The following is a 70,167-nucleotide window of genomic DNA, read 5'->3' on the forward strand; positions in this document are numbered from 1 at the left end:
GTCAGGTCGGGACCAGAGGCCCAAGAGGGGGTGGACCAAAATCAGAATCAATTAGAGTGAGGCTGGAGAGGAGGGGTGGCACCCAGGTAGTCTACCTCCCATCTGTCTCATCTCCCATCCCCCTCACTGCTCCCCATGAGGCAAAGCCACATACAGCCGGGGGTGGGGCCACAGTTTATCCTTCTTGGTGTGCTATGTGTTTTCTGCTCCTCAGTGCCCCCTTGGGGGGTGGGTGGTCACTGACCCAACTTTACAAGAGCAAAATTGAACTCAGACTAGAAGTGATCCCCTCTCCCCAAAAAACCATCCAACGAGGATGTGGTCAAACCCAGTTGCTGTCAAGTCCACCCTGACTCCTGGTGACTCCACGTGTGTCAGAGTAGAACTGTGTTCTGTAGATTTTTCAGTGACTGACTTTTCACAAGTAGATGACCAGGTCTTTCTTCCAAGGCTCTTTGGGGGAGACTCAACTCTTTCATCTTTTGGTTAGTAGCCAAGAGCATTCACCATTTACACAATACAGCATATTCAACAAAACTAGGGCTAAAACCAAAATGGTTAGGGTTGCCTATCCAGTCAAGCCAATCACAATAAAACCCCTCGGGGCATTTACTGGAGGCTGGCAGTCTTTGACTGAGGCCATTCTGTCCAGATCCTTGGCCAGGTCCTGTTCTTCCCTGCCTCTGGGCCCAACTCCCTCTGGACCTTCACTCTGGGATCAGAACAAAGGCCCAGGGAACATGGGTGGGGTTTGAGAGGGCGGCCTTGTTGGGAGAGGATTATGCGGCAGCGTGAATATTGATAAACTTGTAATTGGCTCCCTCTCTGAGTCCGGGTGTCTGCAGGCCCAGGCACTGGGGCTAATTGTTGCAGACAATTAATATCTTGGATTGTATTCACTCTGGCACAGGCAAGGCAGGCTGGCACAGTTGCTTGCAGAATGCCGGGGAAGGCAGGAGTGGAGGGCTGCCATCTGTCCTGCCTCCCCCAGGCCCTGTCTGCAGCGTGACCCGATCACGCTGGCCTGGGTCTTGCTTTCTTCTTTTGCTCCATTAGCCCCTCCACCCTCTTCCCCCCGTAGCTCAGACTTCCTTACTCTGGAATAAATGGAGGTTTCAGGAGGGTGGGCCTGGGGAGGGGAAAGGTATGTCTTGGTGGTAGCTCAGATCTGGAAATGGGGAGCAGTGGGGTCCAACCAGAGCTCTTGCTCTCACTTGCTCTGTTAGTGGAATCTGTTCACCGTGAACCTGGGTGAGGTTCCTTTAGCCCTTCATATGCAGTCTGTCATATGACATGCCATCAAGGCTGAAAATCAGGGAAGCAGGGACTGGTTGTCTGTCCTACTGATTATATTAACCCTAACTCTACATACAGATGTATAAAATGATATGAATGCATACCCACACAGATGACTATCTATAGCAAATTATCTATAAACTGATCTATGACTAATCAATAAATCCACTGTCTGTACATGTGTTCCATCTTGGGGGCCAGAGCTCATTACTGCTCCCATTTTTCAGGTGAGGAAATGGAGTTCCCTGAGAAATGAAGTGGCTTGCCCAAGGTCATACAGTTCATCAATGATGCATCTAAAATTCAAACTCAGTTCCGGAACCTAGGGCTCTTTCCAGCACACAGCTCGAGTTGCCATGCCCCCGGCCTCGTGGAGAAGGGGAGGCTGCAGGTCAGGGCCAAGGGCTCCAAAGACGGCGCATCAACAGCAGATGGAGGAAAGAATTGCTTTCCAGTGTGTTTTCCCTATTTCCTGACACTGAGGCAAAGGGAGGCTGCCCTCATCGACTGCAGTCTTCTTTGTTGTATTATGTCTTTTAAAAAATAGCTATTGATGTTTCTATCACAATAACTTAGTTTTACCTGTTTCCGATTTATGTATGTATGTTGTTGTTGTTAGATGCTGGCGGGTCAGCTCCTGCTCATAGTGACCCTTTGTACAACACAACAAAACACTGCCCGGTCCTACGCCATCCTCGCAATTATGTTTCAGCCCATTGCTGCAGCCCCTGGGTCAGTCCATCTATTCAGAGCCCTTCCTCTGTTTCACTGCCCTCTCTCTGCTTTACCACGCATGACGTCCTTCTCCACGTCCTGACAGCACGTGCAAAGAACACGAGACCGACTTTCATCATCCTTGTTTCCAAGGAGCATTCTGCCCGTACTTCGCCAGGACGGACGTTTCTTCTGTTGGCAGTTCATGGTACTTTCAATGTTCTTCTCCAGGACCATCACTCAAATTCAGTTCTTGGCTCTTCCTTACTCGGTGTCCAACGTGTGCGTGCGTATGACATAACTGACAACACCATGGTTTGGGTGAGATGCACCTTAGTCCCCAAAGCAACCTCCTTGCTTTTCCACACTTTAAAGAGGTCTTGTGGGGGCAGATTTCTCCAATGCAACCGTTATATAAACAGCAGTATGAGGTTTGAATTCTTTGACGCTTGACTTCTCGTATTTATTTCTTTTTCTATGGCATTTTGGAAAATGCTTCAAACCTCTGCATACGGTTTTCAGCAGCTTCTTCCTCCGACGTGGGGAACCAAGTCCTTCTTCCTTGTCTGTTCGTAGTCAGGAAGCTCTGCTGAAACCTGGTCCCTTTGGGTGCCCCTGCAAGCATTTGAAATGCCAGTGACACAGCTTCCAGCCTCACAGCGACACACAAGCCACCACAGTACGACAAACTGTGACAGACAAGTAAGTGGTGGAGAAGAACATTGAAAATACCAGGCAGTGCTGAAAAGACAAACCGATCTGTCTGGGAAGAAGTAAGGCCAGAATGCTCCTTAGAGGCAAGGATGGCAAGACTAGGTCTTACAGACTTTGGACATGTTGTCAGGAGAGACCAGTCCCTGGAGAAGGACATCAGGTTTGATAAAGTGGAGGCGTGGGGGAAAGAGGAAGTCTCTGGATGAGATGGGTTGCCACGGTGGCTGCCTCCACGGGCCGGGGCTTAGGAAGAGTTGTGAGGAGGACGCAACGCCATGCCGTGTTTCGTTCTGCTTGGCAAAGGGTTGCTATGGGTCAGGCTCGATGGCACCGAACAACCACAACATGGCATTTTTTAAAGATACACCCTCCACACCCAAAACAGACACACAAACACCCACCAACCCCCTGGCTGGTGGGTCGATTTTGGCTCTAGGCAAGCTCAGAAGACAGAGAACCGCTCCATCGGACAAGGTAGCCATCTTGCCCCCTCAGAGGGCCGTGGGGGGTTGAAAGGGCCACCTTTTGGATAGCAGCCAAGTGCTTAACCGCTGCACCACGAGGGCTCCTGGATGAATACCTAGATACCTTCCCCGTGTTCGTGCCTCTGGTGCTCAGCCATCTAGCTGGAAGGCCTGATTTTGGCTCCAGCCCATGTGTCCCCTCAGCAGAGATGGGCCAAGAAGTTGGGGCGAGGATGCTCACCTCTAGATCAGGTCTTACCCAGCAGGCCAGAAAGATAGGTCAGCAAACTAATACTTAGCCAGCGCTTTCTCTGTGCTCAGCACTGGGCTAATGCTAGTTTTCTCACAGTGCTTTTCATACTTCCTACTAAGGCAGCGGAAGTCCCTGGCTGGCACATACAGGGAAGGGCTCAACTGCAAGTCGAACGGTGGGTAGTTGAAACCCAGCGATAGGCAACTCAGGAAACAGGCCTGGAGGTCTGTTTCTGGATCACAGTTCCCCCTCTCCCTCCCAGGGGTGAAGCATGGATCCGAATCACCAGGACAGCACCCACCACCTGGGAGGGGGATGCTCTTCCCCTCCCCATTTCATAAACCGAAGACAAGGGGGAGTGACTCTCCCAAGGTCATTGGTAAAGGGTACAACAGAAAGGAGGCTTTGCGGAGGATGATGGGATCTGAGGCCGGGCTCAGAATCCCTGCTTCAGGCAGAGTCGGGGAGAAATTAGGAGTGGAAACAAAGGGCTGGGTGCTGGAGAGGAAGCAGCCCTTTGCGGCTCAGGCCCCTTGGAAAAGAAAGCTTTTCAATTAGCTGGGAAGGCAGACTGGGAGGGAAGCAGCTTATGGGCACCTCGAGGCATTTCAATCAGATCCAGGGAGAACTTCCACTAGACAGGCCTGGTAGTGGGCAGGGGTGGGGGTGGGGCGTTGGAATAGGGGCAGGGGTGGGGCGTTGGAATAGGGGCGGGGGGCGGGGGGGGGGCGGGGTAGGATCTCATTCTGGGGAGCCTGTGAGTTGGGCCGGTCATCTTTGATTCTGATCTGGAGGGCAGGCCAGCTGTGGGGGGCTGCCACCATTCCCAGGCCCCTGTAAGCAGGCTTTCTCAGAGGGGTGGGGTCGGAGGTGGGTGATGAGCCCGGTTGGGCAGGGGGCTGGGCGGAAGGAAGTCTGCGGCAAAAGGTTCAGGAGGACGGTTTGCATGACTTCCTACACCCGCGCCGGCCCCTAATGCCACCGCCAGCGCATATTTCAAAGGCCCCGTTCCATTTGCATTTTTAAAACCCCGCTGACGGCCTGGGAAAATTGCCTTCTTCCCAGTGTTCCTGGGAACACTGAGCGTCCTGCCACCTCCCCCACTGCCCCTATCTCTGCACCCTCCGTCCCAGAAGACCCTCACACGGGCTGGAGCTAGACCCAGCCTCTGACCCACCAGGCCTCTGGAGGTCCCAGGAGACAGGGAGGGGTCAGAGGGTGGTGTGGCCAGTGCAGGCACAGTCCTGGCCAGCTGGGCAGTAGGAGGCTAGGACCCATTTGGAGATGAACTTCTTCAGGGTCGTGATTAAATTCAGCAGAAAGATATCCCAGGGGGATGAAGGCTGGGGCTCCAGGCGTGGGCTGAGGGTGGCACCCCCGCATCATGGGGCACATCAGTGGGGCGCCCTGCGGGCTTGTGAGTCTGAGCCCCAGTGGAGCACTTTGGGGAGGCTCCTGGAGACAGCCTGGGAAGAGCCTTGAAACAATCGACAAAGAACCCATATGTTCGCCCAGCACAAAAGCCTGGCTCTTAGCTGGGCTTGGGAACACACTTTATTTCTCCTCTTGCTCCCTTAAAAAGAAATAATTGTCTTATTCTCTTTCCTCCCACCTTCTCCCATGGCTCCCTGGACTCAGGCAAGGTGTCCTTCCCCTGGGGGTGTGGATTATAAATTTCAGGGGTTGGGGGGCAGGGCAGGGGTGCTGGGTCTGTTACTCTGTACACATGCCCCAGATTTGTGGCACCAACAGCAACAACACACACACACAGACACACACACTGCACAAAAATTTTATTTTATTGGAAGCTCTTACAGCTTTTATAACATTCCATACAACACTTGTACATGTGTTGCCATCATTTTCTAAACATCTACTTTCTATTCAACTTTTCTTTTTACTCATCATTGGTTCAATCAACTAGATGGGATTGAACGGCACCATTAAAAAAGAGACACACACACACTGCAATTCTCAGGACAGAGGGCGTCCGCCTCTGTTTCCCCTCACAGCTCAAAGCAGCAGTCATTCAGGGCAAGAGCTGCCCCCAAATCTGAATTCTTCCAGGCTCATGGGACTATTGATGGACTTGGCCTGCCTGGCAATGGGCCCCTGGTCATCCTCGGCACTCAGGAAGGCATGCTGGAGCAGGGAAGCGGGCTCAGGCCATCTGCTCCTGCTCCTGCTCAGGCCATACTCGCAGACACCCAGGGTCATAAATATCTATGTGCCCAGTCGGCATCAGCCAGTGGGCACAGTTTGCTGGAACTACACATCAGAGAGAGACAGAGCAGGGATAGAAAGGTTGGGCCGTGTCCACCCTCCTCCAGAAGTTAGAGCTGCCTCCAACCGGCCGTCCTTTTCTGAATATAAGGGCTGAGGGAGCAGATATGGACAGGGCATCTTGTCCTGCTGTCTTTTCTCCCTCATAGATTGGAAATTTCCTGGAGGCAGGGACAGGGTCTCACCCATCTCCCTCCCTCTTCCCACTCTGACCCTGTCAGGAACTCAGCCTTGACCTCTTCCAAGGCAGTGGGCCTCTCCTCCTTCTGGCTCCCAGCACTAACCCTCCGGAATCCCGCAGCTATCTTGGGGCGGCCCCTGTCTCTCCCTGGGTGGCTCCCCCCTTTGAGGCTCACTGAGGAGAAGTGGACCAACGCAAGGGCCTCAGCAGCCCCGTTGTCCTCAGGCTCCGGCAGCCTGAGGTGTCAGGCCGACCATGTGTTGGAACTGGAGGGATGCCTGGTCCCAGGGGCTGGCAATGGCTCCGGGTTCCTGTGCCAGAGAGGTGAATGGGGAAGGAAGGACCAGAGCCAGGAGCCAGAGCCCGGGCCTGGCAGCTCCCTGCGGAAGGGACCTGGGGATGCCCTCGAGTGTCCAGGGGTTGGTGACCTGCCAAGGCCTGGAATGACCTGCTGGAGAGGAGCAGGCGTGCGAGATGTGGGAACGAAAGCAACTCGGGGGCGGGGCAGAGGCGCCCCGGCCCCCACCCCACCCCGGCCGGGGCGGTTTGCAGAGGCGGGACAGACCCCCAGGGGTCGCTGCGCCACTTGCAGCCCCCGCCCGCCGGTGCTGCGAGCCCGCCTGTACCACTGCGCGGCTCCCGCAGGGGGGGGTGGGACGGCCGCGGCGGCATCCGGCGGCGGGCTCCGGGGACAGCAGCTCGCAGCGCAGCGCAGGCCCTCGCTGGCCAGAGAGCCCAGGCCGGGTGGCGCGCGGTCCGGAAGCGCCAGCGCCTAGGGGCCGGTGCGGCGCCCCAGCCTGCCCGACACCCCCACGGTCCGTGGTAGTAGCCGAGACCCAAACAAAGGCGGGCGGCGGATAAAAGGCGGCGGCGGCGCTGCGGAGCGCTCCGTTTGCGCGCTGGGAACCCGGAGCCGCTGTCGGCTGCCGGGGTCTGTGCGCTCTGGAGCGGAGCGGGGAACCCCGGTGCTCTGCGGCTTCCTGGAGGGGACAAGTCGGCACGGCGGGGTGGCAGCAGCCCCTAGCCCCTCCGGCGCGTGCCTTCCAGCTCCCGCAGCTCAGCTCTGGCAGCCGAGGTGAGTGCGACGCTCGGCGGGCGCTATCCGGGTCGGGACTGGGGGCTGCGCTGCTCCGACGAGGGGCGAGTCTTGAGCCGGGCTGGAGGTGAAGTTGCCCCGCTCGCCCGGGGTGCGGGCCCCGGAGCACCCCCAGCCTGTCCCCGGGGAAGCCGGCCGGCGGTGGGCAGAGGCGAGCTTATCCAGCGCACATCCCGAGCTCCGCACCAACTCCCCGCGGGACTGTGAAGAGCTGGTGTCCCGACGCGGCGAGGCTTCCGACCTCCTGGCCCGCTCGCCCGGGCGGGTGGGTGTCTGGGTCCATAAAAGTTGAGTGTGGGTCTGACGCCGTCCTTCCCGACAGCCCGCGCTCGGACTCCAGGCCGGGCGAAAGCGGAGAGGGGACTGGACACGGCGAAGGCCCGCCGGCCACCCGCCCTCTGCCTTAGCGCCCTCCTGCTCGCCGTGGGACTTTCCCAGAGTCCTGGGACCCAGTGAACTTGCTGGCGGTTCTGCCGGGCGCACAGGTCTGGGGACAGACCACGGCGGCGATGGAAGCCGGGCGCAAGAGGGTGAGGTGGGGGTGGGCGCCGAGACAAGAGAAGGTACCCAGTGTGAGCGGCTCAGGGTCCCGGGAGTCAGCCCGGTCGCTGGGAGAACTTTTCCTAACTCCCAGGGGAGGTCCGCAGCGGGGCTGGGAAGGCGCCTCCGTGGAGCCTTTCAGGAGCGCCTCTGGGCTGCAAGGATGACGCTGGCTTCCGCGGGTCTCCCTTGAGTCGGAGAGCGGGTCCCCACCCGGGTCAGCACCGCGGACAGCGCAATGAGTCGGCTGCCAGAGACTCAGAACCCACGCGCGCCCCCAAGACCTTGGGCACCCAATCCTAATCCACGCGCGCATTCACACCATCCACGCGCTCGGGCCCAGCCCCACAGTGCAGGCACGCACACACATCCCTACAGCCCACGCGCTCAGCCACCCACACCCTGCCACTGTCCCTGCATGTTCGTCGGCACGCACTGATCGACAGCCTGCTCATAGAGGCCGCTAACGAGTCTACCGTCTCCTTGCACAAACACACACTCACCGCGCTCCACACGCACACACCAGCCACATACAGTCCCCAGATGGAGCTCCCTGGGGCCACGCTGGGTCTTCAGCCAGGCTGCAGTTTATGCACGCACTGTCTGAACCAACCCTCGGACTCCCACCTCTGCTCCACTGCTGCCCAGTGACAGAGCCGCCTAGGATTCAGGCACAGGCACACGCGCGTGTACACACACACACAATCTGCCCCATCCCTATGGAGAAAGCTCCTGAGATGCAGACGAAGCTGCTCCCACCACAACCCTCAAACTAGAGCCAGCAGACCTGCCCAGCAGAGGGGGGAGGCAGTGGGTGGCAGAAGCTGCAGAACTGACAAAGCCAGGCACAGCACAGCCTGCCCCAGCGCCTCTTGGTTTGGAGCTCCAGGTTCATTTTGCTCGGCTCCCCACTGCCCTGGCTGCCTGCTCCCCTTCCTCAAATCTTACTATGGTCCCATCTCCCACAGCCAGAGCACCCCCACCCCAGCTCTCTGCAGCATTCTCTGCTCCCACTTTATGTCTCTTCTTTGTTTCCTGCTCTCTTCCCCTCTGCCCATGCTTACACCCACCACCACCACCTTTTGTTTCTCCCTCCCAGTCCTCCTGCCCAGCTGCCTTACTCTCCCCAGTGTAGCTCTGCTTCCCCTAGATCTGACCTGGCCAGGCTCCTGGCTGGTGCTGGGACCTGACCCTTAGAGGGAGCTGGCTCCTAGCTCCCTTGCCTGCCTTCTCAGCTGCAGGGGTACACACCCCACCCCACCCCAACCCACTCCTCTCTCTTGGAAGCTTGCCCCCACCATGAACCTTCGCAGTTTCTTTCTCCCTTTGTCTCCTGCCCCCCAATCTCCCAGAGACTGGCCAGCCTCTCCTAGGGGTCCAGAACCTGGAGGGTGGAGAGTTCTGGAATCCCACAAGACCCACCTCCCTGGGGATTTGACATTGAGGAGGATCTGGCACCCACTCCCTGGGTCACCTTTTGGCACCTCTCCTGGTTGTCCCTAAATCCAGACTCTGGGTTGACAGAGGCACACTCCCAGCCTGGGTGTGGTGAGAGGAGTCCTGGCGGGGAAGTGGGAGTCCTAGGTCCTTGTCTTGGCTTGACTCCAGCTGACAGTGTGTCCCAGCTTTCCTCCTCTATCCTCAGTCTTACCATCTGTAAAAGGGCAGGCTTAGGTGAGGTGACCTCGGGGGTCCCCTTTGGGCCCCTAATAATCTGGGGCATTGAATATCTAAGGGGTCTCTTGAACCTGAGTGCAATTAGACAGCATGAGCCCCTTCTTCCCAGCACCCACCATCTGTAAAGTCATCCTGTCCCTCGAACAAATGGGGTACAGATAGTTTCCTTTATAAAATCAGAGATGTCAAGTCGTTTTCTGGAGTTACACAGCAGAAGTTCACTGTCCATTGATTCTACTGCCAGGATACCATCTGCCCGAACCCCTGATCCTGCTGGAACCCGGGTGGGGAGATGGAGTGAATCGAAGAGTAGGGATTTCACCTGGGTCTCTGGATCCCTAGTATTTGGAATTCTCAAGCCATTTCTCAGATGATTTAGCTGTGTCCCTCCCTTGCCCTCTGTCGTGTAATCATTCAAAGATAGATGCAGTTGTCTGAGCCCAGGTCCGTCCTCCCTAGAGGCAGACTCTGGGCTAGTTGTCGATGACCAGAGGGAAGGAACTGGCCGAGAGCAACTTTAGAAGCCCCACCAGGTGGGTACCAACTTGGCTCTCAGGCCCAAGTCCCCAAGACTGAGTCGCCCCTCGGCTGCCCATCATCATTTGGTTCTGGCCAGACTCCGAGGCCGGGAGGAACGTCATCGCTATGCTGGGGCTGAACAGCTTCTTCCCAGAGCTCGGTGGGGCAGATCCTGCTACTGTCCTTGTGGAGGAGCAGAGTGAGAGTCTGAAGGCCATCAAATGGTGGCGGCGGCAATAACAACGGTATGATGTGTGGTACCAGCTCAGTAGGAACAGCGCTGTGTGTCTCTTTGCTTCCGTCCCCTTCTTGACCATGGTCTTCCCACCTGAACTCCTCTTCTTCCTCCCTCCCACCCAAACCCCAGGGCCCTGAGAGCTAGGACAGTGAGGCCGGGGTGGCCGGATGTCCGTCCACCAGCCCTTGCCAAGGAAGACGGTTTGTCATATGCAGTCCTCATCTCTGCCTGCCCTCCCCGCATCTGAGCCTGCTTCCTGCCAGAGGATCTGGGAGAGGTGTCGAAGTCTGTCAAAACACCCTTCCAAGCTGGATGCCAAAGCGTCAAAGCCCAGGGTAAAATAAATAACGAGCAGCAGTGGCCCGAAATAGAAGCGGGCGCCGGCGACGAGCACGCGTGCAGTGATGGAGTCACAGTTCAGGGCAGACCCCCAGCCTCGCCCTCCAGATGCCCAAAAGAGGCCGGAGGCAATGATGCAGTCCGGACTGGTCCAGAGAAGGTGGCAAAGCCTCCCTGCCTCTGCCTCCCAGAGAGCGCTCCTCCTGGCTGGCCAAGGGAGACCAGACGGCCCCGCTTCGCTCCAGCTGGAAGATACATGGGTGGGAGGATTAAGATGAAAACGCGCCTCCGTGTTCGCTCAAGCTCCTGGAGATGGGCATCCGAAAAGGCTGATAGTCTGAGACAGGCCACTTTACCACGAGGGCAGAACATGAGTGATAATGATAGGGGTCACAGTACCACAATAGCCACCGTTTGCTGCATGCCTACTGTGTGCTGAGTGCTAAGCAGCTGCCCATTCAATCTCTCTTAAAAACAGTTAAGTATCCGACCACTCACCTAAAAAGTCGGCCTTGAAACCCAATGGGGCAGCTCTGCTCTGTCCTGTAGGGTCGCTCCGAGTCAGAACCGACTGGCGGGCAATGGCTCTCCCACCGAAGGAATCCTGCCTGGTGTAACTGGTGAATGAGCTCAGCTGCTAACCGGAAGGCTGGTGAGGTGCTTCTGAAAAAAGGTCACCATTTAGAACCCTCTAGAAAGAACAATGAAAATAAAACAAACGATGGAGCGTAGTTCCGCTCTGGCACACGAGGGGGCGCCCCAAGTCAGTCAACAAGACAGTCTTTGATGTATCTCACTTGGGCGTCTGGCAACCAGCTCCTGCCCTGGGAATCCTTAGCCCAGTTTGATGGGTGGCAAAATCCCGGTTCCGGTTCCGAGTGTGAAGGGGCTGGCCCAAGGCCATACAGGTAGAAGAGGCAAAGGGAGATCAGATTTGGTTGTGAATAAAGCCACCCCCTTCATGATAGCCCCCCCCCCACACACACACACACCTTGCTTTTGCTTGTGTATCACCCGTCCACGCGCCCAGTGTTTTTGTTGGGCTTGTTGACAGGGCCATCAGCAAGTTGGCGGGAACATCCCATTATCTTTCTGTGCCATTCTTTTCAAGGGCTTTTTGAGCCTCCTGGTACTTGGTGGTTTGGCGGGGGAGGGGGGGGCGGAATCCCATTCCCTCTGCCAGCTGGCTAGGGCAGAGGTGGGGCAGGTATTGTCTCCAGAGTTTGCCTCTGGTGGTCTCTCAGGGACCCCAGGATGGTCATCTCTGCATCTCAAGCTCTGTCCCATCCAGGAAGAGCCCAGACCTCACTGCCCCAGGGGATGGGCTCACAGGCCCCACTGCAAAGCTTGGCCTATGAAAGAGAATGTGTCTGCATTCGCAGGGGAGATAAGGAATCAGCTTCGGAGAGGGAAAGCGAACTCCTAAACCAAAGCTCCCCAGGCAGGAGTCCTCAGGTAGCCAGGCTGCCTCCTGGAGAGTATAGGAAGTGTCCACACGGCACCCAGGAAGGAGGATGGACAGAGTGGTCAGGAAACCTAACAGCACCCTTCCAAAAGCAGCCGCTGAGTCCCCGCTCTCCTCCCGTCCCCTCAGACATCCAGCCTGGCCCTGCTGACCCACCCCCAGTCCCCCACCCCTCCCGCATCACTTCCATCATTATCAACAACAATATTGGCCAACAGGCCAGGCATTTCTCCCATCAAAATGCTCTACCTATAGTTGACGTCGTTCCCTTGATACCCTCGTGGTAAGCACTGCTCTCCCACCTTACAAGTGAAAGACCTGCAGCTAGAGAGCTTGTGTCACTTGCATAAGGTCACACAGCTGGCATCCAGGCAGTGGTCCCCAGCAGAGTCCCTGCTGGCTCTCAGGTTGACTTGGGGGCTCAGAAGGGGGAAGGATTGGCCCCAAAGTCAGACGGGAGGAGAAGCTGATGGACGTTAGCAGCGACTTGAGAAGCTGATGGACGTTAGCAGCGACTTGTCACGCTCCAGGTCTTGTCACGCTCACTGGCACGCAGGCCGGCGTGTGCTGAGTCTTTGCCAAAACCTGGAAGGAAGAGGCTGAGGGCAGGGCCTGGCACGCGCCCCTGGAGGATGTTGCTGAAGCCAGAGTCTGGTGTGTGTCTCCCTGGCCTTAGGTGAAGAACACAAGGGGCTTCAGCATGTGCAGTACCCCTGGAATGCCCTGACTTGGGACAGCTTACTTCTGCATCTGTGGGAACCCGGACAGTTTAGAAGAGGCCATTGGGTGGCAGGTTAGGGCCTCGCTGTAGGCAGGGAGTTTGATCACTGGAAACTAGGAAGGGATGGGGACAGTCAGAAGGATTTGCTCCTGTATAGATACCAGTGGGTGCATCCAGGTCCCTGAGGGGGGCCACAGGGAGCCAGGGGAGGTGTCCTGGGAGATAGCTACTGGCCAAGGCCTTCTCCTTAATCTCCCATCTACCTCATGTTTGCCATTTCCTTGCAAGCAGCTCCACTGATACCGGGCACTGAACGTACAGAGTAGAACAGTCTCTGTGTGCCCTTCACCCCCACCCCAGGCCCCGTCCCTGATCCTGGGCCCTCTTGTCCCTGGGAGCACAAGTGATCTTTGAGTAGCGATGGCACTCAGGTCCCTCACTCAGCTACCTCTGGGCCTCAGAGGACACAATCCAGGCACATGGCCAATGCCACGCCAAGAGGAGCGTTCCCGTGGGTGATATTCCACACACCTGGGCACCCTCCCCAGCATGACGTCATGGTGATGGAGCTATCTGGGGGCAGGCCCATCCCCGCCCAGCCATCTGCCTGGAGGCATCCGGCCCATATGTTGGCGCCTGGACCAAGCATCCTTTGCCAAGTCCCGTTAAGAGAAGAGCTGTCCTGCCAGCTGGCAGCCACTCCTGTCCAGGAGGAGAGCGGGCCGAGTTTCTCATCTCTGAGGGCAGCAGTTTCAGGGGGGCAGCATGGGAGGGGGCTTGGCTTGGGGTCAGGATAGTTGGAATTAACTGGTTTTCCTGGGGCGTTTGGGAAGGAGCCTTGGTATTGGCCTTTACACAGCCCCTCTGGAGGACTTCTGATGTTCTGGCCTGAGGGGGAGGGGCGGTTAGCAGGGTGATTGTCCCAGTGGTGACAAGGCCTAGAATGCTGATTGTGTTCTACCTGCTGGCATGGGGCATAGAACTTGGCAGGTCTCCCATCCTTTCCTCTTCATGCCTACCCTACGAGTGGGTCACCATGGGCGTCTCCACTCCCAGGAAGAGCCAGGTGAAGCACAGAGAGACCACGTGGCATACCTAACTGCCAGTATCCAAGGAGATGGGCTTCCACCCAGGCCGTCTGGCCACACACTCCCTAGACACCGCCGCAGAATGACTCAGCCCCCCTTCCCTGACTCTAGCCTTCAGATTGATTTCGGCTGGGTCTGTAAAGTTTGGGATTATTGAAACCAATAATCTGGGTGATCTATACCCAGTGTAGACTCAGCTGCGTCCTGACAGGCAGGGATGTGAGCTACCCACTTGATTGTCAAGCAACCAGACAGATCGCTGCTCCCCGCCCCCGAACCCCCATGGCCAGACGTGAGCAGCATCTGGCAGGCTGGCGGGAGGCTCCTGGCCCTCCTCCAGATGTTGGCCCTTTGCATCCTGTATAGATACAGCTGGGACCCAGCATCGCCTGGCCCCCGTTCGCGTTGGGGTGGGGGGTTGAATTCCGGTTGATGAGAATATGCTGGTTTCCAAGCATCGTCTTGTGAATTTGCAGGGATGGGTTGTTTGGCTTTGTCTCTTCCCGGCAATCGAGGCCTGAAAGGCCAACCCTGGGGTGGAGGTGGGGGTGGCGGAGATTGGGTATTTGGGAAAGTCAGCAATTGAAAGAAAACACCCTCCTTCTGCCCCCCTACCTCCTGCCCTTCTTCAGTCAGGGATGCTGCAAACAGGCTGGCTGGAGCAGAGCATTGCAGTAGCCAGTAGTTGCAGCGTGGTCCCTGCGAGGGTCCCTGACTTTCTGACCCCATCTTCCCGAGACATTGAGCAGATGGCCCCAGAGTGACGGAGCCAGGAATTTCTGATGAATAGGGACATGTCAGCCAAGAGACATTCCTGGGCACTAATGAACATGAGACTAGATCTGGGGTGAGAGGTTCCTGGAGCCTTTGAGAGGACAGGAGCATCTCACAGTCAAGACTAGGATGATTTAGCAGCAGAGTAGCCTGTGCCCCGCAGCGAGCACCCACGTGTGAAGGAATGGAGGCAGGGAGGGGAGGAGCTGGAGTGAAGGGGGCCAAGGGCGTTTGATCTCGAGGGTCATAATTTGTCAGGGTTGCACCCAAGTGCTGAAGGGAAGGACTATCATTCCACCACCTTGAAAGAGCACCCTGCCCCCCAGGGGAAGCGGAGGAGGGAAACCCAAGGGGGAAAGCTTTGGCTCTGGATTAGAGCAAGGCCTGGAAAGCTTCCAGGAAGAGGGGGCTGAGCCCAGGTCAGGGTGGCTGCCAAGATGTTGCATGGATGTTCAGAGCGTGTGAGAGTAAGCAACTGCTTGACCAGGGTCTACCCTCACGCCCCCCAGGCCTGTAGGGCCTGAGCTGCCTCCAGCATCTCCATCCCCTGCCTGCCCCTTCTGTCTGGTGCTGGTCCCTGGGATTTACCTTGACAAGCCCAGGAAACGGGGCTGGCATCCCCAAGTGTCTCGGAGAGACGTTTGCCCCATGGCTTCTCATTTCCTTTCCGGGTAGAGAGCCGGGTGCATCGTGCTCCCAGAGCTCCGTTCTAACCAGGAGAGGAGGCCCGGGCATCCAGGGTCCCCAGCACTGGGCATTCAGTGTCTTTGTTTACCTTTCAGTGGGGTGGGGGAGGCCCCACGGATTGTGTCGGAGTGGGGGAGGGACAACAGTTCTTCCCAAGAGCTAAAACCTGGCACGTGGCCCAGGGCTATGTCCCCGAGATGCTGATGGCGCCCAGGACTCCACCATCCCTGTCCCTGGGTTTGATGTTACAGCAGGACCTCCTCTGGGAGCCCCTCCAGTGTGTAAGCCCTTCTAAATCAGGATGAGCACCCCCCCCCCCCCATTCTCTGCTTTCCATTTCAGGCAGCAATGACTGAGAGTCAGAGGAGAGGTCTGTAGGAGGGTGTCTTCCCAGATGATGGGGGGACAACAGCCCACCTGTTGTCAAGGTCACACAACAGAATGGAAGCAGAGCAGGTCTGCACTCCCAGCCCTCAGGGCTACCTCTGTTTCTCTAGACTCTCCCCTTCCTACCTCCCCTCCTGGAGCTGGAGCTCCCAGCAAGAGCTGGCTGGAGCAGAGAGGGGGGTGGAGTGGGAGAATCACTTTACATATTTGTTAATCAGGTCTCTGAGAAAGCAAGGCCCCTGAGCTCATCAGCCAAGAAGGAATCCAATTTGGCTTTTATGACCATGGTTATTGGTCATAGATTGTGGGGATCTTTTTATTTTACTTATTTTTTATTAACCCAGCAGTGGGGGCTGGGAGGCAGCACTAGGACGCTGGGCCCCAGGAATCCTGGGGGCTTGTCAGCATCTCACTTTACCCAGGGGGTGGAGAAGGAGGGCTGGCAGAGGGAGTGGCCTGGCCCGGACTGGTGGGCCAAGTGAGGGTCTTCGGGAACCTTCTGATGCTTCAGTCAAGGGGCGTCAGGGGAGCTCCGGGCCTATTCCAGACCTCTGTGTGTTGCTAGATTCATGAGGCTTTTATTGCCTTCTGCTAGGACCCGCCTCGCTGCTGCCCGGGCCCTGGGCCCTGAGTTGGTGAGTCAGGCCTGGCAGCAAGGGAGCTAGAGAGGATGGGAGTGGGAGGGGCAACGCAGGCACACTCTCTTCTTCCCACTGGGGGCGTAAGTGGGTCAGAAACCAAACTGAACCCACTGCTATGGATTAGATGCCTGCTCACAGTGACCCTTTAGGGCAGTGGTTCTCCACCTTCCTCATGTGGTGACACCCCCCCAACCATAAAATTATTTTCGTTGCTACTTCATCACTGTCATTTTGCTACTGCGATGAATCAGGAGACCCCTGCAAAAGGATCGTTTGACCCCCAAAAGGGTCCCGACCCACAGGTTGAGAACCGCTGCATTATGGGGTTTCCAAGGTTTTGCATCTTTACGGGCGCAGACAGCCTCACCTGTCTTCTGAGGAGCGGGTGAGCCATGGGCCTGGTAGTGAGCAGTCTGAAGCCTAACCCACAGCGCCACCAGGGCTCCTTAAGAGTGAGTCGGGAGACTGGCTTTCTTTTGCGGTGGAGCAGTGGCTCAAGGAGGAGCTCTGACGTCCATCTGCAGAGGTCACAGCCCCCCTGCTGAGTCGGATGTTCTTTACAAGCCGCCCTCACGATGGCCCCCAGCTCACGGAGACCCCCAGGTCTGGGCCACCCTCCTGATGGATTGCAACTCAGACTCTGGCGACCCATTAAGTTTTCATTGGCTGTGCTTTGGAAGTAGACTGCCAGGCTTTTCTCCCTAGTCTCTCTTAATCTGGAAGGGCCCCTGAAGCCTGTTCTGGATGCAGCAGAGGTGGGTAGTGACTGTGCTGGCGGGGATAGAGGAAGGATTCTAAGGGGGACCTTGCCCACAGCCCCAGAGCGCTAGTCCATCCTGAGCCCCAGCAGGAAGGCTAGGGGCCGGGGTGCTTCGGGAGGGAGCCACTGGGAACCAAAAAAGGATACCAGGACCCGTCAGAGAACGGTCCTGGGACAGCCTGCGACAGAATCACCTGAGGAAAGCACTACTAGACAGATTCCTGGGCCCCACCCTCAGAGAGTCTGATTTACTGGGTCCAGTCCGTGGCCAGAGGAGTGCTGGGAGTGTAGCGTGCGGGGTTACAGGTTGGGCTGCTAACCCTAATGTGGGAGGTTCAAACCCACCACTAGCTGCTTCTCAGGAGAAAAGAGACTTCCTGTTCCCATTAAAGACTTACAGCCTCGGAAACCCATGGGGTCAGTTCTACCCTGTCCTATAGGGTCACTGGCAGTGAGTTTGGATGTCTTGGTTGGCATATGGCCCAGGCACTGGCATTTTAACCAGTGCACCAAGTGACGCTGAGTCACAGTCAAGTCCACGGGTCCCTGAGCTTGAGACTAGACGCACTGTCATGGTGGGGCTCACGGTGGATCTGCTCCCAAGCAGGGCTCACATGAGGGGCTCTTCCCGTTGGAAAAGTTCCTAATGACTCTGACTCAGCACAGGGGTAACACCACCCCCATTTTATAGAGGCAGACACTGCCACTCAGAGGGTCAGGGACTTACAAGCCACTCGACAAGAAGCGGAGGTCCTTCTGACTGCAAAGCCCAGGCTCAGCTCGTCCCCACGCCAAACTCACCCCTACCGGCTGCTCACAGGGCCTGACACCTTCTTAATGTCAGGGGAGCAGTTCTGGAACCCCCACCCCCAAGGAGAGAACAGGCAGAAAGGGGCTAAGGCTGTCATGGCCGTCAGCGGGGGTCTTCTATGGGGTGTGGGGGGTGTTTGGGACATTTTCTGGTGGCATATTGACCAGAGCAAAGCACATTGGCCCAATATGGATCGAACTGTGTTGCTTACAAGTCAGTGCAAGTTTCCTCTCCAGCTGTCAGCCCTGGGAGGCCAGCCGGCCCCCATCTGCCCATCTCTCCCACCGGGCCTTCTCTGGGCCTCCACTTCTTCATGGAGAAACGAGGGGCTTGGGCAGGTTCATCATAGAACTCCAGCCCAATCCTTCTCTCCTCCCCTTTACCCGCCTTCCCCTCCACAGGCAGGAGGAGGCCATGTGCACCCCGCCTCGGGTGCTGCCCTGGGATGGCAAATGAGGTCCCTGGGCGGGGCCAGCCGTTTCATGCCACTGCTAGGCTAAAGATCGGCGTTTGGGCCCACCCCGTGTCGCAGCAGAAGAAACGTCTGGCATTCTGCTTCCATGAAGTTGGTTGCGTACGGTTTCTGTGGGTTCCGATGCATGGCGACCTGCAGAGAACTTCCCCGAGGTCGTGACCTTTCAGAAGTAGTCCACTGGGCCTGTCTTCTGAGGCACTTCTGGGCAGACGTGAGCCTCCAACTTTTCAGCATGCATGCTGTACCACGTGGGCCACTCGGCGGGGAGTCCCGATGACTGCATTTCATGCTCCACTGCGCACCCAGAGGGTGCTTTGGAAGAGAGGCCGGGCAATCTGTGGCCCACAGGTCCCAGTCAGGAGACCCTGTGGAGCACCGCTCTACTCTGCAGCACACAGGTCTCCAGGAGCTGGCTTGACTGACTCCCTGGGCACGGGCTCAGTGGGGGCAAGTGTAACCAACAAGGCTGGTGCTTCTCAGGGGACAGTGTGTGTGATGGGGAGTAGGTGCAGGCACCTGCATGAGCGCCATCAGCAGCAACCATGAAGCCAGGTTTCCCTGGAACCTAGTAGTGCAGTGATTATGCGTTGGTCAGCTGATCGAAACCACCAGGCGCTCCTTGGGAGAAAAACGAGGCGTTCTGTCTTTTTTAAAAAATGTATTTATTTTGAGGCTCTCTTTGAGGCCCAGACACCCACGGGGGCAGTGCCACTCTGTTCTTTAGGGCTGTTTGGAGTTGGCATTGACTCAATGGCAGTGAGTTCGTTTTTTTGTTGTTGTTTTTAATTTGGTGGTAGGGAGCATGGGGCTGGTGGATTTAGGGTCTTCGTGCTGCCACGTAGCCATGCCCCTTTCTTCCTGAATTGGGAAGGCAGCGCAGATTCCGGTAGAAGGTGGGGCTCTGGGAGGGCCTTCTTGCAGTGCCCTATGCGAACTTCCGAGCACAGTGGAACTTCCCTCCTTCACGTCATGTCCTAAGTTGTCCCCTACAATTGCTGAGACCTGAGTGACCGCGGGTCTCATGGGGATGGTACAAAACAAACAAGGTGGCCCCTGTGTGGGCTGCAGTAGTCGTGCTCCATTGGGCTTTCAAAGGCTGTGGCCCTTCAAGAGTAAGGTGCCAGAGGTGCCTCTGGGAGGGCTCCAACCTTGAACCTCTTAGCAGTCAAGTTTGTGAACTCTGTGTACCTCCCAGAGATCCCGGGGGCTGGATCAGACCTTGCTAAAAGTCATTGGGTGCCTAACATAAATTGTGATTTCTCAGGACTAAAGTGACCCAGACCAAAAAGAAGCCTGAGCTTTAGGGTCAGGAGACCTGAGGTTCACACCCTAGTTCGCCCTCCGTTAGCTCTGTGGTCCCCAGAGTCTATAAAACAGACATGCTCACAATGCCACCCTTGCAGGTTGGTGTGAGGCTAGAGATGATGGGTGCAGACCACTGCTCCTGGTGACCTCGCAGATCATCACTACCTTAGTCGGGACTGAGTCTTCCTATGGAGCTACATGAGTTTGGAGATTCCCCACCCCTCCCCACGCCCCGTGTAACTGTGTCCTTATGTCAGCATCTTACACCTTCTCGGTCTGAGACGGAATCTCTGCATTCAAGAGCAGGAATTGGGCCTCTGGGTGACAGGGAAGTAGCAACACCAGGAACCTTCATGGTGACAGCCTCTGGGTTGGCATACCAGGACCTGGGACCATGATAAGGAGCCCTAGTTGTCCGGTGGCATAAGTAAAGACTGGTACCTGCAAGGTTGGCAGTTCAAATTGACCAGCTGCTCCTCAGGAAAGAGATGCGGTTGTCCTGCGCCCATAAAGATGCCTAGAGGAGACCCAAACCAACACCAGGTGCCGCAGAGTTGACTCCGATTCAAGGCAACCCCCATCGCATTCTCCATGGCTGATTTGTTTCCAAAGTAGATAGCCAGGCCTTTCTTCCGAGGTGTCTCTGGGTAGACTCGAACTACCAACCTTCTCATTAGCTGCTGTCCTGGTTTGAGCTCCGGGAACTCCAGAAGCAGCCAAGGCCTCCTCTTTCCTCTCTCACCTTCTCCATCTCAGAGAGGCCAGCTTCACCCAAGGGACAGCCCCAGAGCCCGGCCTCAGAGAGACCGTGACCCTGCCTCCCCTCTGTAACAGGGCTAAATGGCGCTGTTCAGCAGAAAACACTGCATGGTCAACTTCTGCTCAAACCTTCAACCCAAGGGCGAGGGAACCAAAGGCCCTGAGCCGTCTCCGGCCCAGCACTGAACCTGCGGAGACAAAACACCCCAAGTCGGGAAGAGAAAGCTGATTAGCTCCTAATTGCCATTAAATTACAGATACATATACGTGTTTTAAGTCAAATCTGCATGTCTAATGAGGTTTATTTGATTGCATTTTAATCGTCTGGCTGGGACGGAGGGAGGAAGCAGGAAGGGTTCTGTCATCCTTGGCCAGAGGGAGGGAAGGTGTCACTAGAGCCCTGGGGACTCTGGCAAGTGGCCACCACCCTATGAGATGCTCTCTGCGGGGGGGGCTGGCAGGATCCTGGAGGCCACACTGTCTCCCACCAGAGCCCCATTCTGCCCAGATGGGGATGTCCATCTGGCGTGTGGTTTGAGGAGCGTGTCTTCCCTGAACCTTTATAAATAGCTTCTCTCGTTTGGCTCTTGAGTCTGCATGTCATCTCTCCCCCGGAGCTGTCAGAATCTGGTGGTGGAGTAGGAGACACCACCCATACAGCCACGAGGCCACCCCACCACTGGCCGTGTGACTTTGGGCATGTCCGCTCCCCTCGCTGAGCCTCTGTTTCTCCATCTGTGAAATGCTCTGAGGGCCCCTCCGGGTCCAGTGAGCTAGAATCTACTGCCTGCTCCGTTTACAGACCCCTCTGTCCAGCTCCCAGGGGAAAGAAGGTCCCACAATGCCCTGCACTCAGTGGGGCAAGTATCTGCCGGCTTCCTCTGTCCCCAACCAAGCCTTGTGCTTCCAAACCAGGCTCTCTCCTGCGGCAACGTCAGCCAACTCTCCTGGTTTTCTCTCGTTGGGGAACAGGACCGTCCCCCAATGCCCATTATAGCAACTTCTCAACGAGCTGAAGGTCATTAGCAAAATTCCGTCCACACAGATACTCGCGTTCTATTTTTAAAGAACATTTCTTTCTGAGTCGGAAAGAAAGGTTGTACCTGACCATTGCAGAAAGGGACAAGCCTAAGGAGACAAAACCACCCCGGACCAGAGATAACCACTGTGGGGTTTTCCTTAATGCTGCTTTGATTGGTTTCGACTCTTAGCAACCGTCTGTGTGAGCGAAGGGAACACTGCCCGTCCTGCCAGGACCTCGTCATTGTGAGCGGCCCTCGCAGCGGTTGCTGATGGAGCCGCCGTGGCAGCCACCGGGCCCGGCCAGCTCCTTGATCAGGTTCCTCCTTTTGCTGAGCAAGCAGGAGCTCCTTCTCCCGGACTGTCCCTCCTGATGAAGTTCAGAGCACACGACACAGAGTCTGGCTCACTCTCGCAGTGTCCTGGCTGTGGGACACCCAAGACCGATGGGCTCGTTCTTCTGGCAGTCCATCGGATACTCCGTGTTCTTCACCAACAGTCCATTTCCTGCCTTGATCTTTTCCTGCTCCCGAAGACCCTCCCAGCACCTGCCCAGGACCCCCTTGTCTCACCCGGGCACTCAGTTGGCTTGCATCTGACTGTCCTGTCCAAGAGCATGTTCCGTCTGGTGTCGGGTCTGAATGCTCCAGAGGCGTCTCTTCCTCCCTTCATTCAACAAATACCCACCCACCAGCAGGCCCAACCAGGAGCAGTTCCTGCTAGAGGCACCCAGCAGGGAGCATGACAGCCAAGTGCCTGCTCCCCCAGAGCTCTTGTCTGCCGGCTGTGAGGCTGTCACTGGAAGACTGAGTGCCTGGGCCCAATTTTCTGGTCACTTAAATTCGGCAAATGCGCTCTGCAGAGCATCGAATCACAGATACGGAACAGGACTCCACTGCAATTGTTCCAGAGAGATCATCCGGCTGCGTAGCAAACCATCCTGGAACAGAGTGATGTGGTACAATCGTTTCTCATGCTCATGGATTCCGTGGGTCAGGCGTTTGGACAGGGTACAGAACGGAGACTTCTGTCTCCTCCCTGGCCCCTGGCTACAGCTGGAAAGACAGGAAGGCTCGGGGCTACAGCATGCCGGGGAGCTGGAATCATGTGGAGACATCTTCCCTCACTCAGCCAAGAGTAGAGGCTGACTGTCAGCCCCGCTGTCAGCAGGCACTCCTACATGCGGCCTCTGCATGAGCTCACTGGAGTGTCCTCACAGCATGGCAGCTGCATTCCAGGGGCAAGTGCCCCAACAGAGCCAGGTAGACGCTGCATCGCATCATATGACCTGCCCTCCGAAGTCACTGAGGGCTTACTTCTGCCATCATCACACCTGCCCAGATAAAGGGAAGGGATGCATGCTCCCCCTCTCAGTGGGCAGGTGGATGCCGGGTGGACTGGATGGCCTTAGTTCCCAGGGGAAAATGGCAGAGTAGGCCCCTGCCTTGCCCCACCCCTGCACCTCTGTTTGAAAGGGCATGAACAGAGGCTTGCCGAACCCGGGGTGGACCCGGCTGTGCTGAGTCTGAGCTGCCTCTGGTTCCCACTCGGGGGTTTCTTTGAATACAGTTGGGCCTCAGAATGGGTGATGGGTCACCGTTCCCAGCAGGACTGCTTTAGGACATCGCAAATGGAAACTTTAATTACCTCATTGAGATGAATCTTGTCTGTTGCACAATCGAGTCCCTCCCCTTCTGTCTTCTTTCCCTTCTAAATCGTCTGCAGCTCGTATCGCTCCTCTTCGACCCCCCTTGTCACCCCAGTCCCCTTCGACCACACTTCCATTCTGTTCTTTCTTTTCCCAAAGTGCACCTCTGGTCTCAGCCCCTACCGCCACATTCCATGCTCCTCTTCCCACCTGGCTCTGCCTCTCTCGGTTTCCTTCCTTGCCCTCACTCTCTCTTCCTCACTTTCTCGGGGGAGGGAGGGTGGTGGGTAGCTGCACAGACACACACCCTTTCCTCTCGGACAGACCATCTAATTGAAATGGAGCACTCTAGAGAATGTTAATGGGACCTGCAGCATTAATTAGTCACCTCTGGCATAATTAGCTTCCTCCTCTCACAGCCTGGTCTCTAACTGGATAATGAGTTTCTCTCCATCCAAATAGAGGGCAGGAGGGACAGTGAGGACGTCCTGGTTCGGGTGGGGTGGCCAGAAGGCCATTCTCCTTGCCTCCTGCCTTCAGGCCATCCCCCCTGGAGTCCTGAGGCTGCCCGGCCCTGCATTCTCCTGCCAGAGCCTCCTGCTGCCTGTCCCCAAATCTTGAGGAGGCAGATGTCTGGCTCCTACCCGGGCACAAAGGTTTGACGCTGCAGGAGCTGCATATCAAGTGGGGGGAGCCTGACAAATGGTGGCTGCAGCTGTCGCATCCCAGAGACTGGGGGTGGGGAGCTATTGAAGGTTCTTGAAAGCTGGGGCCGGCCACCTAGCCCTGGCACAGCCCCACGGGCAGTGGCCAAGCCCTGTTCCAGAGGGGAGCAAAGATGTCTGCTTCGGTGGCAGATAATAGCTAATGTGTCACACAGGCCAAAACTCGTATCTAATATGACCCTCCTCACAATCACGGGAGACAGGAGTGGTATTTCCATTTCAGAGACAAGGACCCTAAGGTTCAGAGAGGACCACTGCCTTGCCAGTCACACTGCCAGGACCCAAACCAAGGCCTGTCTGATTCCACAAGTGTGTTATCCCCCTCTGCCCATACTTCCTGAAGGTTCTGTGTGGCTTGTTGCTCACGACACAAAAGTGGATGCAAAAGGAATCAGTTGCCTCAGGGGCACCGAGACAGTTAAGGGGGGTGGGGGGAAATCTGGGAACAGCGATGGCTGTACAGTGTGGTGAACCTAAGTGAGGTCACTGTCATGGACACACCGTGGCCGCGATGGCAGCACACAGTGAGTGGCAACACAGTTACAGCTGGCCTGGGGACCTAAGGCCAGAGAAAGCAACACAAACTGGGTCATCCTGAGCAGTCAAAAGTCCCCTCAGATACACCTAACGTAGGAGGGACATCTTTTCTGTGGGCACTTGAGCTATGATTCCCCCCAGCCCTCCTTGGCCTTGAAAGCCAATATCTCGTTGGGGAGGGGGAAATCGCAGGAATTGTCTTTGTCTCGTGCACAGACCATTGAATTCTGTTGCATTAGCTGCCTGCTCGATGCCAGCTCACTGCGGTATTTGTGCGCAAACGTAATGCTGCCATGGGGCACACCGCCAGCCCCTCCCTAGCCCACTGACCTCTCTATCTCTCTGGCAGGCCATGGACTCCGAGGATGACCCCTTGCTGCAGGATGTGTGGCTAGAGGAGGAGCCGGAGGAGGAGGAGGAGGCGACGGGGGAGACCCTCTGCGGAACACAGAAGTCTGGGCTGCGCCCAGGCACAGGCAAGCAGTGTTGTCGAAGGCGCTGGGCATGGCCCTCCCGGCCCCCGGCCTCTGGCTTCTGGAGCACGCTGGGCTGGGCCTTCACCAATCCGTGCTGTGCAGGGCTGGTGCTTCTCCTGGGCTGCAGCATCCCCATGGCCCTGTCTGTCTTCATGTTCCTCTACTCCCCGCCGCTGGACATCGACATCTCCTACAACGCCTTCGAGATCCGGAACCACGAGGCCTCGCAGCGTTTCGACGCCCTGGCCCTGGCGCTCAAGGCCCAGTTTGGGTCCTGGGGCCGTAACCGGCGCGACTTGGCCGACTTCACATCCGAGACGCTTCAGCGCCTCATCTCCGAGCAATTGAAGCAGCTGCATCTTGGGAATCGCTCCAGGCCTGCGGCCAGGGACCCTCGTGCCACCAGAGGCTCCAGCTTCTCCTGGGACATCGCAACGGCCCCAAAGGCAGCAGCAAATAGGAATGGGCGTCATCGGCGCGAAGTCCCGCCCTTGGAGAGGCTAGTGGCCAACCAGAGCAAAGTCCCGCAGAATCCAGACAAAAAAGGGCGGTACCAGCCCAGCGTCCCGCCCCCCGTTGGGAGCGCTGCCAACCAGAGCCGGGCCCGGCGGGGCGCCTCGCGTTGGGACTACTCCCGCGCCTACGTGAGCGCCAACACCCAGACACATGCGCACTGGCGCATCGAGCTCATCTTCCTGGCACGTGGCGACGCTGAGCGCAACATTTTCACCAGTGAGCGGCTGGTCACCATCCATGAGATCGAGCGCAAGATCATGGACCACCCGGGCTTCCGGGAGTTCTGCTGGAAACCTCACGAGGTTCTTAAGGACCTGCCACTGGGCTCCTACTCCTACTGCTCCCCGCCGAGCTCGCTCATGACCTACTTTTTCCCCACCGAGAGAGGTGGCAAGATATACTATGATGGCATGGGCCAGGACCTGGCCGACATCCGGGGTGAGACCCGGCTGCGCCTGGCGTCAGGATGCGGATGGGGCTGGGTGTGGACAGTCAGGGGCGGGGTCTGAGGGCTGGGGGAGGGGCTCGTGAGGTGGGGGCATGAGGGATGGAGTCTGAGTTGAGGCAGAACCTTTAGGGTCGGGGATGGAAGGAGTGGGGTGGGCTTCCATGGGGATGGAATCTGAGAGGAGGCTTGGGTCTTGGTTGACTACTTGGAGGCTTGAAGCAGGTTCGTTTCTGGAGGGGGGTGGGGTGGGGCTTGGCGTTGAGATGGAATCTGGGTGAAGGCAGTGCTGGACAAGGTGGGAAGAAGTTGGGAGTTTTGCTGTGGTCCAAGTGAAAGAATGTGGTTTGAACATGAGGTTGGTTAGGGAGCGGTTAGAGCTGTGGGTCAGGGGAAGACGGGGCAGGCTGGGGTTGAAGGATGGGGAGTTGGGTGGAAATGAGTTAAGTTTGGGGCATGCGTTGAGGAATGTTGGGGCATGTCAGGATGGTTGTAGGAGTGAATGGGCAAGACTTGAGTGATCCTTTGAAGGGTGGATGTGATCCAAGCTTGAGGCAAATGGGAAGTGGAATGAAAGGGTGTACCCAGACTGAGAGCCCAGCCCTGGTGGCGTGGCAGGTTCTGCATTTGGCTGCTAACCACAAGATCCTCAGTTCAAAAGCACCAGGCACTCTGGAGGAGAAAGTTGAGGCTTTCTACTCCCATAAAGATTTAGTCTCAGGAACCACAGGGCCACTTGTATTCTGCCATGTAGGGTCACGGCGGACTCGATGGCAGTGAGTGAGTGTAGAGTGTGGGCCTTGGGAGTAGGTATGGTTCAAACTGCAATGAAATCCTAAACTTAGGGGACCACCTGAGCCGGTCTATGGGTCACTCCTTTGGGGTCACTAAGGAAGGGAGTTTCCCAGCTTCTTAGGGGCTTCAGGATCCAGCTGAGGCGGGGAGGATGGCAGAGTGACCTTGGGGGAGGGCTGGAGGGAGCTCCTGCTGAGGTCACTGGGCCCCACCTCTGTCCCTGCAGGCTCCCTCGAGCTGGCCATGACTCACCCTGAGTTCTACTGGTATGTGGACGAGGGCCTCTCTGCAGACAACCTCAAGAGCTCCCTCCTGCGCAGCGAGATCCTGTTTGGAGCACCTCTGCCCAATTACTACTCTGTGGACGACCGCTGGGAGGAGCAGCGGGCAAAGTTCCAGAGCTTCGTGGTCACCTACGTGGCCATGCTGGCCAAGCAGTCTACTAGGTAGGAGACCCCCACCCCCGCCCCATGCCCCAATCCCCAGTGTGTGCTTGCCCTTCTGTGTTCTTGGAAAGGCTGCATAGGGGTGGGGAATTGGTTTCCAAGTGCCTTGGACTCATCCAAAGGGAACCCCTGGTGGTGCTGTCAGGTAAACATTGAACTCCGTTGGACTACCAACTGCAAGGTTGGTGGTTCAAAGCCAATAGGAGAAAGATGTAGCTATGGCTCTCATCAAGATTGCCAGCCTGGAAACCCTTTATAGGGGTGCTGTGAGTGATGGCAGTGGGGTTGATGGGCTACACTCACCAACCCCAGGTTTCCTCCCTGCAGCCCTTCCCCCAGAAAGCCTTTCTTCCCCAATCCAGGGCAGAGCCAGAGCCATCCTTGCTCTCGAGGCCCCTTCTCTTGATCAGTGCTAATGGCTAGTGAACCTGACAGCTTGGAGGAGGTAGGACATTCTAGACCTCTTGCCCTGAAGGCCTGGGATATTGATTTTCTCCCAAGGTGGTGCTAGAATAGTTTCTGGAAAGAATATTGGCCAGGGGAGAAAGAAGTACTCTGCCTTGAATGCCCAGGGAGATAGTAGGCAAGTCAATTAACTTCTCTGGGCCTCCATTTTCCTCCGTGTAAATTGAGGACAATGATTCTTGTTACCCTGCTGGAGTCATTAGGAAGAGATGAGCTAACAGATGCGAGGGCGTTTAGGGACGACGGTACTGTGGTTGTCATCTACGTCTTGAGATGGCGTGTCCAGGAATACAATTGGATCCTCCCCAGGAGGGAGTAGCCGACTGCACTGGGCAATAAATCCACTGCCTTCCCAGCCCTCTGCCCTGACAAGCTATTCAGAGGCATGGGAGGCCGCCCTCTGTCTGAAATACCCTCCACCCTCCCAGCACTCACTCTCAGTACATCTCCTTAACCCAGGGGGGTAGGGGCTGCACTGATTACCTCCAGTGTACCGTGGAGGAAGTTGAGGTGCAGTATGATTGGGTGAGTTGTCCAGAGCCGTGTAGCTCATGGCGGTAGAATGGGGCTCAAATCCAGGCACTCTGGTCCCCAGCTCCCAGCCTTTTTCCCAGGATTGCTCCTTTGCCAGGCAAACACCCCTGTCCATCCTTTCGCATCCAATGCATGCTGCATCTCCAGAAGCTGGATCACACGCTCCCTGCCTTCCCTCCCTCGTAGCCCCCAAAGAGAGGCAGGAAAACAGCATACACAGGGTTTGGAATTTGATATGTCTGTGGTCATATTCCAGTTATTGTGCTTATGAGTGGTGGGGGTTTGGACGAACCATTTCATGTCTCTGAGAAATTTCTTAATTTCTTTTAACTTTTTATTGTGAATTGGGTGAAGGTTTACAGAACAGACCACCAGTTTTACACTCAACAATTCATACACATTTTGTTTCAAGCCATGCCTTGCCATCTCCTTGACGTGGATTCCTCACTATTCCACTTCTCTGCGTTTCTTACTTCTATCCCTCCTCGTTTTCCTAACCCTCTAAACCAGCAGTTCTCAACCTGTGGGTCTCAACCCCTTTGCGAGTTGAACGACCCTTTCACAGGGGTCAACCAAGTTCATAACAGTAGCAAAATTATAGCTATGAAGTAGCAATGAAAATAATTTTATGGTTGGGGGTGTCAACCACAACATGAGGAACTGTATGAAAGGGTCGCGGCATTAGGAAGGTTGAGAACCTCTTCGAGTCTAAACGTTGTCCCTTGGGGAAATGCCATCCTTTTGATCAGCAGTTGCTTATGTCGATATGGGGGTGGGTTCGGCTCCAGACCTGAAGGGTAACTGAAGGCCATAGCCTTGGGGGTCCCCAACCAAAGTGTCCGGTCTCTTTCATGATTTTGAGATTTGTTCTGCATTCTTCCACTCTTTTCAGGACCTTCTGATGGGATCCGTTTCAGGGCAGTTGGAAGTGGTAGCCAGTTGTGAGTCCAGGTAGACTAGAGAAACAAATTCATCGAGACTCGTATGTAAAGGAAGAGCTTTATATACAAGAGCAATTGAACATTAGGATATTAGCCCATATGTCTGATATCAGTTTATAAAGTTTTCTTCAGACTCATGAAACACACGCAATGATGCTGAATGCTGGAAGATCACAGGCCAGTGGGTGGGAAGTCTTGTGGATCCAATGGTGGTGTAAGCATCTCAGTGCTGGCAGGGGTCTCCATGTGGCTTCTCCAGCGCAGGGCACTAGTATAGTTCCATGTGTCTTGTCAGAGAGAGGGTGTGTGTCTACTGCCTCCAGGGAGGAAAATACAGGAGTTCCCAGAATCCTCTGGAGAAGGCCATGCCCTCACAGAGGCCTCATTGGCTATGAGCCGATGGACAGACTAGACTCATCCCTTCACTCTTAATCCTCTCAAGTCCCAAATTGACACCAGATTATGTATCTACCGCAGCCAGGTATCATCTAGCTCTTCGGGTCTCAAGGTGATGGACACACATGCCTCCTTGGTCCATTAGTCCACTGACCAGTTGTTTCCGTATGTCCTTTGGTTTCCATGTGAGCTACATTTCATCGTAGCTCCAGTCACTCTTGTGCTTTAATTGTGTAACTCACAATGCTGCCCTTCAGTCTGCATCAGCAGCCTCTGGGGCCTCGTTAGAAATGCAGTCTCGGGTCCTTTCCCAGATTGCAGTATCTCCCAGGGACTTGTATAGTCAGGTTTGAGACAATTTCATTAAAAATACCTTTCTAAACCGAGTGAGTTGAATATTAGGATTGGCATAATTCCTATCTATGGGGCTAGCCCCTAGCACGGTGCCAAAGATCTCTTAGTAGGAATTAACGTAAAGAATGAGCTAAATGAATGAGTGGAGATGCCCTGAGGCAAGATACTTGGCTGGAGTAGGAACCTGGAGGGGGAAAGAGCGGCTGGCAGTAGAAGGAGCTGCCTAAGGTGCCCAGCTGCTCAGAGAAGTCCCCAGACCTGGGTAAAAAAATCCCCTCCTAGCCTTCCTCTCCCCCGAGAGTTTCACAGACATGGGGAGGACCAGGATCCATGTAGATTTAGCCCAAAGGCCTTCTTTTGGATTGATAAAAGTATTTTTTATTATTCGGGATACCCTAGAGATGGCGACCTACCTCCTTGCCTTGTTCTAGAATGCTATAAACGATCACTGGGGTACTTTCCCGATAATAATAGAATCTTACAGCACATTCGTTGCATTTATTCTCGGTCAACCTGCGCTTCACTGTTGCGTGCATTTTAATTCCACATACATTGTAAACCCCACAAGACACTACATACTAATTTTTTTAGCGTCAGTATTTGTTTACAGTTTACTCGTATATTTACCTTCTCAGCTGCTCTTCATTACCGTCTACAACTTCATGTTTCCTTCTGGGATCATTTTCCTTACGCTTGTAGAACTCTCTGTAGTACTCATTTTGGTGTTTGTTGGAGATAAAGTCTCAGTTTTGTTTGTCTGAAAACATTTTTATTCCACTTGCACTTTTGAAGTCTCGCTTTGGTAGCGTAGCATTCTAAGGTGGCAGTGTTTTCTTTTAACACTGTAAAGATCGCTTTCCACCGTCTTCTGATTCCCATCATTTCAGTAGAAGAGTCAGCTGTGAATCTTCTTGTTGTTCCTTTGAAAATTTATCTCCTTTTCGCTGGCTGCTTTTACGACTTCTCTTGTCTCTTGCCTTCACCAGTCTTACCTTGCTGTTCGTAGATGTAGATTTTGATGTAATTGCTCAGCAGAGCTTCTTGAGCTGTGAGTTGATGGGTGTCATCTTGTTTTAGGAGCTGCTTGGCTGTCATCATGACAAATATTCTCCCTCCCCTTTCCTTTTAGGACTGTTATTATACAGATGTTTGGCTTGATTTCCCCCCCCCCCCCCCCATTAAATCCTCTGTATCTCTAATACCCTTTTCTGGGTTTCTTTTTACAATTTTTTTACCCCCCCCCACCCAGCTCCTAGTCCCAGTTTTACCATTTTTTTACTTTATGTGCTTTGGTTTAATTATTCCAATTCACTAATTCTGCCTTGGTTTTAGATAACTTGTAATTAACCACTTTTAGAGCTTTTTATTTCAGTGTTATGGTTTTCTATTCAGGAATTTCTGTTTCCGTTCAATGTTACAGATTGTGACTTGCTAGTCAAATTCTTCACTATTCTATTTATAGGCATTCTTAGAGAAAAAGTTTTGGTTCCAGACTACCACAGTAAAGCAACTGTTGCAATAAAGTGAGTGGTGCAAACATTTTAGTTTTCCCAATGCATAGAAAAGTTACACTTACACTGTAGTGGAGTCTCTTCAGAAGGAGCCTGGTGGCAGAGTGGGTCATGCGTTGGCTGTAACCTGGAACGTCAGCAGTTGGAATCCATCAGCCACTCTTTGGGAGAAAGACGAGGTTTTCTGCTCCCCAAAAGATTTACAGCCTCGGAAACTCAAATGGGCAACTCCACTCTGTTCAGTAGAGTCGCTGTGACTTGGAATAGACTTGATGGCAGTGGGTTGTGGGCAGCCGACTGTGAAAAGTTTGAACTCACTGTGAGGAGTACCACAGTCAAACGTCATCAAAGTGAGCATCTGCCGATGAATAAATAGCCCCCAGACCTGGCCCACACAAGGTGGCTGCGGATTTCAACTTGTCCAAATTACCGTCTCTGGGAAGCACACTAAAACAAAGTATGACTGTATTTTGCCCATATTCGCCCTTCTTTTCTTAAATATCGCTGTTAGGGGCCGTCTCTGACTCAGAGTAACCCTATGTACAGCGGCACCGTTTCTATGTCCCTGTCTATTGTCGCAGCCCCTGGGTCAGTTCACGTCACAAGGGCCATCTGTACCTCGCTGACCCTCTGTACCTTAACAAGCATGGTGACCTTTTCCAGGGACGGGTCCTTCCTAATGGCATGTCCCAAGTAGGTGAGACCAAGTCTCAGCTGCTCTCACGTCTTTGTGTTTTTCATTAAATACTTTTAGTGGGGGCTCTTACATCTGTTATCATAATCCATCTCTCCATCCATTGTGTCAAGAACTTTTGTACATTTGTTGCCCTCATCAGTCTCAAAACATTTGCTTTCTACTTGAGCCCTTGGCATCAGCTCCTCATTTTTCTCCTCCCTCCCCCACCCACCCTCCCTCACAAACCCTTCATAATTTATAAATTATTATTTTTATATATTCCATCATCTTCCATCACCCCTTCCCCACTTTTCCATTATTTGTCCCCCTGGGAGAGGCTTCTAAGTTGGTCCTTGTGATCGATTCCCCCTTTCTCCCCCCACCCTCCCATAATCCTTCTGGTGTCTCTACTCTCATTGTTGGCCCTGAGGGGTTTATCTATCCTGGATGCCCTGAGTTGTGGGCTCTTGTCTGTAGCAGTGTGCATGTTCTGGTCTAATCTGATTTGTAAGGTAGATTTTAGGTCATGATAGGATGAAGGAAGCACCAATGAACTAGAGGAAAGTTGTGCGTTTCATCGATGCTATAGTACACCCTGACTGGTTCATCTCTTCCCTGTGCCCCTCTGTGAGGGGATGTCCAATTGTCTACAGATAGGCATTGGGTCTCCACTCCAGGGTCCCCCACCCCCCACCATTCACATTGGGTATGATTTTATTCTGGGTCTAAGATGCCTGACACCTGATCCCATCAGCACCTCATGATCACACAGGCTGCTGTGTTTCTTCTATATGGACTTTGTTGCTTCTGAGCTAGATGGCTGCTTGTTTATCTTCAAACCTTTAAGACCCCAGATGCTATCTCTTTTGATAGCTGGGCACCATCAGTTTTCTTCACCACATTTGCTTGCACACCCATTTTGTCTTCAGCGATCATGTTAGGAAGGTGAGCATCACAGAGTGCCAGATTGTTAGAACAAAGTGTTCTTGCGTTAAGGGAGTATTTGAGTCGAGGCCCAATGTCTATCTGCAACCTTAATTCTTTTTTTTTTTGCAACCTTAATTCTTAACATAGTTCTAAACCCCTCTCATTATCTATGTGTTATATTTATATATGTAAATGCCTATACTTAAGCCTCTATAAATGTCCTTTGCTTCCTGGTTCTTTCCTCTATTTCCTTTTACTTTCCTCTTGTCCTACCATCATGTTTGGCCTTCATTCGGGTTTAATAATTCCTCGCTGCTACATTTCCCTTGATTAAGCCCCACTAGGCATTCTATGCCCTTCTCTCCATTGATTTTAGTTCACTTGTTGTTTCCTTGTCCCTGGATTGCTTTCCCCCTCCTCCCCTTCCCTTCTCCCATATCCCCCAGGAACCACTGGTCCTGTTTCATCTTCGGATAATTTATACCACCTATCTTATCTAGATACACCTGCAGATATATTAATAAATGCAAAAATCAGGCAAAGCCAAATCAAACAACAAAGGAAGCCAAGACCAAGAAAACAATAACAACAAATTAAAAATGAATTAATTTAAAAACAACAACAACAAAAAGAAAGCCACTGACAAAATGGAAAAGCCTATGAATTGTTCAAGGTCTGTTTGTTGGACGAGTGTTTTGCAGTCGAGTCTGATGGGGTGCCACTCTCTCCAAGTCTACTGTGGTATTCTCCGGGGATTTCATCACTTTGCTCCCCTTGCTGCTCTGTTGCATGCCCTTGGTGTTTTATCCCACCATGATGGGGTCAGATTGTGCACAATTCTCACACTGTGTTTCCAGTGTTGTCCCCCATAGCGCTATGGTTCAGTTACGGACGTTGTGTCTGGTGGCGGAACCGACCCTATGGTCCTCTCTGTGTGTTGTCTGCTCTGAGCAGGGATATCGTCCTTGGGGCTTGGTGGGCCAGAATGTCCTCTCCTCCCTCTCCATCCCTTTTCATTTCTCCCATGTGCTCTAATCAGACGAGCCCTTCTCCCCAAGCTGTAGCCCCAGTGCTGTCCTCTGAAGTGCATTCTTCTGGGGGGAGGAGGGCGGTGGATGGTGTCCACATAGGGGCGGCCCCACAGACCTCTCTGTTGGTTCCCTGGTACACCCCGGTATGTTGTATTCACATCTTGGACATCTGGTTGAAGTCTGGTGTCTGTGTCTGTCTGTCTGTCTCTCTCTCTCTCTCTCCCCCTCTCTCTCCTGTAGAGATAGAAACAATACCCTCCCCTTGGGTGCATTAGTGCCCTGCTCCCCACCTACCCATGTCTCTCTTTCCCCCTCTTATTTAGTTGGCTGCCGTATGTGTCCCTGGATTGGATTTGGCCCCTGCCCTAGTTGCTGGACCTCACCCCAGGGATCTATGTAAATAGGAGCTTTTCCTCTGTGCCCCATTTTTGTTGTGTGTTTTTTTTAAGCTTACCTCAGTGGACTCATGTTGTACTTGTCCTTTTGTTGTGCTTGACTTACTTCACTTAGCATGATTTCCTCCAATTCTTCAACGCCCTCACTTCCAGTGAGCTTTCTGACCGCCATTGCCAAGACAAGAGGTGTTTGTTCTTCTGGCCTCCTCCCTGGCACTCTCCGTGGTCCTTGCCAACACAGACTCAAAGGCATCAATTCCCCTATTCGTGGCCCAGCTTTCACATGCAGATGAGGTGATTGGAGGCACCCTGGCATGGGTCCGGAGCACCTTAGTTCTCAAAATGACATCTTTGCCCTTTTAACACTTGGAAGCGTCTTTTGCAGCAGATTTGTTCAACGCCATATGTTTGATTTCTTCATTGCTGCTTCTGTGAGCATCAATTATGAATTCAAGTAAAACAAGACTCCTTGACAACTTCAACTGTCCTCCATTTATCATGCGACCGTCTCATGGTCCAGTGGTGAGGATTTTTGTTTTCTTTACGCTGAGTTATAATCCATACTAAACCTATTAATCACAGTTAAAAGTTCTTATCAGCTTATTTTCAATATAGGGATCACCTGTGAAGCACTTTTGGTTTTGTATTTTTTTTCCTGAGTTTCCTCTTTGGCTTGATTCACTGCTCATATGGCCCCATATGTTGATATGTGTGTTAATTTTTACTGAGTGGTGAACATTATGTATAAAATAATAGAGATCCAAATGATGCTTTCTTCCAACAGAGAAGACTGGTCTTTCCTTCCACTGGGCAGATAGATTATGGCGGGCCACTTTTGAGTCAGTGACTACACAGAATCACAGCTGATTTTGCTTCCCTGAACAGCCTAACTCTACCTCCACTTTGCCCTGGATCCTCCCTGCGCAGAGACTGTCCCCTTGTTGCTGTTAGGCACCATTGTGTCAGTTCCCGTCTAGAGTGTGACCTTGTACACAACAGAACGAAACACTGCCTGGTCCTGCACCATCCTCACAATTGTTCCTGTGTTTGAGCCCATGGATGCAGCTGTGGGGTCAGTCCATCTTGTTGAGGGCCTTCCTCCCTTTTGCTGCCTCTCTACCAAACATGACGTCCTTCTCCAGGGACTGGTCTCTCCTGACAACACGTCCAAAGTATGTAAGACGAAGTCTCACTATCTTTGCCTCTAAGGAGCACTCTGGCCTGACTTCTTCCGAGACAGACTTGTCTGTCCTTGTAGCAGATCGTGGTACTGTCAGTATTCTCCAGCCCCACCATGCACATGCATCGCTTCTTCAACAGTCTTCCTTCCTTATTCAATGTCCAACTTTCACATGCATATGAGGCAATGGGAAATGTTTATGAGTCAGGTGCATCTTAGTCCTCAAAGTAACATCCTTGCTTTTCAATACCCTAAAGAGGGCTTGTGCAGCAGATTTACAAAAGCAACAGGTGTTGGTTTTTTGTGTTTTTTTTAATTTTAACAATTTATTAGGGGCTCATACAATTCTTATCACAGTTCATACATATACATACATCAATTGTATAAAGCACATCTGTACAGTCTTTGCCCTAATCATTTTTTTCTCCTCTTTTCTTTTTTTACATTTTATTAGGGACTCATACAACTCTTATCACCATCCATACATATACATACATCAATTGTATAAAGCACATCCATACATTCCCTGCCCCAATCATTCTCAAAGCATTTGCTCTCCACTTAAGCCCCTTGCATCAGGTCCTCTTTTTTTCCCCCTCCCTCCCCTTTCCCCCCTCCCTCATGTGCCCTTAGTAATTTATACATCGTTATTTTGTCATATCTTGCCCTATCCGGAGTCTCCCTTCCCCCCTTCTCTGCTGTCCCTCTCCCAGGGAAGAGGTCACATGTGGATCCTTGTAATCAGTTCCCCCTTTCCAACCCGCTCACCCTCCATTCTCCCAGCATCGTCCCTCACACCCTTGGTCCTGAAGGTATCATCCACCCTGGATTCCCTGTACCTCCAGCCCTCATATGTACCAGTGTACAGCCTCTGTCCTATCCAGGCCTGCAAGGTAGAATTCGGATCATGGTAGTTGGGGGGAGGAAGCATCCAGGATCTGGGGGAAAGCTGTGTTCTTCATCGGTACTACCTCGGACCCTAATTAACCCATCTCCTCTCCTAAACGCCTCTATGAGGGGATCTCCATTGGCCGACACTTGGGCCTTGGGTCTCCACTCTGCACTTCCCCCTTCATTTAATATGGTATATATATACATATACACATATATACACATACATACACACACACTTATATCATTGTGTTTTTTTTTTGCATGATGCCTTATACCTGGTCCCTTGGCACCTCGTGATCGCACTGGCCGGTATGCTTCTTCCATGTGGGCTTTTTTGCTTCTGAGCTAGATGGCCGTTTGTTCACCTTCAAGCCTTTAAGACCCCAGACACTATCTCTTTTGATAGCCGGGCACCATCAGCTTTCTTCACTACATTTGCTTATGCACCCATTTGTCTTCAGTGATCCTATCATGGAGGTGTGCTGTCAATGATATGATTTTTTGTTCTTGGATGCCTGGTAACTGATCCCTTTGGGACCACTCGATCACACAGGCTGGTGTGTTCTTCCATGTGGACTTTGTTGCTTCTGAGCTAGATGGCCGCTTGTTTCTCTTCAAGCCTTTAAGACCCCAGTCACTATCTCTTTTGATAGCCGGGCACCATCAGCTTTCTTCACCACATTTACTTGTTCACCCACTTTGGCTCCAGCCGTTGTGTCGGGAGAGTGAGCATCATAGAGTTCCAATTTAATAAAAGAAGGTATTCATGCATTGAGGGAGTGTTTGAGTAGAGGCCCAAGGTCCTTCCGTCACCTTAATACTTGACCTATAAATATAGACACATAGATCTATTTCCCCATCCTCCTATATATATTTGCATGTACATGTCTTTGTCTAGACCTCCATGAATGCCCTTTGACTCCTAGCTCTTTCCTCCATCTCCCTTGACTTTCCTCCTGCCCTACGGTTTTTTTTTTAATCTCTTGATGGCTGCTTCCATGAGCATTGATCGTGGATCCAAGCAAGACAAATCATTGACAATATCAGCCTTTTCTCTGTTTATGATGATGTCACCTGTTGGCTCACCTGTTGGCCCACCTGTGAGGATTCTGGCCTTCTAGTTGGTCTAGGTAGGAATACTGGTTGCCCACGAGCTATTTACCTGATGTATTAGGAGGGAAAAGTTTAGGTCTGTATTTTTTATACTCTGCAGCTAGGGTGATGCCTATAAGTCACTGTATAAATGCTGTACCTGTGAGTGAATAAATAAATGAATTATTAAGCTTTCAATTTCTACTCTAATTAAAGAGGAATTAGCCTATTTAAGCCAACAAAGTAGCTATCCTAAATGTCTTTCTACTTGATTTTTCAATGTCCTGTTTGTATTTCTTAACAGCTTTATTAAAGTACATATAACTGCATACAATAAACGGGGCATGTTTCACAGTTTCATTATTTGAGGCATATTACACATCTGTGAAACCATCACAATTACGACCTTCACCCCAGAGGTTCCCTCATGTCCTCTTCATAATTGCTGTTATCTTTTTTCTGTTTTGTTTTTAACCTGTCTTTGTCATCATGCTTCAGGTAGACTTCTTGTAAGCAGCTAGATCTAACTCTTTACCAAGCTGCGGCCCCTGCCTTTCAGTTGGGATGTTTAAAGTATTTAAATGTAAAGTCATTATTAATATGCTTAGGTTTGGTCTGCCTTCTTTCTTATCTGTTCAACACTCCTGGCCTTTGTTCCTCCTTTCTTTGGGACTGACTCCGTTCTTGGCGTGAGGGTGGCGTCTTACCATGCCGCTTTGCCTCCTGCCTTGACTGTGTAGCTATCGCTCTTTGTTTGGTTATCTTCGTGGTTGCTTTAGGGTTTCTAGTATACATCTTTAGATGACTAGTGTACCCTCAAGTAATATTATGCCATTTCATTGGTGGTATAAGGATCATATAATACGCTCTCATTTCTCTACTCCTGGACTTTATTATATTGTCATATCTCATTATATGTATTATAAACCTCAAATGACATTTGTTATTTTTTAGTGGTCAATTATGTATGTATGCATATATAAATACATATTTTAAAGCCATTTTACGACATATAGTCACATACCACACAATTCAATGGTTTATTATGTTTAAGTTCTCAGGTCAATTATATTTTAAAGCCATTTCAATACTAAGAAATAGCTTTACATGTCTCCGGGAATAGGATTCAATGGCTGTAATTCACAAGCATCGTGTACCTTCATTCATTGCCAGCGGTTCACAGGTGTGGGGGCTCAGAGGCCCCTCGGTCTCCACAGTGAGCGCTTCCAAGGGGTCCTTTGGCGCAGGTTTTCCAGTGCACGCGGTAGTTTTGGGGCTCCTGCTTCCGTGGAAGGTGACTGTGGACCAAAGCAAAATGGACGCCGTGGCAACTTCCGCCTTCTCTCTGTTTACCGCGGTGCTGCTGACCAGTCCGCCTGTGAGGAGGATGTGCTCTGTTTTAAGCTGAGGGTTAGTCCATAGGGAAGGCTGTAGGCTCTGGTCCTCGTGGGCAGTTCAGCCCTCGGCCCTTTCGGCGAACACAGTTGTGCCGCCCAGGTTTTATAGCTTGTTAAGGAGCTTCCCCCCATCCTGCTGCCGCGCGCTCCGGCTCCTTGAGTGACTTGCTCACCAGGACACACTGCATACGTGCACAGCCAGAAGACACGCTCTGACGCCGGATCTTCAACCACTCAGTGTCTCCTGGTTCTGTTTGAGTAACTGCCGCCTGGTGCATATACCAGTTCCACAAGTAAATGTTCGAGAAATCCCAGTCTTTGCACTGTTGTCCGTAATGCCCTATGAGCCACACGGCCAGTTGCCTCTGCGTACGCCATAAAACGCAAGCAAACATCTTTCTGGTTACTTCTGCTTTCAGTCGAGACCATGTGACATAGTAACGCGTTCCCTCGCGTCGCGTCCTCTTCTGAATCAAGCTTGAGTTTCGGGCAGCCCCCCGTCAATGGGCGGCTGCAATCAGTTTTTAATTCAGCAAAATCTTACTTGTACTACTAATGATGATTTCCACATCCCGTGCACGCGGCTTTCTTTGGATTGTTGACAAAGATGGATCTCTCCCAGTCAGTTGGTTCAGTGGCTGACTTCCGGATTGTTGTACGTAGACTGGAGTGGGCGTCAGCTCGCTGAAGCATTTCCGTTGGCATGCCCTCGGTCCCTGGGGCTCTGTTCCCCCAGTGCCTCAGTACGGCTCAGACGTCTTCCTTCCATTCCATTGATTCTTGATCACACGCTCTCTCCTGAGGTGACTGAAGGCCAATTATTTTAGATACAGGGACCGTGCAGTCCTTCTTTCTTCTCTACTTCTGCCCGTGTGTAGTTCATAGAATCCTTCAATAGTGGAACTCGAGTCTTGATTGTTCTTTGTAGTTCTTTCAACTTGAGAAATGCCAATATGTGTTCTGACTTTAGGTTTTCTAAGCATCTGGGTTTTCTAACTTTAGGTCTTAGTACATTTCATTATAATGCTTTGCTTTGTCCTCTCAAGCTGCCCTTTGGAATTTTCTGTCCCCCTCCTTTTCTTCCCTCTTTTTTTTTATTAGGGGCTCATACAACTCTTATCACATTTGTACATTCATTGCCCTCATCATTCTCAAAACATACATCATCCATCATTTCTACCATCACTCAAGCTGCTCTGGGTTCCAGAGCACGTTGCCGAGTCTCCGCTGACACCCACCTTGAGCTTTTACTTCTTTCCTGTCTCTTAAGTGACCTTCTGCTTTCTTCATGCGTGTTATTCTGATGTCACCCGCAACTTGTTTGGTCTTCGGTCATTCGTGTTCGTTACATCAAATCCATTCTTGAGAGTCTCAGAAGTCTAGTGGGATACACCCAGTTATTATTTCTTTCATTAAAGATGCTGTTCCGCCGTCTCATTACTTATGTTGTTTCTGACAAGTCTGCTGTCGCCCCTGTCTTTGTTACTGTATATAATGTGATTTTTCCCTTGATCTTGAACATGAAGTGAATCGTTGTAGCTTGGGGTTTTATGCTTACGGTCCATTGCTCAAGCTTCTTGGATCAATGGATTTATCATGTTCATCCATCGTTATTTCTTCAATTATCTTCTGTAAACCCCATCTTTTGGGGTGTCCAGTAGCCCGCAGTGAGGCTGCACTGATGCCTCCTGGACACTGTGAAAGCAGTGAGTCGGGGTCATGCTCCGATGTCCAGTGTCTTGTCTGAAGTCTTCTCTCGCTACCTGGCTGCTTCCATGAGAGAGCACAACTAGAGCCTGTCAGGCCCCTTGGCCAGAAGCAGATGTCGCCCCTGTTGTATTTTAAACCTCCGTTTGACCAGCCAGGTTAGAAGTTTTTATTATTAAAAATAACCCCTGTTAAGTGCAAAGTAAATAGCATTGTAAAACTAAGTGTCTGGGAGTCCGTTTAAATTTATTCTGGATAATTGAGCATTGGGAGATAACATAAAAATGTGATGCCAATTGAATCCGCAGAGAGCAACGGTTCTCCATCCAGATCGTGCCCCCGAGTGATTTGAGGTACATCACCTGAGAGATTTTAAAAGCACTAACGATTTGGCCTTGCCTTCGAAAAATCCTGATTTGGTTGGTCTAGGCTGTGGCCTGGCCTGGAAGATCGTTGAAAGCTCCCATGCGATCTGCATGTGGGGCGTCCCTCGGGAGGTGGTTCGCTCCTAGGACTGTCTCTAATTGCCTTCCCGTCTCGGTGCCCCCACGCCCGCCCTCCCCTAGCAAAGTCCAGGTTCTCTACGGAGGAACAGACCTCTTTGACTATGAGGTGCGCAGGACCTTCAACAACGACATGCTCCTGGCCTTCATCAGCAGCAGCTGCATCGCCGCCCTGGTCTACATCCTCACCTCTTGCTCAGGTAGGGCTTCTGAGACCCAGCTGGGAACCAGCCCCCTGGCCTCTCCCCTTTGTGGCCTCCTCCATTCTGGATCTGGCATGTTAAGAGTGAGGAGGGACACCGGGGATGGAGAGGGGGCTCAGATATCCTCTCCCAACCCCCAGGCAGGTAGACTGAGGTCCAGAGGCAGATTGGGCCATCCCCAATGGCCCACGTGGAGCACCGCACAAATGTCGTGTTTTGACCTTTGTCTACTCTTGCCTGCTGATGACCTCGTGCTGGAGAGCCTGGGGTGTTGTGGACAACTCCACAGTGTCAGGGCAGCTGTCCTCTGGTTCCCAAGCTCACTGCCAAGCACACTGGCTCGAGGCCACCGCCCCGTGTACACTAGTTGCGGCTCACTGCTTTGTCCAGCGGCCCTTCTGAATTGCTAAGGTGAACAGTCACTGGCAACCCCTTTCCAAGTGGAAGGGACATCGATTCATCCAGCGAACGGATAGTTACTGAGCACCGGCTTTGTGCCATAGGCCACCAGGCGCTGGGGGATCCAGGGGGCTCTTACCCCTGTGGGACCCGTAGTCTAACTGGGTAAATGCACTACATATACAATGTTGGTAATGACGTGCCGGCGCTCGAGCTAAGGTCTACAAAAACGAGGTCACGTGGCCAACATGACATAGTCTGAGAACTACGCCAATTGCCTGTGCCGCGGGACAGACACAGCGGGGTGAGGCAGGACCCCGCTGGGCTCAAGAACACAAGAGAGAGTTTGTGTCCCTCCGGAGCCCACTCCATTGTATCCCCTTGTGCCTCTCGCCCTCTCAGTGTTCCTGTCCTTCTTTGGGATTGCCAGCATTGGCCTTAGCTGCCTGGTGGCACTCTTCCTGTACCACGTGGTGTTTGGCGTCCAGTACTTGGGCATCCTCAACGGGGTGGCTGCTTTTGTGATAGTGGGCATTGGTGAGTTGCCTCTGTTGCCATGGCAGTGGGCCTCCTACTTGGAAACCTTAGCCCTTCCCCCAAAGACATCCTTGTCCTTAAAGGCAGTTCCTAGCATCCACGGGGCTCTGAAAGATGGGCTCTGCGGTCTCTAAGCCTTGGATGGTGGGGGTGTGGAGTGTGAGCATTGGGAGGCTCCTTGGCATATGGTGGGTGGGGCCCCAGGGGTGGGCAGAGCAGGAACGTGTGCCCATAGGGGTTAGAAATGTGGGGAAATCTAGAAAGGATGGAAAGTTAGAAGGGGCCTGGCTCTGGGGCTTGGCCTCCTGTGGGTGCAGCCAGAGTAGGAGGAGACTTTGTTAACCCAAACCAAGAAGCAGGACCCTCCCAGGGGGGCACTCGGGGTTGACGTGGACCCCGGAGGGCCATCTGTGGAGTCAGCAGCCCAACCCTGAGCCTGCCCTGCCGGCCCGGGCCTCCCTCCCATAGGTGTGGACGACGTCTTTGTGTTCATCAACACCTACCGCCAGGCCACCCACCTGGAAGACCCGCAGCTGAGGATGATCCACACCATTCAGACAGCCGGCAAGGCCACCTTCTTCACCTCCCTGACCACGGCCGCCGCCTACGCAGCTAACGTCTTCTCCCAGGTGGCCTGCCCACCCCACGCCCTGTCCCAGCAGCGTCCCTCAGCCACACACCCGTCCCTGGTCTCTGCCCCGCCCACCCTCCCCTCCTCTTTCACCAAGCAGCCTCTGCTTCAAGGCACTTGGAATGTTCATTATCAGTCACCCATTAGCAAACACGTCACAGCAGGAAATACAATCATACAAGTATCACTTGGTATGCCCAATACTAGGGGAGCCCGTGTGGCTCAGTGGCTCACGAGCTCAGCTGCTAACCTAAAGGTCAGCTGTTCAAACCCACCAGCTTCTCCTCGGACGACCTACTTCTCTGAAGATGCCCAGCTTTGGAAGCCCTGGGGGCAGTTCTCCTCTGTTCCCTGATGCTCGTTGCTGGTAATACAACTTCCGCCCTGAGTGAGCTTCCAAAGCTTTCACATGTAGTCAGCACCATGCGTACGACAAAGGTTCCAGGGCCGCTCCTGTCTTCTCCACAGAAGGAGAGCTACAGTGAGTTCAGCCCCCTCCCCTTCCTCAATTGAGTGCTCACCCCGTGCCAGGCAGTGGCCGCAGCACCGACGAGAACCCCCACACAAGAGTTGGGGCCCTGCCCCTCTGCCTTCCCGCCTGGCACCAGCCGCTGCCCTCAGCTGTGTGCCCTGGCCTGCCATCCCAGCCATTAACCCTGCCCTCATTCTGGGGTTGCACCCAGTCTGACTGCCTCCCTCCTCCTCCTCCTCCCCATCCTGGTCCCAGATCCCGGCTGTCCACGACTTCGGTCTGTTCATGTCTCTCATCGTGTCCTGCTGCTGGCTGGCTGTGCTCTTCACCATGCCTGCCGCCCTGGGCATCTGGAGCCTGTACCTGGCACCCCTGGAGCAGTCCTGTCAGACCAGGTGAGCGGATGCAGCCCCGCGGGGGCCGCTCAGCACACGGCCTCTCCCAGAAGCTCTGGTGGTGCTGCAGTGAGCACCTCCTGTGTGTCCCACCCTGCACTACCGGGGGGCCAAGGGAAGGAGGTGATGGCACAGTAACTACCCCGGGATCACCTGCCATGGACCAGCAGAACCCTGGTAGTGCTGTGGGTCAGGTGTTGGGCTGCTAGCTGCAGGGTTGGCAGTTCAAACTTACCCATTGCTGCACTGGAGAAGGCTGAAGCTATCAGCTTCCGTCAAGATTTACGGTCCCCGGAGCCCTTTCCGAGGGTCCTTAGGCCTCAGAATCCACTTGGTGGTGGAGTGGTGGAGGTCTGGGTCTGAGCACAACATGGCACCAGAAGCTGTGTCACTGTGGTTCAGAAAGCAGCAGGGTCGCCCGTGGTGGACGAAGGAGAAATGCCCGGTGGCACATGGCCTGGCCCTTGGTGCCAGTGAGACTCGCTGTGTTGTGTTCTCACCCCGGCCTGTGAGGCAAGCCTCGCCTCCCCGTCACTCAGCCAGGGTCTTGGCTGCTTCCCCAGCACGACTGGCAGCAGGCTCAAGCTCTCCTCCCCTGCCTGGTCACCGCCTCAGTGGGTGGTGGCGACATTCTTAGTGTTCTTTGCCCCCCGCCCCCGGGTACTAGCCATTGCCACCATTGTCTCCCAGGGGAAGGAGGACCGCATGACCTGGGTGAATGGTTCTAGAAGGAAATTGGGGGCTGACTCGCAGGAATCTGATGACCCTCCTATTGGGGGGTTGGGAGGCTGGCTCCTCACCCCATGCCAAGACCCTCGGGCTCACCCCTCTCCCTCCCTTTAGCTGCCACCAGAGTTGCGGTCGCAAGAGCTCGCTGCACTTTCCCAGGGATGTTTTTGCCGTTGCTGAGCGGGTAGGCGGTGGTCCTGCCCAGGGCCCCATCCCCTACCTTGATGACGACATCCCCCTGCTGAACGTGGACGAGGAGCCAGGTGAAAGCTCTGGGGCCGCCCTGGGGAGGGGTGTGGCCAGGGGTCTGTGCCCCCAACCCCTAAGGGGCCCCTGTTCTGCCCCGGCAGTGTCGCTGGAGCTGGGAGATGTGGCCCTGGTGTCCGTGCCCCCCCAGGGCCTGCAGCCAGCCCCTGACAGGAGCAGCAGGGGCCAGCTCATCACCCAACTGCAGGAGCTCCTACACCACTGGGTCCTGTGGTCAGCCGTCAAGAGTCGCTGGGTCATCGTGGGTGAGTGGACACCCCCCACCCCACTGTCTCCAAAGCACAGGCCATCACTCAGCGGTGGAACCTGCTGGTTGGCTGCTAAAACTGGCCATGGAGGAGCCTGTGGGTCATAGCGGGGTGACCAGGAGGTGGGGCATCAGAAAATGGCAGTGTTTCTCGTGATAAACGTCAGTCTCCAGGTGAACTAGCCATGCGAGTCTCGGGGTCTCACACCCTGGGCCTCGGCTTCCTGCCGGCCGTGGTTCCCGTTGCTGCCGTGTGCTGGAGACACCCAAGGTCGTGCAGCACGTGAGCATTCATGTCCTATTTTGCAAATTGGCCCGAGGAAACCTACCTATCTCGTAAGGCAGCCGTTAGGACTCAACAAGGGACCATCCGTGAAGCAGCTCGGGGAGCGTGTGGCCCAGCGGGAGTGCTCAGGCAGTGCTGCGGGCTCTCACCTTGGCATCCAGTGTGTGGGGTCAGCGCGGGGATCAAGGGAAGGTGCCAGGTCTCGTGACAGAGTTCTTGCCATCCGTGCGAGAGACGCAGTTTGATTCCCAGCCAGCACACCGCATCCTTAGCCCCTCTCTTCAGGCCTGGGCATGATGGTGCCGGCCAGCAGACGAGGAAGAAAGGGCCGGTAGTCCCTTCAGAACACCAACCCTTGGGAACCTGGAGGGCAGCTGGTTCCCACCCAGGAGTGTTAGCTGAGAGCTTAGAGCAGCGGTTCTCAACCTGTGGTCATGACCCCTTTGGGGGTTGAATGACCCTCTCACAGGGGTCGCCCGATTCATCACAGTAGCAAAATGACAGTGATGAAGTAGTAATGAAAACAATGTTATGGTTGGGGGTCACCACCACATGAGGAACTGCATGCAAGGGTGGCGGCCTGAGGAAGGTTGAGAACCCCTGGCTTAGAGTGAAGCCAGGGCTCCAAGAGGCAGCTCCCCTCACCAGCGGGGCCTTCACGCCTCCCTCATGATACCCCCACCCCATGCAAGGAGCAGCTCTGTGCCCGGCTTCCGGGGGCTCCCGGCCCACCCACTGTGCTTGTCCCCCACAGGCCTTTTTGTGTCCACCCTCATCCTGTCCCTGGTGTTTGCGAGCCGGCTCCGCCCCGCCAGCCGGGCCCCGCTGCTCTTCCGGCCCGACACCAACATCCAGGTGCTGCTGGACCTCAAGTACAACCTGAGCGCCGAGGGCATCTCCTGCATCACCTGCTCAGGTGCGGGCTCCCCGCCTGGCTCCCCCAGGGTTCTCTGCGCCCTTTAGAGTCCAGGGCTCAGGAACCGTCAGCCTGGGCTCACCATCACCGCATGACTTCAGCAAATCACCAAGCCCCGGCACCTCCGCGTTTCATGACACAGATATGCATGGGGGTCGGAGGCACAGACTAACCTAACGTTGGCCTTTGGGAGCCGCCCAGCAGTGCCGCAGAAGAAAGCCCTGGCGACTGCTTCCATTTAGAATAGATTGCAGCCAAGACCGCCTCGCGGAGCAGTTCTGCTCTGACTCTCGGGGGGGGGGGGTGGGGAGGAACCTCACTGGACAGCGGGGCTCCTGGTGTCTGGGGTGACAGCACGCTGGCTCAGGAAGGACCTCAGGACGGGAGAGGCAGGAGCCCTAAGCTCCGGGCGGGCACAGTGGATCGGCCAGCGTCTTAGAGCGGGAGTCTTGGTAGGCCAGCATCGTGGAGGGCTTCCTGGAGGAGGTTTGAAGAGCAAAAGAGTTAGACAGGCTGAGAGGGGCCCTGGACGCGGGGGCTCACCAGAAGTGGGCAAGGTCAGGGCTGAGTTTGAGGGGATCCTTCGAGGCGAGTGAGGCAGGCCAGATGGGCCAAGGGCGTTGACATTCAGTGGAGGATTTCGGCTGAGATGAGCTATGCTCGGACTCCTAACCGTTGTTCGGGGGTGAGTCTGGCAAGACCAGGCCGAGGCTGGCGCAGGTGCCTAGGCGAGAGGCAGTAGGAGGGGCCGGGTGGGGGCTGGCGAGGGGTGGACTGGAGTATTTGGAGGTGCGATCCCTAGACCCTGGTGGCAGGGATGAGCAGGGGTGGGGTGGGGTGGGGGAGTGAAAAAAACCTCATGGCTCCAGAGCTCTTCTGGCCCAGGCCCTCCCCTTACCAAGAGGAGCCTGGAGTTGGGGAGGGCAGGTGGGCAGTTGACCCAGGGTCACACCACTTTGCCGGGGCATCGAGAAGCAGCTGAGAAGACTTCTGGGCGAGTGGGTGTTCCTAGCTCAGGGGAGAGGCTCCTGACTACTCTCATTGCCTCTGTTTAATTGGTCCCAGGTTCAGATGGACCTCCCTTCCCCCTTAAGAGCATCAGCCAAACACGTGATCATCTGCTGCATCTGAGAGGGGCCAAAGAGAGCGAGAGAGACAGATAGACAGACATGCACCCGCACCCACCCACCACCACTCACACCCAGCCCCCAGCCCTTAGAGCCAGCTCCTCTCCCCATCTACCTGGCAGGCCAGTTACTCTGTGTCATGTTGCTGCCGGGGCTGGAAGCCAGAAAGATTGCTCCCCTTTCATAAAGGGGCAAATAGCAGATGGTCCCCAAGTGCCCAGGGCTGAGAAGGAGCCAGGCCCGTAGCCAGAGTCTCACCTCCAGACCCTGAAGTCCCTGTTGACATCTGAGGGCCCAGAAAGGCTGGGATCTACTTCTGTTAAGACCACAGCCCTTGAAGCCCTTGGGAGTCCTCTGGAACACAGCCCCCACGAGCCCACACGGCTGTGGTGGCCGTGGCCTTGGGCCACAGCAGAGGGAGCTCCAGAAGCAGCTCAGGGACTCTGCCTCTCCTTCCAAGCCGTGTGATCTTGCTCAGGTCACTTAACCTCTCTGGTTTTCCTCCTCTAAGTGGGGTTAATGATGCCGACCTCCTAGGATTGTTGTGAGGATTAAAAACTTGGAGCTGTAGAATTTCTCTCATTAAAAAATGGAACGACCAAAAAAAAAAAAAAAAAGCCCATGACGAATCCGCAACGCTTGGGGCAAAACCAGGCTATTTCCATCTTGCCTGCGTGCCGGTTAGAGCATTCTTTTCTCAGTTACGTCTGTTTATTGAGCGTCTGTCACATGCCCGCCATGAGGCTGAGGGCAGGGGGCACGGCATCCCGGAGGCCCCGGCCACCCCCGCCCATTTGACAGAGGAGGAGCGAGAGGCTCAGGGAGGGTGAGAGGGGACAGCTGCGGTGCCTTTGTCCCCGCTGGGCCCAAAGGTGCCTGGCGGTGAAGTCGAGGATGGTGTCTCAGTTCCATCTAGTTTCAGACTCCAGATCCGGCACTGCCTCAAGGCTGAGGGCCCTGGGGGTGTGCTCCTGGGGCTGTCACCGCTCCCTCGCCGAGATTGGGGTCAACCGGTGCAGCCAGGGAAGCCCCGCCGTCCTCACGTGGCATGGGGGGCAGGTCTGTTCCAGGAGAAGCCCCACAGTCTGCAGAACAACATTCGGGCGTCCCTGGAGAAGAGGAAGAGAGGCTCCGGGCTGGCCTGGGCCAGCCGGCCCGAGGCGGCTCAGCAGGGTCAGTGGAAAATGGGGGTTGGCAGGGGAGGGGGTTGGAAATCCTCCTTGGTGCTGTCTGTGGGGCTTGATTGCCTCCACAGAACGAGAACCTCTATCACTCGGCCAGGAGGAATGAGGGTGGGGAATGAACATAGTCCCCAGCCCCCAACCCCAAAACCTCTCCAGAACTTCAGGGTCCCCTCCTGCCTGCTGCCGCCCAGCCTGGCCCGTGGTGCCCCTGAACCTGCACTACAGGCTACCCCATCCTGAGTGCCCTAGGAAGGCTGGCTTGTCCCTGCCAGGGTCTCCACTGGGGGTAGTATGGGTATTAGCTCCCCTCCTCCTGTAGCCTGAGGTAGTTCTCTGTGACCCCATGGCCATTGTCACCAACTCTGTCCCCATCGCTGTCAGTACAGCACCAGCCACTTCATTCACACACCATTGTTCCCAACCTGACCCCTTCCTGGTCGTCTCCCTAACTTCATCCCAGCTGCTGTCCATGTCACCACCCGCCACCATTGTCACATGTCTGGTCCCATAAGTCAGCAGTGGGAGAGGAGGCAGAGGTCAGGGTCAGCCCCGGAGTGGACAGCCGGAGGGGGCAGCCAGTCAGACTGAGAGCATCCACCCTCCCGCATTGTTCCTTAGAGGCCCTGGGCACCGTGTACATCTCCACTGCGAAGGGAAAAGGCCACCCGGCCATCTACAGGCTCTCCCTGAACGCCAGCCTGCCTGACCCCTGGCAGGCCGTGTCCCCCGGGGATGGAGAGGTGCCCTCCTTCCAGGTGAGCCCGGCTGTTGGGAAGTGACACTGCAAGGCTAGGGTTCTCTAGGCCAAACTGTGCGCATCGGGCAGAGGGGGGAGGAGGCGCTGGGACTACAGGTGCGACTGCTCCAGACAGAGGCCCTCACACCCGCCAAGTCATGGCAGCATGGGCTTCCGAGTCAGCAGGGCCTGGGTTCAAGTCCTAGCACAGCCCCTTATAAATGGTCCCCCTCTAGGCAGCTTGCTTTTTCTCTCTGAGCCTCCGTTTCTCTAAACGAGGACATGGCAGGACCCAGCCAAGGCTGTTTTATGGGCACATGAGACCTTGTACGTGCTCCATAAGCGATGGCCACTGGCTGGGCTGTTGATTTCAGCCCGGCTCTGGTGTCCCCTGGCAGAGTTCATCTGTGTTTCTTTAACATGGTGTATACATTACACATTAGACATGCCAGCTCCTTCGGACTTCTGTGTCTGTGGAAGGTGCGGTCTCTGAGCCTCGGCATCAGCCATGCCCGCTCTGGAGGAAGCGTCCCCTCAAGCGTAACGCACAGCTTTTGCATCTGTCCGCACGGAGCCTGTCCTGGCTAACTCCTCTGCCCGCCAGCTACCCTGTATCTTGTCTCCCTAAGAATTTGGTTCACAGCGGTCATAAAATCTGAAGGTGCCAAAGCTGCCAGCTCCACCGGGCAGGGGATGGGCCCGTTGCACATCCTCTGTCCTTGGAGCCTGGCCCAGTGCCTGGCCAAGGCTGATGCTCAGTGGGCATTTGAAAGAGGGAGGAAGGAAGGGATGAGGCTCAGAGCGAGGAAAGGATTTTCTCCATCTTCAAACTTGAACCCAGGCCTCCCGAGCCTTGGCCCAGGGCTCTGTCCCTCATCCTGGGGGCTGGGACAGGGTAAGGACCTGCTAAGGAGGGCGGGGATAGAGCCCAAGCCTGGGCCCAGGTCAGGGCAGCCCCCCGGAGTCACGTGTCTTGTCTCTGTCAATCCACTGCTTAGGTGTATAGAGCGCCTTTTGGTAACTTCACCAAGAAGCTGACCGCTTGTATGTCTACAGTAGGGCTGCACCAGGCGACGGGCCCCTCCCGCAGGTGGATGGTGACGGCCCTGGCCTGTGACGCCAAGCGGGGCTGGAAGTTTGACTTCAGCTTCTACGTGGCTGCCAAGGAGCAACGGCATAGCCGGTAACAGCCTTGCAGTTAAGCCTGGTCCACCAGCCCAGCCCCCTCCCCTCACCCCACCCTCCCACACACAGGGAACTCCAGCAGGCATCTTGGAGAAACCCCTGTCCATTTCCACAAGGAGCCCGGGAGTGCAGTGCTCAGGTGTTTGGCTGCAAACCGAAAGGTTGACAGTGCAAACCCATCAGCTGCTCCGTAGGAGAAAGACGTGGAAGTCCCATTCCTTCAAGACGGCTCACTCTGGAAACCCTTTGAGCCGTTCCGCTCTGCCGGAATCGACTCAGTGGCAGTGGGTTTGGGTTGATTGGGCCAAACCCAGTACCTGAACAGGATTCCACATACCCGTCCAGGTACTTCCCTGCTGAGAGCCAAGGAGCTGGGGCACCTTGGCAGAGATGGTAGGCCCAGGGTCTGCGCACCATTCGCCATTTGCCACTCTACCTTGTGATCTCTCCACAGCCGTTTTAAGCTAAGCACGTTTCCACCACAGGACCTTTGCACCTGCCGCCACCCCTGCCTAGAATGCCTCCTCTACTCTTGGTGTGGTTAAGACGCAGGTCACCCCCGTGGAGCGGTCCCGTGGCCAGAGCCTTCCCCCATCCGAAACTGCCACACCCCAGTCTCTGCACACCTCTCCTGCTGCTCTCTCTGGGACCCCATCTTCCCCTGGTTGACTCTTGGGGGCTTGTAGCATTCTGTTTTGTCCGAGCTGTGCACCCCAGCGCCTAGGTTGTCGGTAAATGTGGGTTGAGAGATTGAATGAGCACACCCCACTTCCTCCCCACACCTCTCATCCACACTCTCAATCTCTCATACCCTCGGAAAAGATTGCATGTTCCCACCCTTAGACGGGAGGGCCAGTGAGGGGAGGGACTACCTGCCGTGCTGACCCATGGGCATCTTCCACCGCTGACCAGTTGGAGTAAGTGTCCAAGCACTTGTGGCATGACCGGCCAAGCTCTGTGCCGCTCAGGGTCTCTCCACGTTCCGCCCTCCAGTAGGCCGTATCTGCGGAGAGGCTGCTCGCACAGTCCAGGCTGGAGCACACCGGGAGCCCCGAGCGTGTCCTGCGTGGCTAGTGTTGGGGCGGGGGGAGGGTGAGCACAGAGGTGTGGTTCCCTCCTGCCCTCAGACTGCCTAGCAGGGGTCAGACAGGCAGCAGCAGAGTCACAACACGGGCGCTGAAGGAAACACTGGAGCTACGGGAGGAGACACCAGCAGCGCCACTGACCAGTGGGGAGCCCTGTCTCTGGCAGGGGATGCCCTTCAGGGCCTCGAGCCCCCACGTGGGGCTGAACCCGTGGTTTGGAGGCGGGAATCGCTGGGTCTTTTCCAGCCTGGCACTCCATGATCCAGAGTGGGGTGAGAGTGAGGGTGAGGAGGGGGTTGCCTTTGCTTGCCCTCTCGAGAGTCTAGGTCACACACACATGAGAGACCAGGGTTCGGGTCGTCTGGGTGAGCTTTGAATGTTCTAGAAAGAAGCATTTGCAATGCCATTGAGTCAATGCTGACTCCGCGACCCTGCCCCCATGAGTTCCGGAGACTGCAACACTTTACGAAAGTAGAAAGCCTCATCTTTCTCCCAAGGAGCAGCTGGTGGGTTCAAACCGCTGAGCTTGTGGTTTGCAGCCCAGCACGTGATCCAAAAATGAGCATGAGGAAGATCGAGTGCAGTGGACAGCTAGCTGTTTGCCTGCGAAACCTTCTCTTCAGGCAGAATCTTGAGGTCCCCTGCTACTCAGATCAAGGCAGGGTTTGGGGGGGCTTCTGAACAGATGCCCCCCAGGCTGGCCCTGGGCCCCCTCCCTAGGGGAAACTGGAAAACTATTGGTCTCCTCCACACTGCGTGCCACATTTGGGAACCCTGAGGCCAAGAGGGGGTGGCCTAGGCAGAGATGGGACTAAGACTGGCTCCCAAACCCCCCCCCGGGCACCTGCTCCAGACCCAACGTGAGAACCTAGCAGGGCCTCCACCTTCTAGTCCCTGTGAGTGCCTCTCAGTCCAGCGCCCACCAGCCCCTCCCACTGCCTGTCTTCACTAATTCCTCCCACTTGCTCCCCCCTCACTCCAGCCTCTGACCCGCCTCTCCTGCCCAGCCTCAGTCTGGCCCCCCCTTGCCTCCACAGGAAGCTCTGCTTTGCGCAGTCCCATAAGCCCCCCTTCCATGGGCGTGTGTGCACAGCACCTCCTGGCTGCCTGCTCAGCTCCAGCCCGGATGGGCCGACCAGAGGCTGCTTCTACGTGCCCAGTGAGAAAGGTACCCGTGAGGAGGAGCACCGTGGGGGCCTGGGGTCTGGGCCCAGCCCCTCACAGCTGTCTCCGTCTGCAGTCCCCAGGGCCCGTCTCTCAGCCACCTTCGGCTTCAACCCCTGCGTGAACACAGGCTGCGGGAAGCCCGCCGTGCGGCCGCTCGTGGACACAGGGGCCATGGTCTTTGTGGTCTTCGGCATTGTTGGCCTCAACCACAGCCGGCAGGGGGACAACCACGTCCTTGGAGACCCGGTACATAGGCCGCTTTAGCAAGGGAGGCCACTGCTGCCCACAGGCCACCAGCCAGGCCCCCACCCCCTCTCGACTCAACGGCTGCTAGCCCAGGCATCCCTTGGGATCTGGACAGGGCTGATTCGAGAGTCACCCAGGAACTTGGGGACCCGCTGGCTGGCCTTTCCTGACATATGCACACACACGCACACACGCACACACACACACACACACACACACACACACATCTTTTGGCCCCTGGAGTGGGTACCATGTCCTGAAACCCTGGCCCTCCACTGTGGGCCCCTCTTTCCATGGGCGTCCAGCTTGTAGACCAGCGAGCTGGCTGAGCTGTGTCCCAGCGCTCAGGGCTGTGGGAAGGACTGGTGGGTGCCAGTCACTGCTGCCTTGGGGAGCAGAGTCCAGCTAGGCCTATGGGATTCCAGATATTGACTAATTAAGGGACAAGCCAGAAGGGAGGGCAGGGAGACAAGGGACTGCCGGGCGGGGTGGGGAAGCAGAGTGAGCTGAGTGGAGCTGGGGGCCCCTGTGCAGGGTGGGCAGTGACAGAAGCAGAAGTCGGTGGCAACAGCTAGAGGGAGGTTGGGGGAAAGTGGGCCCCCCACCCACCCAAAGGTGTCAGTTGTGAGGGGCTCCTGGGAAGTGGGCATGGGCAGAGGCCCCATCTCACTGAGCGGCCACTCCACCTTGTGTCTCCTTGGGAAAGGGCAGCGTCATCTACGACGGCAGCTTCGACCTCTTCAAAGAACTCGGGCACCTGTGTCGCCTCTGCAAGGCCATCGGGGGAAACTCGGAGCTAGTGAAGCCCGGCGGGGCCCAGTGCCTGCCCTCAGGTGCACGGGGCCGGGCGTCCGCACTCACGGGTCTGATGCGTGTCTTGGAGGTCGGGGACCCCTAGTCAGGTGCTTTTCAGAAGGGAGACTTCTGTGAGAGGCTGAGTGGGCGGAGGGGGACCTGCGTATTCCGGCTGCAAGAAGAGCTTTTCCGAAAGGTGGACAGTCCTCCTGCAGGAGCCCTGGTGGTTCAGTGGTGGCTGCCCACCTGGAGGTGGGCAGTTGCAACCCACCAGCTCTCCGTGGGAGGAAGATGGGGCTGCCTGTTCCCCTCGACACCAAGGGCACCGGCGAGCCACTCTGCTCGCTGTCAGTCAGTGTGGCTGCCATGGCCAGGGCTGAGCTTCTTCTGAGAAGGTGCAGGTTGTCACCTCCACCCCAGGGATCCATGGGTTCAGCAGGGTGCCCAGTGCCAGTGCCAGATTTAACTAGTTGGTAAATCTGAGAGGTGAGGTCACACACCTCAGCACTCACAAACATGTCACAGGGTAGGGGCAGGGGAAGGAGTGCTCTTCCTAGGCTTTTCCCGGCTCCAGGGCCTGTCCTGCTCCTCCCGACCACCTGAGCCCTCGCCCCAGGCCACTGCCTCCTCTCTCACCCCTCTCCCCCTCTCCCACAGGCTACAGCATATCCTCCTTCCTGCAGATGTTGCACCCTGAATGCAAGGAGCTACCCGAGCCCAACCTGCTCCCCGGGCAGCTGTCCCACGGGGCCGTGGGTGTCAAGGAGGGCCGTGTGCAGTGGATCTCCATGGCCTTCGAGTCGGTGAGCCCAGGCAGCCTGGCGGGGGCGCCTGTGCTTCGGAGTCCCCTCATACATTCTCTAGCCCCATTAGAGGGGGGACGTGCGTGACTGCCCACAGTCAAGCTCATAGCTAGTGCATGCCAACACCAAGTGCTGGCCAGCTGTCTGACTGGAGCTTCACCCCTCCAGCCGCCCAGACCGCCCTCCACCTCCCGCCACCCGTCCTGCCCACCCTCGTTTTCCAGGGCCACCTGGAAGGACAGGTCAGGGCCAGATGTTCCATTGGATCTCGGCCTGCGACCTCCTTGCTTGTTGGCAGACCTGGTGGCCATTGTTTTCTTGGCTGTGAGCCAATCTTCTCTCTCCATCACTTGGGGGGATTTGCTTTCGAACCACCCTACCCCCCGACCCCCGGCCTGATGTTGCCTCTCTCAGGTGACATGAGGAAACTCCCCAGAGGACTCCCCCCACTGGTCCATGCGTGTTTTCAGATGACACAGTTCAGTCCCAGCACCACCAGCCACAGGGCTCACGCCATCGTTGCCTCTGGGCTCTAGGGGCAGCAGGGCATGGGGATGGGGAAGCTAGGACATGGCCTGTCACCCTGGGAGCCCAGGACTTGGCTTCCCTAGGAAACTCCCTGGAAGCCAAGCATCTGGTTACTCTCCACACCCCACTCTGCCACTTCTGCACACATCCTGGGTGCTGCCACTCACTGGCCCCGGACCTTCGACTTTGGAGCCGCTGATCCTGTTCACTTGCTCCATGATGCTGGGCAAGGCCACTTCCCGGAGCCCTCAGGTGCCCTGGAACAGTGTACTCAGCCCCCTGGCCTCAGTTTCCTCACCCATTGCCAGCCCCAGCTGCCACCATGCCGACTTGCACGAGCAGGTCTGTGCTTCAGAACTAGATCTCCAGGCCTTTCTGCTGAGGCCCCTCTGGGTGGGCGCAAACCTCCAACCTTTGTGTTAACGACCGAGTGCGGTCACTGTTTGCACCAGCCTGGGACTCCTCTTCAGAGCCACTCGACAGAAGCTGGTTTCCCCCTCTAAGATGGGGTTCAAGTCCCGGCCTCCCCGTGGTGGGGGTGGCAAGAACAACAGGATATGGGTAATGAGAAGGTCCCAGGCCATCTTCCTTGCCACCACCTGTACCATTTACCACACAAGCCACAGAACCACCGACCACCAGACCAGCAGGTGCCAGAGTCCTCCTTCATCCCTCAGTGAGGCACTTCCAAAGTGGCCCCCATATGCACAAAACACACACACACTCTGAGAGAGTCCTCCTTCATCCCTCAGTGAGCCACTTCCAAAGTACCCCCCATATGCGCAACACACACACATGCACACTCACATGCACACTCACTCTAGAACCAGATATGCACAAGAAGAGAGAAGCTCGGAGCAGAGGCCGTACCTGCTCCTGTGACTCACCAGTCCCTGGACACCCCCTCCAGGGCAGAGACAACAGCTGCCTGCCACCCTCCCATGTGATGTGCACGGAGGCCGCTGAGAGAGAGCCCAGAGGAGGCCGGGCCATCTTGGGATATCAAGGAGGGCTTCCTGGAGGAACAGGAGCACAAGCCAGGGAGCTGCGTGCACAGAAGAAGGGATGTGTCCCGGGGGCTTCTGGTAGCCGAATGTGGCTCCTTGGGGAAGTGGCAGGTGTGCCTGGCTGGAGGGGCTGTGCTCCTCCCAATGGGTGGGCCGTGGCTGTTCATCACAGCCCATACAGAATGCCCTCTGTTTGCAGGCGGCCGAGCGCCTGGCTGAGGGGCCCCAGAGCAAATCGGCCATCGCCATGGATGGGTGGGCGTGGCCCAGGCCCTCCCCCAGCCCCTCACCAGCCCCTATCCCCCACAGACCACGTACAAGGGCAAGTCCTCCTTCCAGACCTACTCGGACTACCTGCGCTGGGAGAGCTTCCTGCAGCAGCAGCTGCAAAGCTTCCCCGAGGACTCGGCCCTGCGGCACGGCTTCCAGACCTGTGAACACTGGAAGCAGATCTTCATGGAGATCATCGGTGAGTGGCCGGCCCTGGCCCTGTGCCGAACCTCAGTCCGGCCCCCAGGGACAGACAGGAGGCTGGAGGGGGCCGTCGTCTGCTCCGGGGTGGGCTTGTGGCTGCCGACAGAGGGTCGGAGATGGCACCCGAGCTGCTGTCACTTACTGGGCCAGGCCTGCCCTGAGGGCTTCACCCAGGCCAGCACTACGAGGCCCGGGGGCGGCACTGCCCTCCCCACTTTGCAGAGGATGGCATGGAAGCACAGAGAGGCCAGGGGCTTTCCCAGAGCGGCACAGCGTGTTGTAGCTGGGCCCGCCTGGATGAGGGGGCAGGGTGCAGCCCAGCTGAGGCCTCCTCCTCTCACCCCAGGCGTGCAGAGCGCCCTGTACGGCCTGCTGCTCTCCCTGCTCATCTGCGTGGCTGCCGTCGCCGTCTTCACCACCCACATCCTGCTGCTGCTGCCGGTGCTTCTGAGCATCTTGGGTAGGTGGGGCAGGCCTCCCAGGTGCCCTCGGCTCAACACGCTTCTAAACCCCCTCAGCTCAGCCTCCCCCGGCCCCTACCCTGGGCAGAGAGACCCTCTGCTCGGTGGGGCCCCTCCCAGGCGGCCAGCCACAGGACCAGCCCGCCCACGAGCCGCCTGCTTCCAGGGAGGTAGGGGCTAGCGCCTGCTCCGTCCCTCAGACCCTGGCCCTCCTGGTCCTTTCTGTCCCCCAAGGTGGGAGCTCTAGCCTTGGCCTTATGCTCCCCAGGGCCCTCCAGGCCTGTGTTAAGGGGAAGGGGGAGCGAGCTGCTGCACCACCTCCCCGCCCCCCTGCAGGCATTGTCTGCCTCGTGGTGACCATCATGTACTGGAGCGGCTGGGAGATGGGGGCCGTGGAAGCCATCTCCCTCTCCATCCTGGTGGGCTCCTCCGTGGACTACTGCGTCCACCTGGTTGAAGGCTATCTGCTGGCTGGCGAGAACCTGCCCCCACACCAGGCTGAGGTGAGCGTGCTGCGTGCCCTCCCTGCCCCAGAAAATCTGGCCACCCCAGGAGCCCACCCCCAGAGTTCCCACTCACGCAGGTCCACTCGAGTGAGTCTAGTCCCCCGCCTCCCGCCCCCGGGTCCTCGAGAGAGCGAATGGCAACAGGGGGTGCTCTGCTTCCTGTCCCAACATTGGTGCCCGCCCTCCAGGCCTGCCTGGGGGATGGCTGTCCTGACTGACCGTGGCCCTGGTTTTAGGGTGGCCCCACAGGCTCGGCACAGAACCACCCATGAGGTTTTCAAGCCTGCGGCCCACCAGGCCTGCTCATAGGCACCTGGGCGGGGGGGTTCAAACCAGTCTTACATCTGGGAATGCAGTGCTCCCCCACCCGAGCCCCCCGGGGGCCTCTCAGCATGGGCTGGGCGTCTGCTCCGTGCCCTGACCCATTCGGGGTCACTGAGGGTGCCCCTAAGTACATAAAACTTAGACCAGGGCAGCATTGCGCTCAGTCCAAGAACCTGACACCGCCCAGGGGTTGCGCGTGTCACGCATGGGCCAGCGAGGCCCAAGCCTGCAGTCTCCATCACCCTGTCATCACAGCAAGGCGGGACTGGCCCCTCCGGGCACAGTGGGGTGGACCATAGCACCTTCCCGCTGCCCCTCTGCAGCAGCCAGCGGAGGTCGGGACGGGGGTGCCCTTCACAGGGTTTTCCCAGGGTGCACGCGCAGCCCTCCAGCTCCCGTCCTCGCCCACCCACCCGCAGGACCTCCCCTCGCAGCGCCAGTGGCGGACCCTGGAGGCTGTGCGGCATGTGGGCGTGGCCATCGTCTCCAGCGCCCTGACCACAGTCATCGCCACCGTGCCCCTCTTCTTCTGCATCATCGCCCCCTTCGCCAAGTTCGGCAAGATCGTGGCCCTCAACACGGGGGTGTCCATCCTCTACACGCTCACCGTCAGCACCGCCCTGCTGGGCATCATGGCGCCCGGCTCCTTCACCCGCACCCGGACTTCCTTCCTCAAAGCGCTTGGCGCCGTGCTGCTGGCCGGCGCCCTGGGGCTGGGCACCTGCCTTGCCCTCCTCCACAGTGGCTACAAGATCCCCCTGCCTACTGGGGCCTCACTATAGCCCGGAAGCACACTTGACTCTTGCCCCCCCCTGAGGTTCAGCGGGGAGTGGACCAGATGCTGCCGTGGGTCTTCGCAGGCAGTGGTCAGCCGGGCTCCAGCTAGTTATGTTCCCAGGCCTGGGCCGGGAGGTGGCCCGTAGGCATGCCGGGTGGGCCCACACTGCCTTCACCATGGTTCCAAGCCAGGCTGCTGGCAGCCACACTGGGCCAGCCCGCCCCTGCCAGACGCCCCCACCAGCATGGGAGCTGGGCTGTCCCAGAGCACCCAGGTGACAAGTTTCTGATGTCAGAACTGAAGTGCCACACCCATTCTACAAATGTGAGGCCTGAGGAACCGTGGGGGAAGTCACTGGCCTCTATCCGGCTCCATGGCAGAGCCAGGGCTTCTGTGTGCCAGCCAGGGCCACCTCCCGGGCCCCCTCCACCCGGAGGGACTTTGTAGGAAGAGCACAGTGGGCTCAGGGGCCAGGCCTCGTCCCCCTTGTCCCTGCCACCTGACCAGAGAGGACAGGGCTCCAGCCTGGGGTTCTGCATGTCCTGCCCAGGCCCCAGCTCCAGGACTTCCTCTAAGCCCCTCCCTCATGGGGCCTGCAGGCCCCCACAGCCTTCCTCACCCCCACACCCACCTTGGAGGTGGTCTCAGTGGAGAGGGGAGGGCGCCTGGGGGGAGGAGCTGGCTCTGCCTGCTGCCTGCTCCCAGCAGATGGTCCTTATTAAAGGGGATGGACGCTAGCTACAGACTGCTGCTATTAACACAAGCATCTGAAGCACCGGCTGCCTCTGGCATATTCTTGCGGGTGGAATAAGGGTGTGTGCATTTGGGTGGGGCTGGGCCCAGCAGAGCAGGGTGGTGGGGTGGTCGCTCAGGGGGCCAGAGCAGAGGCAAAGTGGGAGGTGCTCCCCAGGCCAGCTGTAAGTGCATGGAGGCTGGGGTGCAGGACAGACCTGCACGGTGCCCACACCTAATGTGCGCCAGGCGGGAATGGAGGTGGGGAGCTGGGCGCCAGACTGAAGGGCTGCCAGACCTCGCCCAGCCATCTGAGGGGGCCTGTTCCACAGCACCTGAGCCTCAAGCTCCCGGGCCAGCACAAGTCGCTCCTCCCTCACCCATTTACCTGTGGGGACTTGCTGAGGCCACCCGCTGTGATGCCTGGGCCCTGCGTAGGGGCGGTGGGGTCTCGGTGCCATGCATGGACCCTGGTCTCTGACCCAGGGCCTGGGGCAACCCTGCTGTGGGCCCTCTGCCCCTGGGCTCCAGACCCAGATGGGGAGGGGAGGGAGCCAGCAATGGACAAGGTGCCCCTAGGTGCTTTGAAAAAGGAAGGCTCTCAGTCCGTCCTTGTCCTGGGACCAGAATAACCACCTTTTGATGGAGAGGTGTAGTCATGTGCATGGTTTGCATGCAGCCCTCTCACTGCCCCAGGGTCCAGGAACCCTCAGCCCACTCCCTGGCTCTGAAGAAGCAGCCCCCTCCCCTTCCTTGACCTCCATCTGGTGAGCTTGGGGGTCGCGGGGCACGGTTGATCAGTAGGTTGACTAGCCGGAAACAAGGGAGTGAGAGCCCAGGGTCGTGGCTACTGTGTACACTCTTCTGGCCTTCCTGTCTGGGGTCCCATATTACAGGTTAGCACCCTGGGGTGCAGTGGGGAGGGAATGCCCCCATCTGGCAGCACCCCACCCCCTCTGTGGCTGCTCTCTCTGGCTGGCCTTCTGAACAAGCCTTTTTCTCTTTAGACTACCCATCCTGGTCCTCAGCTCCCCACTCGGTGACAGATCTGCTCCACTCCCGGCAGCAATGTCCCTGCTCCCGAGGGCAGAAAATGCCAAGACCCCAGGGAAGGGTGGGGGGGACGCCGGGCGCCCTGAGGCACTTGGGGCCCTGCTGCAGCCTGCCTACAAATAAGTCCCTTCTACCTCATGTGCGAGCCTAGCCCCACATGGTCCCAGAGACACTAGCTCCCGCGAAAAGAACCTTGACCTCCATCAGCCACCGACACATAGCTCCCAGTTTTAATGAGCTGTTGCCTGGCACTAATGAGATGCCCTTTGTTAGCTGGGGCACAGTGCTTAACCTGGGTCTGAAAGGAGGTGGAGGCAGGGGAGCCCAAGGGAGAGCCTTCAATCGCCTGCCAGCTAGCCCAAGCCCCCGCTTCTGTCCCTCTCCCTGCATGGCCCCGGCCCCGACCCTCTGCACACTCAGGAACCTTCACCATCTCCCTCTGCCTGTGTTTGTCTTACTCACTGCCAAAGGAGCCGTAGCCCAGACACACGGAGCAACTTCCCTGGACTCACGCAGCTGGTGAGCAGCAGAGCTGGGATTCCCACCCAAGGCCAAGGGCTCCTGAGTGTACTGGCTCCCCACTTGCAGCCAGATTCCACTTGCAGGAGCAGCCAGCCCCAGGCGAGCAGGGGGCCAGAATCCTCCCTCTGTGACAGTCACCTGCCTGCAGACCACACTGAGCAGAAGGACCATCCCCTCATCTTTCCCAGGTCCCCCTAAAGCCATGCAGGGTCTGGAGCCCACTGGCAGTTGAGCATCCAAGTCTTACCCCCACCTACGTGGCCCTGATTGAGCAAGTCCTTGAATATCTCCGGACCTCAATGTAAGGGGGCAGGGAACAAAAGGATGCACAGAGCGGCCATGCCGTCCTGGTGTTGACTCCCCAGCTGTTTCCAGCACCCGCCACCCACTGGCTGCTGTCCTTTCCAACATCCCACTCTGTTGCCCAGTGGAGCTGTTTGCTCACTCATTTGCTCACAACTACTTAACTGCATCTGCTGTGTGGCAGGGAGCCACTAACCTCAAGGTCCGAAGTCCTAAACTGCCGTGCTTCCTATTTCCACCTCAGAAACTCACAGGCAATTCCACCCTGCTCTATAGGGCCACTATGCGTCTGCATCGACTCGATGGCAGCGAGTTTGTTTTTGTGCTGTGCACCGGGTTCCCGTCCAGTCTTCCGATGGACAAGGGGAACCCACAAAGGGACACTTGCCATATCCAACCACAGAAACCAGCTGCCAGAGTCTGCTCCACAGGGCTTTCAATGGCTGCTGGCTGGAAGTGGACTTCCAGACTTGGCTCCTGCAGTGCCTCTGGGTGCTCTTGAACATTCAACCTTTCAGCCAAGAGAATGCCCTGCAGCCCACAAAAGCAGTGAGAAAAACAGCGACACAAAACTCACTGCCATTGAGTTGATAGCGATTCATGGTGACCCTCTAGGAGAGGGTAGAAGCGCCCTTGTGGATTTCCAAGGCTGTAACTCTTTACAGGAGTTGAAAGCCCCAACTTTCTCCATTGGGACAGTTGGTGGTTTCGAACTACAGACCTTACAGCCCAGCATGTAACCGCCGCACCACCAGGTCTCCTTAACTTTACGAAACGAACAGTGCAACTCCACAACCAGGCAAGGCTCTGGCGGGAACAGTGTGGGGAAGGACATAACCACGCAGCAGGGACTCACTCGCAGGCCCTCCCCGAGGAAGTGGCGTTTGTGCTGAGGTTCAAAGGGTTTCAGATTCCCTTGCCTCTGGAAAGGGGCCCTGGTAGTGCAGTGCCTAAGTGCTTGGCTGACAACGTAAAGGTCAGCGGTTTGAATCCAGCAGCCACTCTGAGGGAGAATGATGTTCTATTTCCATGAAGATTGCAGAAAAGGGGAAAATGCATTGCCACTGAGTCAATGCTGACACACAGTGACCCGTAGGACAAAGTAGCACGAGCTGCCCGGGGGTTCCCAAGATGATAACTTAGGTGCCCTTGGAGAAGCTGGAGGTTTCGAACCTCTGGCCTTATGGTTTGCAGCCCTATGTATAAGCCACCAGGTCCCCAGGACCTTGGAGACCCTGCCAGACAGTTCTATCAGATCACTACAAGTTAAAATCAACCCAAGGACAGTGGGCTTGTTTGGGTTGGTTTTGCCTCGGGGAAGCTGCAAAAGGACAGACTGACATTAGGCCTGAAAGAAGGGGTTCTCTGTGCCTTAACGGGGGCCTTCTTGAGGCAGGGGGCAGGGAAGGGTGCTGGCATGCTGGGTCAGGAGGAAACACCCAGCCATCATGGGAGTCTGGAAAGCTACAGAGCCTAGACACTCCTCCACCACCACCAAGTGAGTATAGAGAGAAAGACCAAGACACGGCATCTCAGACCAGCCTGACCTCGGCTGAGAACTCTGTCCCCTCCTGGAGCCTCCGAATGCAAAACCTCACCGCCATCGAGTTGATGCTGACTCATGGCGACCCTACAGGACAGGGCAGAACTGCCCCTCTGGGTTTCTAGAGGAGCCTGTAACTCGTTAAGGGACGACAAAGCCCGTCTGTCTCCCGAGGATGGTGGTCTCACCTTGTAGTTAGCAGCCCCGTGTGGCACCAGGTAAGCACCACTGCCTTTGACAGTCAAGGCTCAGCTGCCGTGTGCGGTTTCAACTCCCAGCAACCCCGTGTGTGCAGAGAACTGGGCTCTTTGGGAGCTTCAAGCTGTGACCTTTTCATTGCTTGGTCTTCCAAGACAACTCCAGGTGGGTCTGTTCAAACTGGAAAAACCCAGCTAGTAGTTTAGCTTAACCTTTTGCGCCCTCGGGGATGCCTTAGGCTCAGAGAAGTCCTGTGAAATGCTGGTCCCAGGGGAGAATCAGACCCTAACAGAAGGGTCTTTGGTTCCACACACCCTGCACTCTCGGGCGTCTAGTTACCGATCTGGGGCAGGATGCAACGGGGTGGAATACACCTACCGGCCACAAGGGGACACTCAAGGCCCCGGGCAAGAAGAGTTCATCCTCAAGCTGCTGCTCTATCCAGGCCTTCCCTAGTCTCCTGTTGGCTTTTCCCTTCCGCTGTTACACTCACCTGTACGTCGTATGCCCCCGACACAAGCTCATTTCTTCTGCTTGTAGTCACTGCACCCCAGTTGCTATTTGAGGGTCCTCCCGTACCCCCAGCTTTGAGTACAAATGAAGCAGAGTCCCCCAACCCCTATACGCCAAGTCCCCAGGTGGTGGGCAGGTGACCCAGGCTTGGCCATCTGCGCCCATCTTCCTGGCCTTGGCGATTGGCTCAGGGATCGGCTTTGGCCTGAGTCAGTCCTGTGAGGGCTTGCCTGGGAACTTTCTGGAATTCTTGCGGGGGATGCCCACTCTTCTGGTGAAGTCGAGCTTCAGGAGGATAGCTTGGAGCCCGCCCGGGAGGGAGGCCACAGCCCAGAAGCACAGAGCCAAGGAGGAAAGGCAGATCGTTGATAACATCACTTAAGCCCCTGGATCCAACCAGGCCGACTCCAACCCTTAGATTCTTCCAGCACAGCCAATAAATTTCCTTATCCTTGCCGCTATTTGAGTGGCTTTTTTGTTTTGAATCTAGACAATTCTCACAGCCATGGAGTCAGTGCTGACTCAAGCTGACACCACCCCCATCCCCAGCCCCCCACTAAGGGTTTCCGAGACTGTAACTGCTTATGGAAGTAGAAAGCCCAGGCTTTCTCCTGAGAAGCTGCTGGTGGCTTCCAACTGCCGACCATGCAGCTCACAGCCCGATGCATCCTAACAAAATCATCTCCCTCCCCCACAAGCCGCACACCCTCTGCAACAGCTTCACGGCGCCCTGAATCCACAGGTTAGAGCCCTAACGCACATGACATTCACGGCTCTTCACCTGGATCAAAGCCCCCTGCAGTGTCATCTCCTGGGCTCCTGCTTCCTCCTCCCCAGGCACCCCTGCCCCCCCCCTCCAGTCTGTACCCCCATATCCTTCCCTGGCCCCACTCACACATCAAAGTCTGAGCTGTCCTTCCAGGCTCCGCTCAGACGCCACCTCCTGCGTGTAGGTAGGCATCTATGGCCTCTCTGCCTGCCTTTGTCCACCCCCTTCCCTGCCTGACAATAAGCCCTTGAGTGAAAGAACAGGGCGGTGCTCACCCTCGTGCCCACTGAATGCATCTGGGCTTTATCTAGGGGTCCAGTGAGGGCTTTCAAAAGCAGGAGCGCATCGTCTGCCTGCGTTTGGTAACCTAGCCTGTGGGCCAGCCTAGAGCCTGGTTCCCGCAGATGCTGTACACATTGGTTCGGTCATCACCGAAGGTAATTTGGCAGTAACGGTGGAGATGATTGGCAGCATCAGTGGTTCCATGGTAGACTTCTCACCTCCCGCGCTGCAGACCCAGGCTGGATTCCCGGGTTGGATTCTGAGCCAATGTGCCGTCTGTGTAGCCTCCCTGCAACGCCTCCCCCACCCCCTCCACCCTCTCTCAGTGGAGGCTGTGTCTTCCTATGGTGCTGAGCAGCAGCCAGCCGCGCTTCCAAAGGAAACTGGACTGGGAAGAACAATGTGACCGCCTACTGCCCCAAATCTGCCAGTCAAAACCACGGTCCACACATGGATGATCCCACTATGAGACACGCCGTCCCTTGATGGCCCAGGGCCCTACCGGGGGCAACACTGGAGACCCAGGGTCGGGACTGGCCTGGACTGACCCCAGGACAGCGCGGCAAACCACTAAAGGTGTGCAACAGAGCAACCGTGGGAACAGAGCAGGGAGCCCCCAGGGAGTACAAAGGACAGACTCTGGGGCCAGAGCATGGCACCCCATCTGCCCTGACTGGAGGACATGCCTAGAGATAAAAAAAATCAGACCTTGATCTATTTACAGGTTTCTCTTTCTTTAATTTTTTTTCCTTTTTCTTTTTTAAAAAATTATTCTTTTATGGGTCATTGGTTTTCTTTTTTGTTGTCATCACTGTGTTCTCATTCGTCACCTGTCTTGCTACGGCGTGATTTTTGGTGCATATTATTATCTCTACAGATCTATCCAGATAAGATAGGCTGGATGGATAGTCTGGAGGAGAAAACAACAGGACCAATGGTTCTGGGGGACACGGGAGATGGGAGGCAGGGTAAGGAGGTGATGCTCACCAACCCAGGGACAGGGGAGCAATAAGTGATCCAAAATTAGTGGCAAGGAGGGTGTGAGAGGCCTGGTAGGGCTTGATCAAGGGCAATGTAACTGAGAGGAATTACTGAAACCCAAATGAAGGCTGAGCATGATAGTGGGACAGGAGGAAAGTAAAAGGAAATAGAGGAAAGAACTAGGTGACAAAAGGTATTTATAGAGCTCTAAATACAGACATATACATGTGTCAATATATTTATATAGGCTGGTGGGGAAATAGATCTACGTGCATATATTTATAGGTTTAGTATTAAGGCAGCAGATGGACACTGGACCTCCACTCAAGTACTCCCTCAATGCAAGAACACTTTGTTCTATTAAACTGGCATTCCATGATGCTCACCTTCCCGACACGATCACAGAAGACAAATGTGTGCATAAGCAAAGCCTCAAAGCCCACACGGAAGAAGCACACTAGCCTGACGTGTAGAAGGGACCAGTTATCAGACATCAAAGAACAAAAAAAATCATATCAGTGGGGGCCCACCTTCCCAATATGATCACTGAAGACAAACGTGTGCATAAGCAAACATGGTGAAGAAAGCTGATGGTGTCCTGCTATCAAAAGATATAGTGTCTGGGTCTTCAAGGCCTGAAGACAAACAAGCAGCCATCTAGCTCAGAATCAACAAAGCCCACATGGAAGAAGCACACCAGCCTGTGTGATCACAAGGTGTCAAACGGATCAGGTGTCAAGCATCAAAGAACAAAAAAAAAATCATATGATTATAAATGAGGGTAAGTCCAGAGTGGAGACTCAAAGCCCATCTGTAGGCAACTGGACACCCTCTTACTGAAGGGTTGTGGGGAGGAGATGAGCCAGTCAGAGTGCAGGGTAGCAATGATGAAACATATAACTTTCCTCTAGTTCTTAAATGCTTCCTCCCCCCCTCCACCACTATCATGATCCCAATTCTACCTTACAAATCTGGCTAGACCAGAAGATGTACAAGGGAGGGGGAAGTGGAGAGGGAGGGAGGAAAGTGAGGAACTGATATTAAGGGCTTAGTGGAGGGCAAGTGTTTTGAGAATGATGGTGGCAACAGGTGTACAGATGAATGTGCTTGACACAATGTATGTATGTATGTATGGATTGTGATAAGAATTGTACGAACCCCCGATAAAATGATTTAAGAAAAAACAAAAAAACATGGTCCTGTCCCCAGCTGGTCAGGAGGATGGTGTGGGACCCAACAGCATCCCATCCCACTGTTGGCAGGCGATAGCAACCACGACAGAATTACACGACCCCGTTCTGCCATCCCTGGTGAGACTCGCTCCTGCAGAGAATGTTGCCCGATGAAGCGCTGCCTGGACGGAAGGAGCCAAGCGACCCTCCATGCGGATGAGCTCAACCCCACCCTCCCTCCAACAAGCAGATGGAGAGAGAAAATGACGCTGTCCGTGTGCCCACAGGAAAAACCCACCCGGCTGTGTCACATGGAAGAGGAGTCGTCAAACTGTGCGTAAAACATGCTGCCTTGCGTGGAAACGCATGATTTAAAGGGTGAGAGACTATATATTAACGTGTGCTTATCTGTACCAGAGAGACCCTAAAGGAGACACACAAACTAAACTAGTGCTTACCTGAGGACGCGGGGAGAGGAGAGGGGGGCCAAGCAGAGAACAGTGGGGAAGGCCATTTCGTGATCAATCAATCTTGGCTTTGCTGGCTGGAGAAATGTATTACCTAGATCAGCGGTTCTCAACCTTCCTCGTGCCACGACCCTTTCATACAGTTCCTCATATGGCGAGGAACCCCAACCGTAACATTATTTTTGTTGCTACTTCACCACTGTCACTTGGCTGCTCTTATGAATCAGGCAACCCCTGTGAAAGGGTCGTTTGACCCCTGAAGGGGTCGCGACCCACAGGTTGAGAACCGCTGGTCTAGACAATCCCTAGTAAACAAGGGAGAGATGTGGTTTCCTTTTGCCCCTAAGAAAGATGGCTCTGGTGCTGGGTGTAGTGTGGGCCGGCCATGGGCAGGGCTGGAGAGGGGAGACAGGGACTCCTCACTCCCCCAGAGCATCATCTACGGCACTGACCGCTGCAGAGGCCCTGCCAGGCGCTGTGCCAGGACCTCCAGCACCACCCCCTGCATGTGGTGGAGCAGGGATGCAGGGTTCGGAAGTTCTCCCGAACCAGAGAGACCCGACCAGAGCCTTCTGAGGTCGCAATGTGCAGTTGCCTGGTTTCACTCCCTCTGGCCCTGCTATGGAGCAGGCAGGTGGGCTGGGGAGGTGGCCCAGAGGGATAGAAAGCTGCTGGATGTGGTCTACGTGGCCATCCTGGTTGGGGGTCATAGAGGTGGGGGTTGCACCCTCCTGTCCCCACGATTGTTGTCAACTGCCATGAAGTCAACCCCAACTCCGCGTGACCCCTGCACAAGGGGATCAAACCCTGGTCAGTCCCAGGCCACCTCTCCCGTCAGCTTTCGGGTCAGGCAGTGTGGTCCCTACAGCGTCCGTCTGCTGGTTCTCAGGAGCAGATTGCCAGCTCTTGCTTCCTAAGCCATCCCTCTGGGTCTGGACGCTCTCAGGAAGCGTGTTCAGGATCCCGGCAACATGCACACTTCCACTGGCGGACAGGTGGTGGCGCATTATGAGGGGCCTGAGCCAGGAAGCAAACCCGGGCCTCCCGCGTGGTAGGGGAGAGGGTCCCTCTCGTGAACCACCTCTGCCTGCTTTGCCACCAGTAGATGTGTGAATTGTACTTACCGTTCCGTAACCTGTTCATCCATTAAACACTATAACAACACCCATTGCACGTGATTGTGGTGTTTTAACTGAGATCATTGTAGGGCCAGTGAGTTATTTAATGCGGCTCTGCTAGTCTCTAACTCCCACCAAATGACTTTTCCCCACATGGGTCTAAGAAGTGGGGGGAAGATACTGTTGCCAAACAGGGTTCCGCGGAGTTGCCACCCTCGCGAGTATAAAATGAGCCCTCTGAGAAGCAGGAGGAGGCGTCTCAGGACCAGCAAGAGCCAGGAGCGAGGGCATCCTCAAGGCCCGAGAGCCTCCTGCATCCAAAAGACAGCTCCAACACCAGAGGAGCCAGAGCACAGAGCGGCCATGGACTTCCCAACCCCCGGAGTAAGGAAGGCTGAGTGGATTTGTGCAGCCGACTGCCTTGCACCGTGGGGTGTCTCTGGGCACGTAATTTGGTGGGGGGCCTTGCTGACCCGGGAAATGGAGCTCATACCTTTGGGCTGAGACTTATAGCCAACATCATGCCCCTTTGGACGACTGTTGCAATGTGTTCTGATAACCCAGCCCTGAGCATTTCTCACGAGCATGGCCACTTATCTTCCTTTTTTATATATAATTGTTTTATTAGGGGCTCATACAACTCTTATCACAATCCATACATATACATACATCAATTGTGTCAAGCACATCTGTACCTTCATTGCCCTCATCGTTCTCAAAACATTTGCTCTCCACTTAAGCCTTTAATCGTGAATGTTGTCTGCGAGGTCTGAGATGGATATTAGAACCCAGAGAGGTAAGATAGAGACCATGCAGACGTCACAGTCCCAACGGACTGCAATAAGCAGGAAGAAGTCCCTCCCTTCCCTCTCCAGCCACAGATGGGGGCATTTATTGCCCCAAGGATGTTGGGTCCAGTCACAGAGCTGGCTTTGACCACTGGGGTGTCGGCAGGAGAGAAGGTCCTTGGCCAAAGGGACTTGCTTTCCCGAGTCCGCTGCTCCCCCTACCACCCCAGGGGACTGAGAGGCCCATAGAAGAGTTGTGACCCAATCTCCAGCTGGCTCCGCCACAGATCTGTCCACTCCTGGGCGGTGGTGGGTGCCATCCAGTGGGCTCCCACTCACAGTAATCCTGTGCACAGCCAGAGAAAACACTGCCAGGCCCAGCCGTCCTCACGATGATGCTCATATTCGAGCCCAGGGTTGCAGCCTTTTGGTCATCTTGTTGCTGGGGGGGTCTTCCTCACGGGTCCTCTAGCAAGCATGCTACCCTTTTCCAGGGACTGCTCTCTCCCCATGGCCTGTGTTACCACCATCCTCGCTCAGGAGGCGCATTTGGGCACCACGTCGGCCATGACAGGTGGGCGGGTTCTTCTGACAGCCCACGGTACTTTCCACATTCTGCCCCAGCACCGCCATTCAAATGCCACCAGCTCTTCTCCAGTCCCCTTTACTCACGTGGAAACACCATGGCTTGGGTCAGACACACCTTCATCTTCAGAATGGATTTATCGCTGACCGCCCGTGAATCCCCGAGTTTCTAGGAGGTTTGTGACCCAGCATGGTCACCGCGCTCGCTGGCCGAAGCGTCACCCATTACTTCAGGTGGCCTTCGAGGGGAAGCAGCTTCATGGAGCCTGCAGGTTCTTTGGGGGTTTCTCTGACAATTCTCCCCTTTCCATCTCGAGGCACTGCCTTCCCTGTACCTCGGACCTCCGCCCACCCAGATGGCTTCAACCCCGTTGTTGCTCACCTCCCGGCCTGGCACTTCCTCGGTGCCGTGTTTGAAAGGCCTGCCGCTGTCTCTCTGCCTCCTAGGGTGTCATTACTCCAGACAGGCAAAGCCTGGGTGTCCCAGATTGCGATAGATAGGATACACGCTGTAGACCTTTACTGATGCGATGATTTCTCTACTCCTTTGAGCCCCAATCTGTCCACCAAGAAAGTGGTCATTAGCTCATCAGCACTGGGGTCTCCGTGCCTTGGGGACTGCAGGAATGGAGTTAGGACCACACGGTTCCTCTGCACCCCCCTCTGCTGTCCTTCTTGCCTTCTAGCCCCCTCCCCTTCACCCCTTCATGAAGGATCCGATGTCAGCAGAAGATAAATGGAGACTGTGTCCCCAAGACACCCCCTGGCTGTGGACAGAAGGAAAGAGCTGCTGACTGTGCTGTCCCCGAACAGCCTCTCCGCCCTCCTGCCTCCAGTCACCTTCAAAATGGATCT

At 55.5% G+C, this 70,167-nt stretch overlaps 1 protein-coding gene across 1 annotated transcript; it reads left to right on the plus strand.

Moving 5' to 3' along the window:
* Positions 1-24,469: 24,469 nt before the first annotated feature.
* DISP3 (dispatched RND transporter family member 3) lies at positions 24,470-58,290 on the plus strand. The gene is made up of 20 exons (XM_075538291.1): positions 24,470-25,547; positions 26,576-26,795; positions 40,862-40,998; positions 41,803-41,937; positions 42,406-42,566; positions 43,296-43,435; positions 44,279-44,427; positions 44,515-44,676; positions 45,719-45,880; positions 48,067-48,180; positions 48,810-48,946; positions 49,926-50,110; positions 52,235-52,365; positions 52,438-52,610; positions 53,317-53,443; positions 54,063-54,208; positions 56,053-56,212; positions 56,564-56,677; positions 57,015-57,181; positions 57,928-58,290. Exons 1-20 carry the CDS (start codon positions 24,470-24,472, stop codon positions 58,288-58,290), a joined length of 4,161 nt encoding a protein of 1,386 aa, XP_075394406.1.
* Positions 58,291-70,167: the final 11,877 nt, after the last annotated feature.

Source organism: Tenrec ecaudatus, chromosome 1 (assembly GCF_050624435.1).
Source record: "Tenrec ecaudatus isolate mTenEca1 chromosome 1, mTenEca1.hap1, whole genome shotgun sequence".
Taxonomy (NCBI): domain Eukaryota; kingdom Metazoa; phylum Chordata; class Mammalia; order Afrosoricida; family Tenrecidae; genus Tenrec; species Tenrec ecaudatus.

Excerpts from the sequence above, each read along its gene's own strand:
- DISP3 (XM_075538291.1), top strand. The coding sequence starts at position 24,470 with ATGGACTCCGAGGATGACCCCTTGCTGCAGGATGTGTGGCTAGAGGAG. Across the intron at positions 41,938-42,405 it reads TTTTGTGATAGTGGGCATTG|GTGTGGACGACGTCTTTGTG; the intron begins GTGAGTTGCCTC and ends TCCCTCCCATAG. Across the intron at positions 44,428-44,514 it reads GAACGTGGACGAGGAGCCAG|TGTCGCTGGAGCTGGGAGAT; the intron begins GTGAAAGCTCTG and ends CTGCCCCGGCAG.